The sequence below is a fragment of the Erithacus rubecula genome, assembly GCF_903797595.1.
Source record: "Erithacus rubecula genome assembly, chromosome: 29".
In the NCBI taxonomy this organism is placed as follows: domain Eukaryota; kingdom Metazoa; phylum Chordata; class Aves; order Passeriformes; family Muscicapidae; genus Erithacus; species Erithacus rubecula.
Window position 1 is genome coordinate 2651585 of NC_136681.1, and position 69605 is coordinate 2721189.

Sequence of the window (69605 nt, forward strand, 5' to 3'; positions counted from 1 at the left end):
CAGTGTTCATAAGTGGGGTGAAATGGGAGAAAGGGCTGCAGGAAAGGAAGCACAAAAAGGTGTCTCATGGCACTCAAAAGGCAAGGAAAGCTCCCTGTCAGCTGTAGGGCTGAAAATGCAGCCCTGAGAGTGCCCAGAAATCCCTGAGCAGCTGAACCCCTCCCCTGCCCTCTGTCCCTTCTCACTGAATAAATTTCCCCAAGAGAAGAACAAAGGGAAAGGTGTAAATTCCTCTAGATTGGATATTGGGGAGAAATTCTTCTCTGGACTGGGGTGGAATTTCCAGAGGAGCTGTGGCTGCCCCTGGATCCCTGGAGTGTCCAAGGCCAGGTTGGAGCACCCTGGGATAGTGGAAGGTGCCCCTGGGGCTGGGGCTGGATGGGCTGTTCCACAAACTGGCAGCACCCAGTTCCAAATTTCACAGCTATTTAGCAGGAAAAAAAAAAAAATTAAAAAATTTCAATGCCAGGACTCCAAGCCTGCCCAGCAGAACGTGCTGGGGCTGAGCCTGCTGGATGCTCCTTCAGAGGGGTTAGATCAGAGTCCAGCAAGGAATGATCCCCTCCCTTCTCTGAAACATCAATTCTTTGCTAATAAAGCACTGCAGGCATTGGATTTCAGGCCCGTGTTTTCAGGGATACACGGGTTATTTCCAAGCCCAGCTATTACCAGTGCACGCGGTGACATTAATATGAGTAAATGCAGGAAAAAGGATGAAATAAAACATATCCTATTGAAGGAAATGAGAGCTCCTTAAGAAAGAAAAACACACATAGGAAAGACGTGGGCATATCAGGATACAAATGGGACACTGGGGAGCTCCAGATTCCACAGGCATGATGTTATTGCAGTGTTTGATACCAGAGCAAGCACCTGCAGATATGAATTACATCCTTGTTCAGACCACGAACATCGCCGCCCTGACATCTCAGGAAGTGCTTATGTTATATTTCAAATCCCCCTGCCAACTGCATAAATATCAAATAAATCAATCATGGATCTAAAAGACATTATCTTAAGGGCTTGCAAAAGCTGAACAAGCCATGTCTCTTCTAAAAGTAGCCCCAGATCTTAAATCGTGGTTTTTTTTTTTTTCTGTGGGTGCACCTGAACAGCAGGGAGGGGAGGGCTGTGACTTCACCTCTGTCCCCAGAGACAGAAATGGCACAGGAATGGCTCAAGGAGCGACAGTAAAAGAGGTTTTGCACAAATTAAACGTAATTCCTACTTGCCTTCAAGAGGGGACACCTCATTTTACACGTGGAGAAAGTGAGGCACTGATGCACAAATTGTGCAAAGTCAAGAGGGCTCTGGAATGGTGAGAGCAGAACAAGGGGAGGACCAGGAGTCCTTGGGATGCCCATAAGACCATGCAGGCTTTGTTTTCAGAAAGAGAAAAATCTCAATTTTGTCTTTATTTCAGTGTATTCTGACCAAGACAGAAAATGCAATCCAAGGATCAAATGTTTGCATGATAGAAAGACTTATTATCACATAGATCAGGTAAAAAGATGATTAAAACCAGACCACAAACAGCCCATCTCACAGAAATGTAACTGAAAATGTTCATTCTGCACTGAAAAATTCAGATCTTCATGCTATATTTTGTTTTAAATTTGAAAGGAACAAATAACAAAATATAAACTCCAAGTCTGAGTTTTTAATAATGATGAAAGCCTTAATAAACTAAAATTTGACCAGCATTACAGAATTTGGGATTTTCAGTTTCAATTTAAGAGTCCCCCCATAAGCTCTTATTAGATTAATTTGTTATTTTTCCTTGCTTGCCATGAGAGTCTTAATTACAATTGCTCCAAATACAGCTCCCATCCATCTTAATCAACAGGGACTACTTGGCCGTGCTGTTAAATCATCTGGTGTAATCACTTTGAAAAAGTTTGTTCTGCACTGAAAAAATGGCAGAGAAAGGAGGCAAAAGCAAATCCATCCTTGCACATTCATCTTCTCCCAGTGAGTTCCCAGCAGCAGGAAGATGGAGAGGCCCTTTGGCTTCTCATCCACAGAGCTCTGAGTTGGATAAAGTGGTTTTTGAGTCACAAATTCTGGGAAATATTCAAACAAAGACTTTGCTGCAATCAGAAGGAGCTTGTGAATTCAAATTAAAGTGGAAGGATGTGGATGCTGATGAAGGCTCAGGGAAAAATCTAACTCAGATTGCTCTTGGCTTTCTCAGCTCCAGCTCAAATTTATTCCAGGCTTTCTCAGAGATAAACAAAAGACAGAAGAATAAATAACATAAATTAACACCTAGTTGATCACAGAGTGTGTGTGCTATGTGAGGTTTTGCTGGAAACATATTTTCAAGAAGTGTTGCCTTCTTGGACCAATGAGCCTTTTTTATTCTGCATGGCACGATCTATCCTATATAAGTGCAGTGGCCTTTCACTAAACTGCTGCTTCTACTGCCTTGGAAGAAGCTGTGTGTGTGTGTTACTAGATTTGACATTTTTATTCTAATAATGACAGCAGGAGAACCCAAACTTCACAGAATCATGGAATGGTTTGGGTGGGAAGGGGCATTAAAGCCCATCCTGTGCCACCCCTGCCATGGGCACGGACACCTTCCACTGCTCAGGCTGCTCCAAGCCCTGAACACTTCCATTAAATTAAATTATCTGCTCCCCACTTTGGCATGGGATGACCTCATAACCTGGATGCAGCAGTAACGAGCCCTGGGTAATTACTGAGTGTTTGATTTCATTACAGAACTGAAAGAAGCTTTGGCCAAAGTCTTCCACAGCCTGTGCCAAGTCCCAGTCACCAATTCCAGTGCCAGGCCCTGAGCAGCTGCCCCAGCTCCATGGGCTCTCTTGTCAGGAACAGTTAAAAATGTGCTGTGATTTTTTTTCCCTCAAAACCCCACTTTTTAGAAAGATTAAATATCAAATAAAAATGGAGGAAACATCTGCAGGGCTTGACCCTTGCTTCAACCTCTTCTGATCTTCACATGTCAGAACCTCGGAATGAGAAAATCAAATTTAATTAAGTTTTGCCTGGTTTTGGTTTTTTCCAAGTTGTGGTTAAGGTGCAAAAAAAAAAAGGTTTGGACATGAAAATTCTCTCTGTGCCCATCAAACCAATCTGGGGCACACAACTCATGTTCACCTCTAATTCATCCCCACAGCCCAATTTAAGCCACTCCTGAACCACTCAATGCCCTGCCCTGGGGCATTTTTGCCCAAGAGAGTTTTTCTTCCAAGTTTTCTTCCACTGGTTTGTATTTTCATTGGATATCCTCTAAGGAAATTGTGTGAGCTGAAGATAAACAATTCAAAACCTTCCAAGTCCAACTTGCTCTCAGGTCCTTCAAACCAAAGTGTGAATTGCAGCTTATGGGCTCTCAAAGAATAATTTTGCAGAGCAGAGCTGCCACATGAGGAAAAAAAAAAAGTCATAATAATAAAAAACCTGTTGATCTGCACTAGTACATTTAAGGAGTATATTTTCCCTCATTCTAAGAGTTTTATTTGATAGGAAACCTTATCAGGAGCCTCCATGGTTGATGGGGAAATGCTCCCCACGCAGGAGGAAACACAATCCTGCTCCAGCTCAACATGCTTCACATTGTGCCATTAATCCACCCAAATCCCTCCATCCTCTGCACTTCTCAGAGGTTCCTCTCCTTTTAATCCTCAAAAAGCCTCCTAAACCCAGAGTTTCCAAGGAAGTTTCTCTAATTAAGATTTCATTAGCAGCTTGCACACAGCACCTTCAGCAGCGTCGCTGTCAGAGGAACGAGACAACCCCAGCTCGGATCACAGGGTGCAAGGAGAGAGAGAGGGGGAAATGTAATGACAAAAACAAAGAAGGGTCAAATTTCCTCAAAAAAAAAAAAAAAAAAAGTCCAGCCCCCCTCTCCCCGTGCTCAGCTGCAGCAAGGTGAAAGGCTAAATGTGGACAGAACGGGAATACGTGAGCGCTTTCTGAGCTTCCTGGGGGGAATACTCAACAGCAGAAATATGTTTCCCCTGGAGACCTTCCCCACCATTTGGTCCAATTTCTTACTCCAAGAACTGAACCAGCTCATGATGTAATGCTCCAGGGAAAACATTCCTCTCAAAAAAGAGTATCTTCCTAGGGAGAAGTTTGAAGAAAACATCTTAATATTGTTTAAACAGCTTTTGGCACAGGCACGCGGCTTGTGCTGCGCTCAAGGCTGAAAAGATGGGAATGGAAAGTTTTAGGATTTAGTTTTAGGCTACCAGGTCCCCAGTCCTTAATGGAATGAGTTAAAAAAAGAGATTTTTCAGAAGCAGATATTTGCCTTGCTAATAAAGAGGAACAAATTAAGGCTCAGGCTGTTCTGTGTCAGCACAGGTTTAGTTCTGCCTAAAGCTTGATCCTTTTCTTAACTCCTGCACCAAGGGGCAGCTCCAGGGCTCCCAGAGCCACGGGTCTGGCTGGGAATGAGGCTTTTGTGGCTCTGGGAGGGGGCACCATTCCAAGGACCAGGAGAAGTTCCTGCCAGCCAAGCTGTCATTGCTCAGATTTTGTGTGCACACCTTCCCTGTGCTCGGTTCCCTTTCTGGACCATCTCTCTGAAGAAATTTATCACTTGAGCTGGAGGCAGCACACTCCAAACCCAAGGCAGGGGGTGCAGGAAAACCCAGGACAACAGAGCTCTGTGAGGAGCAGGGAGGAGGAGAAGTGGGAAAAAAACCCAAAAGTAAAATGAACATTTAGGGATTCTCCTCCATGGCTGGGATTAGTCATGCTCAGCACTGATATAAACTCCTTGCACACATTACCTACTCCTTAAATAAACCTTACAAAGCTTTCCTTGCAAAACACACCCTGGGTACTTCAGGGTTTTGGGTTTTTTGTTTTTTTTTTTTTTCTTGGAGAAAGAGTAAAATGACCCTTTTTATTCCTCATTAATATTTGTACCCACACAATTACTTTTTCCTCAATGGCACACCCGAGGCCACTCAACAGCTCCAAATCCCAGTTCAAATGTGAATTCCCTTAGAACCTTAACAGATTTGCATTAGTGAATATTATTTACAGCCAGAACCCAGCATTTCTGACCTGCTGGATGTGGGACTGAAGGCATTTGTTTGTCCAAACATTTGGGTGCCACAGGCAGGTTATTTATGGCAGGGTGAAGTTTCTATCTGCAGTAACCCAGGTGATTTAAGGGAGGGGGATATTGGATCCCTGTTTTCCACCCTGATGTTCCCTGTGCTGCCAAGACAAAGAGCAACAGCTCAATTCAAGAACAGCACGAGCCCAAACCCAGAGCACAGAGGGGATAAAACTCCCAATTTTCCAATTCCTACCTTTGTTTAGTTTAGCACATCACCAGGGTTTTTGAGGAACAGGCACCATTTGTGCTGCAGCTTCTCCACAGACTTTGAGACACTGGGTAACTTTTAATAATTTCATCATCAGGATTAAAAAAAAAAACAGGCTCATTTATCTACTTTAATTACTTTAAACACAAAATATTAACTTTTGCATTTTATCTGTTTTTGCTTGTGGTGAGGAATAAAAGCTTTGTAGGGTGGGGAGGGTGACTGGTTTGACAATTCAATTTTATTTCCTTTATTGTTCAAACTCTCAAGAGACCTCTGGGCACAGTGACTGAATTAAAAGGTGTTGTTGTTATTATTATTATCAATAAATAGGATTGTTCAGGCTATAAAACAGGATGGAATATCTCAGCTGCAGAGGGCCAGGGTTTCACTGCACTGCTTGGCAAAGCTAAATCCCAGGAATAAAAGCTCCATAAAGGATTTAAACCCAGCTCAAAGGAGTTGAAGGCCAGTCCTTTGCAGGCTTCTGTCGAGAGTTTTTACTGCTCCTTTGCTGGGGCTTGTGGCTGCAGATTTTTCAGGTTCTTGGTAAACCCCAAACTCTTAAAGCCTTGAATCACAACGATTTATCACCCATCAGGGAGCTGCATAAAATGTATTTTCCTTCAGAGTGACTATTCTCATTAAAAAAACTAATTTAAAAAGAAAAAAAAAAAAAAAAAAGACAATTAAGAATGTTATTTAAAAACCTACACTCCAGCCCAACTTTACAAAGATCCTTAAACCTAAAAAAGCCTGACCCCCAAAAAATTAATGCCACCTGCAAGCTGTAAATATATGCATTATTTAATTTTTTCCCCCCCCCCCCCCAACTATTTTCTTTGGCTGTTACATCCAGCTGAACAAGGCCTAAAAATTGTCAAACTAAATTCTTGTTTAAGAGTGGAGCTCTAACTCCTGCCAGTTTGAGTGCAGCACACAGCCAGGTTTAGGGAATACATTTTATTTATCTTGGCTGCAGCTCGGGGGTGGAACATTTTCCATCCCATCCGAAGGCAGTCAAAAAGGGGTTGAAATATTGCACAATAAAAGCCATTCATTATATCTGTCTGCTCTGCCTTCCAAAAACAGAGCTGCCTGACCAGCCCCAAATCTGGGCAGGGGGCAGGAAGATGGGAGTCAAGGGGTCACTGGAAATAACCCAAGACTAACACTAAGCCTGGCTTAGGGAATCTGTTCCATGCCCCCACTCTCAGAGCACACAGGTTTTACTTTCCCCCCATCCCCAGCCTGGTTAAAGTAGTTAATTGCTCTGTTCTGCACAATTTACAGGAGTTAATTACTAAACTAATACATTAGGCTGCTTGTCCCCCAGTCACAGCCCAGCTCCACTGGGACACAGGGAAATTGGACCTCGCTTTGCCTTAACACATTTTGATTTTACCTCCTCACTTTAAAGCCAGGCTGAAGGAATACCCCATTATTTTTTATTTATTTCTAATGCTCACCTACCTGTTGGCAGCTGGAAAATGCAATTTCTTCCCCTGCCTGTTGGTGTTCTGTGTGTTGAAGCCATCCCTGCCATTCTTTTTCAATTTCCTCCTTTCTCCATCTCCACAGATCTCACAGTCCTTTGCTGTTTGCTTCTCCCTGGTCATCACTAAAGTCTCTCCAGGTCTAAAAGTGAGAGGATTCACAGTGAGGAAGAGCCAAGAACAAACTTTCTAAATATTTCTGAACAGCAGCTTGATGGGATGAACCCTCAATAGTGACATTTCCAGGCAGCACTCAGGGGTTTCAGCATCTTCTGTTGTTTATTAGTCAGGAGAAAGTAGAGAAAAAATCAGCTGAAAATCAGATTTATTTACAATTATTTTAAAGGGAAATAAATAAAAATAGCATATCCTTGTTCATGTTATTTTTAATATATATATAGTTTATATATAATTCTTGTTATTTTTCCCCCTGCTTATCAGGATGAGAAAATGATTACTGCTTTAATTTTTATTAACTCATATGGGAGAAATTTGGTCATCTCATCCTCACTTTTATAACTTAGGTGCACCTTAATTAAGGCAAAATATTGGCATAAAACAATTCCTGGGAAACATTAACACTTTCCCTTGCAAACCTCCTGGAGAATTCAGGGATAAGAATTATTCTTTGTACCTCGAGCAAAGCGAAGCAGAGACTTTTCCAACTATGAAACAGCTGCCAGATCTCCAGCTCTGAAAAAATCTCTCAACACTGCATTTCACAAAAGTGATGTGTAATTACTCTTACTTATTAACAACATCATAATTACAGAGCTGCAAAACAATCAGCTTTTCCAGGCCCCAATCAGAATTTTGTGGTGAGCTGCTAAATGTGATTTTTCACCAATCCCCACCCTGGGCTGGCTTGTACCTGCTGGAAATCATTTAAAGTCCATATAAATTAAAGCAGGGAAGTGTTTTTAAACATGAATTTATCTTTATAAAGATAAAATTCCTCTGTGGAAGAGGAAGGGCCATGGATTTTAGGTACCACTATAACATGTGGTCTGAGCTGGAGCTCAGCACATAAAAAAATGGGAGAAAATCACTGGAATTCAGAATCCAACTGATCAAGTCTCTGCTGTCCCACAGGCTGATTTCATTTCCTGCTCCAGGGATGCTGCTGGCACAGGGAGAGGGAGCTGCTGCTGATTCCCAGGGAAATGTGGATTTTGGAAAAGCAGAGGTGACAGTGGGATAACTGCTGTTCCCACCCCTGTGACACCACAGCTCCAGGTGACATCTGGATGCTGCACAAGGAGCTCTCCCAAACTCCAGTTCCCCCAGCTCCACCATGATTCCATCCCAGCTCTGGAGTGCTCCAGCAATCTCCAAAATCAGCAAACACAGCCAGAGCCTCCTGAGGCCATCCCAGCCTCTCCCCAGCCCAGGAAGGATCATCTGTCATTCCTGACAGATATTTGTTTAATCTGCCCCAGTGATGGAGATTCCACACTTCCCCAGGCCCTCTGCTTCCCTGCCTGGTCATCAGTGAGAACTTTTCCTTAATGTTTAACAGAGATTTTCCTCTGGTTTAAACACATTTCTTGTCCTTCTGAGTGAAGATATGGAGAAGAGATTATTGCCTCCCACCTCTGCACAGTTGAAGAGTTGTTCAACCCCTCTCCAGATTAAGGAGACAAAATATTTTGAGGATGAATTCTATCCAGAGAATGAGAAAAGGAATTAAAATGCAAGAAATGCAACCATTTCTTGTAGGTTTCAGCACCCACAAATGATTCTTAACACTCCTTTTCCAGCCAGGAGGAAAATCTAAGCCTCTTCCTCCAGGAGAATTTTTGGATTTCTATTTCAGTCTGATATTCAGGGTGTGACAGCCCCAGTGTCACCCAGACAGCTCAAGCACAAAGAGATTTCCACAGAAAACTCCCACCTGGTTCCAGCCCATCATCATTTCACTCCTCCAGTTCAATTCCAGTTGCTGCTTTGTTTTGAACAGCAAAAGGAGCAGCTATTTTTACTAATTTACTGATTATTTTGAGCTGTACATTTTAACCTCAGCCAGCCTCTCAGATTTTTGTCCATTATATCCTTTCCCAGGTTCCTTCCAAGCAGAAATCTCAGGCCAGGCTGCCCTCTCCTGGCAGCCAAGCACAGCAACCAACCCAAAACTTAACCCCAACAGCAAATCCCCAAATCAAACATTGAGGCAACTGTTTTTAAGAGGGATTTAAGACAGGAGATGTGGCACTGGGGGATGTGGTTTATGAACTCTGATCTTAAAGCTTTTTCCAAGCCCAATGATTCTGTAACTCAAACACCACTTAAACAGTGCAGTTTCTTTCAAGTTGTTTAAGGAATTCTTGTCTTGGGAGAAGGAAATATAAAAATCCAAGTGCTCTGGTTGTTTTCAAGCTCTATAAAAGCAGTCAAGTACAGCAAGGATTTTATCCCACATCACTCCTGGTGCAAAGCAGGTCACAGAGGGGACTGTGGAAGACACAAAACCATTTCCTGCAGCTGGCACAGGCCAGGATGGGAAATGGAAGCAGCAGCAGAGTTTGGAGCACCTGGCTGGGGTTATTTTCCACACCTGCAGCTCTCACTCTTTGTTCCATTGGTGCAAGAAGCAAAGTGCAAACAGGGGATGGACTCAGCACACACAGGGCTGGAAATGAAGCAGCCAATTCCATTTGTCAGATGAATTTGATACACAATAATTATTTAAAAGCTGGTTTTTTTTCCTTTAGTGACCACCCTTTACATCAGAGAATCATTCATGAACTCCACCTCTGCTCATGCCCAAAGCCTTTGCAAAAGATAAAAAGAGGGTCCCCACTTCCTCCTCTTCCCTTTCAAAAAGTGATTCCTTTATTTGTTGCAGACAATCTCTTTTTAGTGTATTTATCCACTAAATATATGCAGATTTCAATAGCAATTTATAGGGAATGGCCAAACACATGGGAAACAAACCCTTGGAGCACTAAAGAGTTCCATGAAATCCTGGTTTAAGTCCTAAAAACAAACCCACATTTATCAGGGAGAAGAATTATTTTTTTTTATTCTCTTCATTACTTGCCATGACTGTACCAGATCAATGCTCTGAGCCAGTCAGCCACACACTTCAGATCTTCAAGCATTTTAGGCACCAAGACAAGGAAAATGAGCTCTAAGTTATCCAGAAAATGAGTAAGAAAGGAAGTGAGGAAATACAAAAAAGTTGGGAAAGAGAAGAAAAGCTCAAGCACAAGCTCTGAAAATCACCTTCACTTCAAAAAATCAGAGATGCCTGAAACATCTTGCAATCTCAGCTCAAGAGTTTCTGCTGCTTCTGAGTGTTTTTGGTTACTCCTGTCCTTCCCACAGGCAGAATTTGTGCTTCTCCTCCTCTGGGGGGGAGCCCAGGGCATTTCTGGAGCTGTGGCTTCACAAAGGCTCCTCCTCCTGCCCCTCCTGGCAGCAGCACAACTTTCATTCTCCTTCCCCAGGGCTGGCAGGAGGGGCAGGTTTTGCTCCCTGTGCTGAATATTCTCAGCTCCTGCCAGGATGGAGGTGCTGCTGCTGCTCCTCCTGGATTTTTGGGGCTGTTTGGGAGGCTCAGGGGGCAGCTGGATCCATGCCAGACCCTCTCTGGCTCCCCTGCTGAGCCTCATGCTGCGTCTCACCCTGAGCTGGGGGGTGTCCCCCTGCAGGGGCCCTGCCAGAGCTTCCTCCAGCCTGTAACTGCCAACAGCAGCAGCAGCCTCAGGAATTTCCAAATTTCCACCAGGAGGGAAGCAGAAGGCAGTGCTGTTTCTTCTTCTCCTCCTTGCTGCATCAGCTCTGAAAGAATCCTGGGGTCTCTGGGTGTCTTCCTGTTGGTCCAGAATTTCCAGCCCAGTTGGATTTTCTTGTAATTCCTCCTTTGCTTCTTTTTCACATGGAGTGTGTTTGCCTTGCTGGAAATGCTCAGGTGGATCAAAATCACCTTCTGCATCTGAAAGCTGGGGAGGATAAAGAAATCAAATGGAATTAATTATCACCTCATTAGGGGCAGGCACAACTCAAATTTTAATATTACAGACTCACTTCACACAGTTTGGATGATATGAAAATGCTCAATTTTCATCTTGACTTATTTCTTTTAAGAAAATTAGTTCCTTTTTTTCTTCCTCTATTTTTTATTCCAGAGCTGTCCAACTCTGAAGTCTGAAATCACTTCTTGCACAATCAATTCTGTGCCTTCAAATTCCAGCAACCAAAACTTTTTTTGGGAGATTATTTGGAAAAGCTCCCAGAAAATTCAACAGAAATTGTCTATTTAAGTATGATAATGAATTCTTATTATTTTTTTAAATACAGGCAAGAGGTAATCAATAAAAAAACTGGTTTCAAACAGCTGAATTGGCTCCTCTCACCATGTCCATGACAGGGAATCCTGCAGGCTGGATCTGTTTCAGTGTGAGGCCAAACTTAGATTTTTTTGGGAAGCAGAGAATGATCAGGATTGGAAGAGACAAAGATCATTTTATTCCAGCCCCAGGCTGCTCAGAGACTCAGCTGAGCTCTGAATGCCCAACAGCTCCTCCCAGGGATGGACATTGCAGGGATGGACATTTCATGGGATGCACATTACCAAGGATGCACATTCCCAGGGGTGCACAGTGCCCAGGGGTGCACACTCCCAGGGGTGCACACTCCCAGGGGTGCACACTCCCAGGGGTGCACAGTGCCCAGGGGTGCACATTCCCAGGGGTGCACACTCCCAGGGGTGCACATTCCCAAGGGTGCACATTCCCAGGGGTGCACAGTGCCCAGGGGTGCCCATGCACATTCCCAGGGGTGCACACTCCCAGGGGTGCACATTCCCAGGGGTGCACATTCCCAGGGGTGCACACTCCCAGGGGTGCCCATTCCCAGGGGTGCACATGCACATTCCCAGGGGTGCACACTCCCAGGGGTGCCCATTCCCAGGGGTGCACATGCACATTCCCAGGGGTGCCCATTCCCAGGGGTGCACATTCCCAGGGGTGCACATTCCCAGGGGTGCACATGCACATTCCCAGGGGTGCCCATTCCCAGGGGTGCACACTCCCAGGGGTGCCCATTCCCAGGGGTGCCCATTCCCAGGGGTGCACACTCCCAGGGGTGCCCATTCCCAGGGGTGCACATTCCCAGGGGTGCCCATTCCCAGGGGTGCACATGCACATTCCCAGGGGTGCACACTCCCAGGGGTGCCCATTCCCAGGGGTGCACATTCCCAGGGGTGCCCATTCCCAGGGGTGCACACTCCCAGGGGTGCACATTCCCAGGGGTGCACACTCCCAGGGGTGCACATGCACATTCCCATGGGTGCCCATTCCCAGGGGTGCACATTCCCAGGGGTGCCCATTCCCAGGGGTGCACACTCCCAGGGGTGCACATTCCCAGGGGTGCACATTCCCAGGGGTGCCCATTCCCAGGGGTGCACATTCCCAGGGGTGCCCATTCCCAGGGGTGCACGTGCACACTCCCAGGGGTTGCCCATTCCCAGGGGTGCCCATTCCCAGGGGTGCACGTGCACACTCCCAGGGGTGCACATGCACATTCCCAGGGGTGCACATTCCCAGGGGTGCACAGTGCCCAGGGGTGCCCATTCCCAGGGGTGCCCATTCCCAGGGGTGCCCATTCCCAGGGGTGCCCATTCCCAGGGGTGCACACTCCCATGGGTGCACAGTGCCCAGGGGTGCACATGCACATTCCCAGGGGTGCACACTCCCAGGGGTGCACATTCCCAGGGGTGCCCATTCCCAGGGGTGCCCATTCCCAGGGGTGCCCATTCCCAGGGGTGCACATTCCCAAGGGTGCACATTCCCAGGGGTGCACATTCCCAGGGGTGCCCATTCCCAGGGGTGCCCATTCCCATGGGTGCACATTCCCAGGGGTGCCCATTCCCAGGGGTGCACATTCCCAAGGGTGCACATTCCCAGGGGTGCACACTCCCAGGGGTGCACATTCCCAGGGGTGCACATTCCCAGGGGTGCCCATTCCCAGGGGTGCACACTCCCAGGGGTGCCCATTCCCAGGGGTGCACATTCCCAGGGGTGCACAGTGCCCAGGGGTGCACAGTGCCCAGGGGTGCACAGTGCCCAGGGGTGCACATTCCCAAGGGTGCACATTCCCAGGGGTGCCCATTCCCAGGGGTGCACATTCCCAGGGGTGCCCATTCCCAGGGGTGCACAGTGCCCAGGGGTGCACAGTCCCAGGGGTGCACACTCCCAGGGTTGCACACTCCCAGGGGTGCACACTCCCAGGGGTGCACATTCCCAGGGGTGCACACTCCCAGGGGTGCACACTCCCAGGGGTGCCCATTCCCATGGGTGCACATTCCCAGGGGTGCACATTCCCAGGGGTGCACAGTCCCAGGGGTGCACAGTCCCAGGGGTGCACATTCCCAGGGGTGCACATTCCCAGGGGTGCACACTCCCAGGGGTGCCCATTCCCAGGGGTGCACACTCCCAGGGGTGCCCATTCCCAGGGGTGCACACTCCCAGGGGTGCACACTCCCAGGGGTGCACATTCCCAGGGGTGCACATTCCCAGGGGTGCACATTCCCAGGGGTGCACACTCCCAGGGGTGCACACTCCCAGGGGTGCACATTCCCAGGGGTGCACATTCCCAGGGGTGCACATTCCCAGGGGTGCACACTCCCAGGGGTGCACACTCCCAGGGGTGCCCATTCCCAGGGGTGCCCATTCCCATGGGTGCACATTCCCAGGGGTGCCCATTCCCAGGGGTGCCCATTCCCATGGGTGCACATTCCCAGGGGTGCACATTCCCAGGGGTGCACATTCCCAGGGGTGCAGATTCCCAGGGGTGCACATTCCCATGGGTGCACATTCCCAGGGGTGCACACTCCCAAGGGTGCACACTCCCAGGGGTGCCCATTCCCAGGGGTGCACATGCACACTCCCAAGGGTGCACACTCCCAGGGGTGCCCATTCCCAGGGGTGCACATTCCCATGGGTGCACACTCCCAGGGGTGCACATTCCCAGGGGTGCACATTCCCATGGGTGCACACTCCCAGGGGTGCACACTCCCATGGGTGCACATTCCCAGGGGTGCCCATTCCCAGGGGTGCACATTCCCAGGGGTGCCCATTCCCAGGGGTGCACACTCCCAGGGGTGCACACTCCCAGGGGTGCCCATTCCCAGGGGTGCACACTCCCCAGGGCAGTGTTTCCCCTCCCAGCCCAGCTGTGCTCCAGCTGTGCTCCAGCTGTGCTCCAGCTGTGCTCCAGCTGTGCAGTTACCTCAGCAGCAGCCTCCAGCCTTTCTGGCAGCTCAGTCTCTGCATCCTCTGGGCCCCCTCCAGCCTGGGGCTCAGCCCCACCCCCACCTGCTCCCCCTGAAGGACAGCAAGCATTAATTAGTTAATTGGGCTAAAAATCATCTGGCTACTACAAGAAAAGCTTTGTGCTATTTTACTTCTCATGTCAGTTTTTATTACATTTTTTTTCCTTACTTAAATATATTTTTTTTCTCTTATTTACACACTTTTTTCCTTACTTGCACACACTTTTTTCTTACTTACATTTTTCCCTTATACACACTTTTTCCTCTCTTACTTACACACTTTTTCTCCTCTTTCTTGCACACATTTTTTTACTTATTCACCTATATAAAAATAATCTTCTAAACAGATAAAGAGTGAGGAACAAACCCAACAGAAAATTCTGCACATCCCTTAACTCTTCATGCCCAACTCAGCAGATTTAAGATGATGAAAATAGCAACACCCAAATTAAAAGAAGTGGATTTTTGGTCAGATTTATACTGGAGTCCAACAAAAATTGCATTTATCAGTTAATTATTAAGCATTATTAATTGATTAGATCTTGCAGACTCTGTACAGAAGTAATTAAAAGTAAAAAAAAAAAATTTTTTTTTGAAATAAAGGAACAAAGAGCAAACTAAAATCCAAATTACCTGTAAGAAGTGGTGAGTTTGGAGAGGAGACAGAAGAGAAAACCTCTGGAATTTCAGGGATTGGGCTGAGAAGGGGTTTCTTAGAAGCCATTTCTCTTTCCCCATACAAAGGTTTCTTGACTTTTTTCTTTCTTCTTTTCCCAAAGCTTGGGTATTTTGCTTTCTGAAAAGATTGAGAAGGAAAATGATGAAATTTTCATCATCCTCTAGAATATTTTTCAAGAAATGATCCCATGACTGGATTTTGATGGGTGACAATTACTTCCCCTAATGGTTCCACTTTTGCCAGAATCATCTAAAAACTCAAAAAATAAATAGTTTTTTTCTAACATGGTTCTGCAAGGTAAAGGAAGAACCACAAATTCATTTGTTGGCCCTCAAGTCTTGAAAAGTGACCCACAAATATTTCTCTCCCCAAAAAAATTCAACAGGAATTCAAGCCCTCAATGAGTAAAGAGGGATGAGGCAGAAAATGCAGGAAAAACAAGATGGGGATAAAAAAAAAAAAATATTGACAGCAACAAGAAGATGAAAATAATCCTGTAAGACACAGAGAGAGAGAAAGAAATAAAAATAATTTTTTAAAAAATAAAATCCAAGCAGAATTCAGCAACTGCAGTGGCTGGAACTCACCTTGGGCTTTTTTTGTGGTTGGATTTTTCTGTCTCTGGATCTTGTTTTTTCTTGGATTTTCAGTGTTTGTGTCACCACAGCTGCTCCCCTCAGTGTCCCCTGCCAGGTCCTTGCCCTGCTGAAAACAAGTTTTGGGGTGGTTGGGAGGCACAAAAAAAAAATGGAATTAATTAATCACCTCATTAGGGGCAGGCACAACAGGAAATTCAATATTAGACTCACTTCACACAGTTTGGATGATATGAAAATATTCCATTTTCAACTTATTTAACAAAATTAATTTTTTTCTTCTTCTATTTTTTATTCCAGAGCTGTCCAAAAATCATTTCTTGTACAATCAATTCTGTGCTTTCAAATTCCAGTAACTAAAACTTTTTTTGTCAGATTATTTGGAAAAGCTCCCAGAAAATTCAATAGAAATTGTCAATTTAAGTATCAGGCTGCATTTTTAATAACTGTAAAATCATTTTTCATTGAAAAAAATCTCATTTCCTCAAGGCACTAACAGGAGGTATTTCCATATAGCTGGATATAGATAATTCTTATACCTGAGTTTGGAAAAAAAACTTTTTTTTTATGCATCAAGAGGGATAAAAGAGAACAATTCTGGCTGAAGGAGTTAAAAAAAACCCAAATTTTATCACTAAGGAAACTCACCTTCCTCTTAGTAGAAAAAGGAGTTATTGTGTCAGGTTTGTCAGTCTCTGTTAATATAAAAGAAATAAAAATAAAGATTTTTAATCAGTTTCAATGCAAAAAAATTACTTTAAACAGTAAAATGTTCAAAGAAAAAAATCAGAAATGTCAATAACTTAAATAAACAGGTAAACACTGCAAGGAGCTTCAGAAGAAAACTTCAATTAAATGCCAATTTTTGCACAGTTGAAATATTTGTGTTAAACAATTTCAAAATTGAGAGATTATCTCCCTGTATTAAAAAATACCAACAGAAAAAGAAACCAAAAGCTTCAAATCTCAATTTTCAGGCACAAAAAGTTTCATTATCTACTGATAAAAGCAAAGTTGGGGTTACCTTCTGTATTTTCAACAGCAGCAGCAGAACTTTCCAGGAATTCTGGGAGAGGCTCAACATTTTCCTTTAATAAAAATAATGACATTTTTTAGGAATAAATGACAGGTATTTGTTCATCAGTGTTTGTAGAGAAATTGGTTTTAATTTGGTGTCTTGAAGAAAACTCCTTTACTCTGTGTGGCAAAAAGAAACTTAGCAGCAAAATGTAAAAAAAAAAAAAATAAAAGGGAAGGGAAAAAGATGTCAAGGTTCAGAAAGTTAAAAGCTGAAACTCAGCTGAGCCCAAGAAAATACTAAATTCAATAATTGGCAATTCTCAGGGGATAAAGAACAACAAACTCACCTCATTCCAATCTAAATCCAAGAATGGAAAATACATAGGGAAAAAAGAACAAACTCAGCTCATCCCAATCAAAATCCAAGAATTCACAGAAATTAAAGAACAACAAACTCAGCTCATCCCAATCAAAAAATCAAAGAATTGACAATTCTCAGGGAACAGAGAACAAACTCACCTCATCCCAGCCCAAATCCAGAATTGAAAATTCTCAGGGAATAAAGGACACACTCACCTGATCCCAGCCCAAATCCAAGAACTGAGAATTCCCAGGGAATAAAGGACACACTCACCTGATCCCAGCCCAAATCCAAGAATTGACAATTCTCAGGGAATAAAGGACACACTCACCTCATCCCAGCCCAAATCCAGGACTGACAATTCATAAAGAATAAAGGACACACTCACCTGATCCCAGCCCAAATCCAAGAATTGACAATTCATAAAGAATAAAGGACACACTCACCTGATCCCAGCCCAAACCCAAGAATTGACAATTTTCTGGGAATAAAGGACAAACTCACCTGATCCCAGCCCAAATCCAAGAACTGAGAATTCCCAGGGAATAAAGGACACACTCACCTGATCCCAGCCCAAATCCAAGAATTGAGAATTCCAAGGGAATAAAGGACACACTCACCTGATCCCAGCCCAAATCCAAGAACTGAGAATTCCCAGGGAATAAAGGACACACTCACCTGATCCCAGCCCAAATCCAAGAATTGACAATTCCCAGGGAATAAAGGACACACTCACCTCATCCCAGCCCAAATCCAGGACTGACAATTCATAAAGAATAAAGGACAAACTCACCTGATCCCAGCCCAAATCCAGGACTGACAATTCATAAAGAATAAAGGACACACTCACCTGATCCCAGCCCAAATCCAGGACTGGCAGAGGCTGCTCAGGCAGTCCCAGCCTGGCCCAGGGGCTCTGCCCTGGGGAGGCTCCTCTGTGCAGGGGGGTGTTGGCAGGAAGGCTCTGGTCAAAGATTTCAGGGCTCAGAACTTCCCCAAAAGTCACTTTTTTCTTCTTTGGTGTTTTGGAGCTCTGAGTGTCAGTTGGCTCTGTTGGAATAAAAGGAAATGAGCTGAGTGAAGGGGAAGTGGCTCAGAGAAGAGGATTTGTAAGAGATTTAAATGTTCTCCTAAAAATCATCACCCAAACAAATCAGCAAAACAACAATTTCACATGAGGTCAGCCAGGATTTTCACTCTGGATTTATGAAAAAATAACAAATACACTAAAAAGTACCACTTGCTCCCCAAGTTTCAATTAAAAAGTGTAAAACTCCTTAAAAAAAAAAAAACAGGTGTTTGATGCTTTCTCAAGTTTTCTTTTTTATAGACATTTTTTTTTAGCAATCTTTTTTCCATGTCATCAGCAGGATGCCACAAGGAGAACATTCAGTGATTTTAGTGATTAATATCAATAAATAGACTTAGCAAAGAGAAAAAACTTTATCATCCCACACAATACTTTATTTTTTAAAAAAGAAGTAAAGAAAGACAAAGGATTTTTTTTCTTACAAAGGGGAATCTGACCTGTTTGCAAATTTTCCAAGGTTTTTACACAATTGGAGATTGCAGCAGATTCATCTCCTCCTCTGCCAGTGGCACTCTTGGAGTATTCCTGTCAGATTGAAGGGATACAGAACAATAAATTTTAATTAAAATATTGCCCTCTAAGCATAATTTAATAATCAGTCCTTTTGTTTAACCAAACCTACTTGTTTGCTGCATGAAGAAAACTCAACATTGATTTCATGGGATGGTTTGGGTGATGAAGGAGTTGAAATTTTCCAGTGTCACCCCTGCCATGGCAGGGACATGTTTGGGGACCCAAACTGGTTTTGGGCACTGCCAGGGATCCAGGGGCAGCCACAGCTGCTCTGGGAATTCCATGAGTGATGATGGGATGGATTTAATAAACACAGAGAATCTCAGCCCATTTATTGGAGATTGATCATTGGCCAAGGAAATGAAGGGCTGAGGGTGTAACAAATCATTTTGTGTGTGCCTGGGAAATTCAAACACAAGAATCAAATGTTCAGAATGAATCACAGAGTGCTGTGATTAAAACCAAGCAGGATTAAATCACTCCCAAGCCACAATCAGACACCAAAGCACCTTCAGGCTGACCCTCAAACTCTGAACCCACCTTGGGGCTGTCCCTGAGCTCCCTGCCTGGGGTTTTCTTCAGGATGGATCTCAGCAGGGAGCTGCTGGGGTCACTCCTTGTCCCCAGAGGTGTCACAGGGCCTTGGCATCCCCCCAGCAGTGCCAGGTTTTCATCTCCCACATCCCTCCTTGTGCTGGGATCTGAGGCAGCATCACCCCTGGCACCTGCAGAGCAAGCAGAGCTGGGACATTCAAAGGAAAATTCACATTTTTTTAGCCCATAGATCCTGTGCAGAAACACCCCACAAAAATCCATCAGCCTGTACATTGCTGGTTTTGTACCCCAGGTACATAAAACATACAAAAAGAGGAGCATTAGATCAAGGAAAAGGTAAATTAAGTTTATACAGTGCCCTAAATTGTAGACAAGATGATAAATGTCAGCTGACAAATATCCCAGGATTTTTATTTCTTGAACAAAGATTGTAACAGTGCTGAATTCTCTTACCATGGCCTTTTTCCAGGATATCTCCAGGTAGAACAGTCTCCAAGGATTCAATAGGATTTTGCTGCTCATAAACCCATTCCTAAAAAAAAACCAAAAAAAAAAAAAGTTACAGGATTTTTACAGCAGCACAAACTATGTGGGATTTTAATCCCACAAAGATTTCAGAGTTTTCTCCATCATCCACTACTTCAACTGAATTTATTTTCCCAAAACACTCAGGGAAATGCTTAATTAATGAAATGCTTAGCAAGATTAGACATGACTAATGAAGAAATTCCATAATTTAATGTCATTTAGAGGTTTCTCCCCAGTTCAAAGCACCTTTGCAGCAGCAGGGTCAGTGACAGTCACAGGGGACAAGATGCTGCAGATCCTGAGTTCACTCCTGCTCTTCTTGTTGCCATTTTTGCTGAAATTTTCTTTTAAAGCAGCTCCTCTGTTGCCCAAGATGAAATTTTCATTCCACTGCTGCAGGTTTGGGTCTTTTTTAAAAGGTGCTTTGTCCTGAGCTGCATCAATTAAAAAGAAAACAGAATCCAAACAAACCACAAACTTCAGGTTTTTCAATGAATTCTCTTTTTGTGGTTCTTCATCAAGAGGTGCAAAAAGTCAAGTTATGTTCTAGGCAATTTTAGATCTATTTTGAAAATAACATTTCCAACCTTCAAAACAAAACAAGTGATTTTTTTCATATAAATGTTATTAAGAACAGCAATAACAGAATTAAAATGAAAACCATTCTCATGAATGCTCACTGAAAAATCCAGCAAAGAGTACAAATCTACTAAGGAAAGAATCCCAAAAATAGAAATTTTCAGAGAAACTATGAATCAGGGTGCATTTAGAGAGTTTAAACCAAGCACAAACACCTCTGTCAAGCTTTATGAAGGAAGGTTATTTTGTTTTAGGATAAATATTTCTAATTTTGCTCTTTTATCCTAAAGAGAAGAGCTGATATTTAAGGCAAAGGTATTTAATTAACTTACAAGAAGCTTCTTTTCCCAGGTGTGAGGGTCCAGACTCCCCCTCAGATTCTTGCAGGGATTCAAATGAAGCTTGGAAAGCATCAATTTTGTCCTTGAGTGACCTCACACGTGCAGGTTGGAAAGGACTGATCTGCCAAAAAAAAATCAACCCCATCAGGTTTCCTCCCTCACCATTTCAACTTTCATCTTGTGCATTTACACTTGGATATAAAATATAAAGAATCCAGAATTTAATCTGGCTGCAAATGGGAAAAAAAAAAGGAATTTTACTCAGATATTTTATATTTTATTGCATTTAATCTGTTCCTCTAGAATTTACTTTTTCTGACAGCCCAGAATAGTTCAAGTTATGAACAAATCTGATCAATCAAATCACTCATGCATGAAATGAACTTCACTTGGAACCAGCAACATTTTAATTACCCAAAAAACCAAGTGCAGCAAAGCAACAAAAAATGAAAATTTATCAACAAGCTCAACATGGAGAAGAAATTCCAGCCAAGTTTAACCAAAACCTGGAACATTCTGAATTAAGGGACAGCAGCAAATTAATGTCATTGTTGTTATTATCCCAAACCTTCTCCCAGCTCCAGCTGGGAATTCCAGCAGAATTCCCAATTCCAGAGAATTTGGGAATTTTCTTTCACCTGGGTGAAAGTTTCCCTCTGCCTGCTGCTCCTCTGCTGGGCCAGGTACTGGATCAGGGAATTGTTTTCTGGTGATCCCCTCAAGCCAATGGTTGATCTTCTCCTAAATTTGAGTGATTTTGGGGAAGCACCTGAAAAAAGGATAAGAGAAGAGGTTAAAAAAAAAAAAAAAGCACAAAACTACAAAAATATTTTGTAGTACCTAAAGCTTTAAAATGGTAAATTTAAATTTTTTTTAAGGTTGATTAATGCTGTTTATTCTGATACAAAATTACCTGCTCAGCCCTAGAAACATCCCTGAGCAAATCAAATTAAATGCTTAAAAGCAAATTAGCACAAACCAAGTTTGCCTTTTAGCTTTTCAATTTGCAGGATTTGTTCTTGCAATTGTGGAACTCAAGACACTTCATTTATTGAAAATAAACACAGAGTATTTATCTGTAGGATATCTGTACAGTTAAATTAAGGACAGAGGAATATTGAGATATTGCAGAATGTGTTTCTGGGCACATCAAAACTCTGATTAATCTGCTGTAAATTAAAGCCTTTGGACTAAAACTGAAGAAGCTCCTGAGAGAAGGACAAAAGTCATTTATCAGCCCAGCCTCACCTGTGGGTTTTTTGCCAAAATTTTCCTGAGGGATCCCAAACTCTGCACTTATCACAGCAGCAAAATCAGCTTTGTTCCTCTCTTCAGACAGCCCAAAATCAGCTTTTCCTTCCACTTTGTCCCTCTCAGGAGTGGTGAAATCATTTCCCAAGGGAGCAGCTGAGCTGCTGGAAAAATCCTTCTTTTTGTGCAAAGGGGTTTCACTGAGCACATCCCCCCTGAGCACCCCAAAACTGCTCCCACCAACCCCCAAATTCTGGTTTTTGGGGTATTTCGGGGCATGTTTTGGTGGTTGATGGTTCTCATCAGTGAAATTCTCCTTTTTGGATGGTCTGATGATTTTGGATTTGGTCAATTTGAAGCTTTTCTGTTCTCTTGAGGCTTTTTCATTCTGATCAGGACAGTCACTCTCATTTTCTTTAATTTTCAGAGGAGTTTGAGGTCCTCTGAGCATTTTTTGGGGACTTATTTGAAGGAACATTCACTCAGCATTTGCTCCTGTAATTATAGATTCATATAAAAAAGAAAAAAAAATATATTATTACTTGCTAAGAGCAAGAGCTCACTACCACACTCAAACTTCTCCCAAATCCACATTTTTTTTTCCTGGACAAGGTGTTTAACAGTGGGGTGGGAAGGGAAATGACACAAAAGGTGGGAACCAGAAAGAAAAACACAGAGCAATAAAAACTTGTAATATTATTATTATTTCTATTAATATTATTATTAACCAGTGTTTTGCATTATAAACACACACAGGAGTGGCTCAGGGTAAGGAGGCACCAGGCTGTGATTTCACACTGTCAAACCTCACAAAAATATAAAATATGTGAATAAAAGGCATCAACCACAATCACACTGCTTTGCTCCAAATGTCACAATAAACATCAGCAGTTTAATACCACTTTTAATATCATTAATTAGTAGCAGCAGGAAGAAAAGACAAATCTTGGAAAGAAATCCGAGGAAGAAACAACACTATTTTTAAACACCATCAGCTTTTAAATAGAAACTTTCAAAGGCCAGTTACTTTGTAGTTAGTTTCTTGAAGTTAACAAGATACAACTCACGAGTCTGAAATTTCCCTTCTACAAATCCAGGCACATTTCACAAACAAAATTAACGAAATGAAACTGCTTCACTTGGACAGGGAAAAACACCCAAGTTGGTGTGAGGATCCCTTTGGGAACTCTCATTTCAGGTATTCCCGAGGCTTTTCAGGTGTGTGGATCCCTTTGGGGATCTCACCTTGGGTATCCCCGAGGGTTTCCAGGTGTGTGGATCCCTTTGGGGATCTCACCTTGGGTATCCCCGAGGGTTTCCAGGTGTGTGGATCCCTTTGGGGATCTCACCTTGGGTATCCCTGAGGGTTTCCAGGTGTGTGGATCCCTTTGGGGATCTCACCTTGGGTATTCCTGAGGGTTTCCAGGTGTGTGGATCCCTTTGGGGATCTCACCTTGGGTACCTCCAAAGGTTTCCAGGTGTGTGGATCCCTTTGGGGATCTCACCTTGGGTACCTCCAAAGGTTTCCAGGTGTGTGGATCCCTTTGGGGATCTCACCTTGGGTATTCCTGAGGGTTTTCAGGTGTGTGGATCCCTTTGGGGATCTCACCTTGGGTATCCCTGAGGGTTTTCAGGTGTGTGGATCCCTTTGGGGATCTCACCTTGGGTATTCCTGAGAGTTTCCAGGTGTGTGGATCCCTTTGGGGATCTCACCTTGGGTATCCCTGAGGGTTTCCAGGTGTGTGAATCCCTTTGGGGATCTCACCTTGGGTATCCCTGAGGGTTTCCAGGTGTGTGGATCCCTTTGGGGATCTCACCTTGGGTATTCCTGAGGGTTTCCAGGTGTGTGGATCCCTTTGGGGATCTCACCTTGGGTATCCCTGAGGGTTTCCAGGTGTGTGGATCCCTTTGGGGATCTCACCTTGGGTATCCCTGAGGGTTTCCAGGTGTGTGGATCCCTTTGGGCACTCTCACCCCACCGCACCCTCCCGCGTATCCCTCAGGGTTTCTCCGGCTCCCTCTGAGCGCTCTCACCCAGCCGCCCCCGAGCTCTCCCCCGGTGTGTGGCGCACCCTGGGCACTCTCACCCCGAAGGGTTTTCAGGGTACGTGGCTCCCTCTGAGGACTCTCACCCCGAGTTCTCCCCGTTCCCTGCCCAGCCGCCCTCACCTCAGCCCCGCGCCGGTCCCGCCTCACGCTTTCAAACCTCGCCCCGCCCTCGCGGATCCCTCCGCGCTCCTTCCCCTTCTCCCATCCCCAGCGCCCCCCGCAGCCACCCGCAGCCCGGGCAGCGGCGCAGGGAGGGTGGATCATGGGGGTGACCTCTCAGCGCTGCTCTGCCCCCGGGGCGCTCGGGGCTCGGCGGGGACAGAGGGGACTCTTTGAGCTGGCGGAGCGATCTCTGTCTCAGCACCTCTCGGAAATTAAAAAAATAAAAGCGATTAAATGAATTCATTCAACGGCCCGCGCGCACGTGATGGGCGGCAACCAATCAGAGCGGGTTTATGCAAATATAGGCGCTTATTCAGACAGCGATTGGCTGCCTCTCTGTCATAGCCCCGCCTCCTCGCTGCCCATTGGGCGGACACCCTGAACAGCGCGGCGCTGATTGGCTGAATGACCTGCCCGTCAGCGCCCGCCCCTTCCGGGTGTCGGCGCGGCGGCGGGCGCAGCATGAGGCGGGTGACGCTGTTCGTCAACGGCAGCGCCCGCAACGGGAAGGTGAGGCCGCACCGGGGCCGCACCGGGGCCGCACCCGCTCCCCGCGGGGCCCTGCCCTCCCGCAGCCTCCCGGGCCTCTGCCGGAGCGCAGCGGGGCTCGGGCTTCCCCCTCACGAATCGCGACAGGCGGCGATTTGCCGCGGGTGGAGGCGCTCGGTGCCTTTAGGGAGTCGCGTCCGGTTGTGTCAGGCTGCGGGATGAGGGCTTGGCGGGGGAGACTCACCCTGCGTGAGGGTACTCTGGGAATAATTATTTAACTTTTTAAAACCTCGCTAAAACCGTCTCGAGACTGAAAATAGTGATTTTTAGGCCCAACCAGTGCTTGTCCAGCCGGGGACAGTCCGGGATGTTCGCATCCGCACTTTGAGTGCACAGGTTGCCGTGACTGTGTTTAATGTCTAATTCTATTTAATGTCTAATTGTATTTAATATCTAATTCTATTTAGTATCTAATTCTATTAATTCTGGCCGTGATGTCGCTATTTCCACCCAGGAGTTGCATTTCTGCTAAATCTTTCCGTGATCCTGATTTTCCCATCCCCATTCCCGGTGCAGGCAGTTCTTTAGTCCTTTAATCCTTTGCTTTTAAGGAGGGAAGCACACGTGGAACAGAACAAGTTACAATATTTCTTTACAAAAAATAAAAAAACTGAGTTACATTCTTACAACACCCATTTTGCTGGGATCTGTGCAGAGTTTTTGCTCTTTTCCTTCGGTTTTTTGATCACGATCCGAATGGATTTTGCTGATAAATCTGAAGTGGCAGAACTTTTTGGAGTTGCCTGTTTGTTTTTGTTTTTTTTTGTTTTATTCACAGCCTCCTCCCTTGTCTCCTTTCCCAGGTCGTGGCTGTGTATGGGACTCTCTCAGATTTGCTCTCTGTGGCCAGCAACAAGCTCGGGATAAAAGCCACCAGCGTTTACAACGGCAAAGGGGGACTCATTGATGATATTGCTTTAATTAGGTGAGAATCAGCCAAGAAAAGGCAAATTAGCATTGAGAGACTGAGCTGTTCATCCTCATTAATCAATGCCCCTAAAAGTGATAATTTCCATGCCCAAAAGTCCTTTTGTGTCTCTGAACTTCAAAGCTTTTATTGATTCAGAATTTGGTAGAAGCTGTGTTGGAGGATTTCTCACCTCCTGCTGTGTTCATTCCCTGGTAATGTTTGTGCCATGAAATCCCCACCAGGTTTTCTGTAAAAGAGACAAATTCTGTCACTGCTCTGGTTTCACATAATAATCCCAGATTGGGGAGAAAATCAAATATTTTGTAAGAATTAATTGATTACACAAGTGGTTTGTACCTGGCTGCTGCAGATGGACTGACTTCACCAGAGATTCTATTCCAATCCAGTAGAACCTGCAAAATACTGATAAAAATCACATCCAGAAGTTCCAGCTAATGGCCACTGGTCATAATTTACCAGAAAGTAATCAGAATTTCTACTGTCAATTAGATGAACAATAAATTCTAATTAACCTTCTTTTTCTCTTTCCTCTGCCCCCTCCTGTCTCAGGGATGATGATGTTTTGTTTGTCTGTGAAGGGGAGCCTTTCATTGGTGAGTTTGTGATTATTTTTATTTAATATATGACTTTTAATTTCAGAGAGTTTATTTTGCTTTCATAAAAAATTTAACTTTTATTTGGTGGTGTTTTCAGAAGATACCTCTTTGTAATTAAAGAATATTCACAATTTTTTTTTGCAGTAATTGCTTTGTTTCTTCTCTGCAGATCCTCAGACTGATGGGAGAGCTCAGGAGGAGCTGACAGGGTCTCACACAGACTGGTTGACTCTCAATGTGGGAGGCAGATATTTCACCACCACTCGGTAAAAAAACCTCAAAATCTTCATTTCAATAAGATAAAAACCTTAAAAAATAATTTACTATAAAGCAGGAGATCTTCTCCCGCAGGTTTTGCAAGAAATTAATTCTGAAACATTTACAGGGGAAGGGAAAGTAAAGTTGGGCTGCTTTTGTTTTCTAGGAGCACTTTGGTTAACAAAGAACCTGACAGTATGTTGGCACACATGTTCAAAGACAAAGGTGAGTATATTGAGATAAATTTTATTAAAAGCAATAAATGAGCAAACTAGGCAAAAGTCACTGTCAAGCTGAGGCTCTTGTTCATAAAGTAAAATACCCAAAGTATGTTAAAATACCAGAGCAGAACAGAGAATTATTATTTAATAACTTTATTTCTCTCTGTTAATCATCTCACCACCTAATGCTGATCATCTCACAAACTGCAAATGCAGCTCCCACCCATTGTGAGTAGTTTGGATCCTTATTTTATTTATTTGATTTGAGGTTTTCATCTGGTTGCATCTTCCTCAGTTGTGTCAGCAGAGCCAGTGAACAAAACCCTGCACGAGGCAGCCTTGGGGAGACAATCAGACTCAATTTTCAGTGCTGCTTTTATCCTAGCCATGATTCTTCTTTATGTGGTAAAAATTCAGTTATTCAGAGCAGGAACAAGTTCATTTTAAGCTGATATTTTTCCCCCCCCACCTCCTCTTTTCTTTCCTTCTTTCTCCAAACCACCTTCCCAAGTGGAATGTTTGCTATTCCAATCCCCTTTGGTAATGAAAAAAAAACTCTGAAAACTGAAGCAAATGCTCTTCTATCACTACATCAAAAGTAATTATATATATATATATGTTGTGGAAACAGATGCTTGGGGGAATAAGCAAGATCCTAGAGGAGCTTTCCTCATTGACCGCAGTCCTGAGTATTTTGAGCCCATTTTGAACTATTTGCGTCACGGACAGCTCATTGTAAATGATGGCATTAATTTGCTAGGTAGGTATTACCTGTCTGACATCTCCTCAATTATTCCTCCTTGGAATTCTAGCTTTGCCCTCAGGTGCCCGTGGTGAGGCCGGGGGAGCTTTGTGTGCTCATCCCCGTGGTTGGGAGTTTTCCTTTGGTGGATTTATTCTCAGCAGTGCAGCTCCATGTGCTTGCTTTAATGAGGATAGGTTGGTTATTTCTCTTTGGAGCATTAAAAATCCATACTGGATTAATACCTGCAATTCTGGAGTTGATCTCTTTAACCTAATGCTGCTGTTGGAAATGTTGTGTCTGAGTTATGTTTTTCCTTTTAGCTGCAAGCAAACTTTTTCCTCTCTAAACTTTTCCTCTCTGCCCAGTTACATCCAGTAGAGAATGTGTGTGTGTTCTCCAGTAAGGGGAGAGAAGGGTGCTGCTCTCTGGACCAGCAATTCCCTGCAATAACCAGCTCTGCTTTGTTTGTAGGGGTTTTGGAAGAAGCCAGGTTTTTTGGGATCGACTCCCTCATTGAACACCTGGAAGTTGCTATTAAGGTACCTTGCTGATTGTGTGCCTCAGGGGGTCACTCAGTAACTCAGTGCTGTTTGTGTGTCCCAGGAGGTCTCTCAGTAACTCAGTGCTGTTTGTGTGTCCCAGGGGGTCACTCAGTAACTCAGTGCTGTTGTGCTGTCCCCAGAATTCCCAGCCAGCTGAGGATCACTCTCCCATCTCTCGGAAGGAGTTTGTGCGATTCCTGCTGGCCACACCCACCAAGTCAGAGCTGCGTTGTCAGGTCAGGGGTCTCAGCTTTGTCCTTTCACCAAACTGCAGGAATTGCTTCCTAAACCCTTCTCATCCAGCCCTGCCCCTCTCACAGCTTAAAATCACAGCCTGTTTTAAGGAAATAGCCAGATCTTGAGAGCTTGGCATTTCTGTTTCATGGTGTTATGTGATAGGAGAAATGATCTTGTGAGTGTTTGTTTATACAGAACCATGGAATGGTTTGGAGTTGGAAGGGACTTTAAAGATCCTCCAATCCCACTCCTCCCATGGCAGGGACACCTTCTATGTCCCAGGCTGCTCCAACCTGGCCTTGGATGCTTCCAGGGATGGGGCAGCCAAAGCTCCTCTGGAAATTCCATCCCAGTCCCTCCCCACCCTCACAGGGAAGTAATTCATTAAAAACCCAAATTATCTATTTCTTCCCAACCTAAACCTCCTCTCTTGTCAGTTTAAACCCCTTCCCTCTTGTCCCTGTCACTCCAGGCCCTTCCCAATATCCCATCTAAAACTGATCCCCAAATCCATATGAAAATCCTTTCCCATCTTTTTATCAGCCCCTTTAATGTGCTGGCAGCGTTTCAGTCCATCTATTTATCTGGATAGATTTATACACACAACTTCCCAGCCATGATTCTTTGAATTCTTTTATGCCCAGACCTCCCCCTTCCCTTCTGTGACCATTTTGGGGCTGTTGACTGGTTTTTCCAGGGTCTGAATTTCAGTGGAGCCGACCTTTCCCGCCTGGATCTTCGCTACATCAACTTCAAGATGGCAAATCTGAGCCGCTGCAACCTGGCCCATGCCAACCTGTGCTGTGCCAACCTGGAGAGAGCTGACCTGTCTGGATCTGTGCTGGATGTAAGGATGCTGCACTCTGGGCATTGCATTTGTGTCCTGGTTTGGAGGACAGGTGTCTGCCAATAAAGACAGGAACTTCTCTTGGAAATGGAGAATGTAAACCCCCTAAATCCAAATTGTTATCATTTTGAAATTAAGGGGCTCTCAGGCAAAGATATGGGAATTAGGTGTAACAGTTCTTTACTAAGAAAATTAAAATAGAAATGCAGTATTACACAGAACAATCCCAAACCCTGCCAGAGTCAGAATCCAAGCTGACACAGTCAGTCAGTCAGGGTGGTGGCACAGTCCCATTCCATGGTGCTGCATCCTCCTGCAGGGGCAGATGTGGCTCAGCTGGAGCAGTGCTCCTGGAGAAGGTGCAGTTTCCTCTGAAGCTCCAGGGATGATGTGGAAGGGTCTGGTTTTCCTCTGGGATCCAGTGGGAAAGGCTGCTCTGCTGTTCCAAATCTCAGTTTTCATCTGGGTAGGAAATGTTTGGCTCCTTCCCTGGCTGGAGCATCTCCCAGTGGGATGATGGAATTTTATCAGCCATGCACTGGGAGTCAGTGACCATGAACAGGAGATATCTCCTGGAGGGAGGATGGGCTGTGGGAAGACAAAGATGATTGCCCAGCTGGTTTAAAGATGGCCCATTAGCAGATAATGTGTGCCAGGAGATCAGGGTCACTGCCACACCCAGTTTTTAACAATGGCCCATTAACAGGTGATACCTCCTGGATGAAGGGTGGGTCATGGGAAAGATAAAGATGATTGCCCAGCTGGTTTAAAGATGGCCCATTAGCAGATAATATGTGCCAGGAGATCAGGGGCACTGCCCCACCTGGTTTAACAGCTGGGGACAGAATCCACATTTCTGGCCACATCCTGTGTTGCAACCCAAGACAACTTGTCTCAAGAAACAGGAATTTGTTCAACAAAATGAGTTTTCCTGTGTTATCTATGATTGTTCCACTCCCTGTGCTTCCTCATACTGAGAGGTTGTGTTGGGGGTTGTGTTTTGGGGGTTCAGTTGCAATGCAGAATTTAAATCTGTGTTCTGCTTTTTGCTATTTTATCTTCACACCCTCACACCATCCTGTCTGTGCCAGTGTGCCAACCTGCAGGGGGTGAAGATGTTGTGTTCCAATGCAGAGGGAGCATCCCTCAAAGGCTGCAATTTTGAAGATCCATCAGGCCTTAAAGCTAATTTGGAAGGTGAGTTTTTGCCTGTTAATTATACCCTAGAAACAGCCCATTGCCTGTATACTCATGTGACAAAATTTCAGCTGTGTTTGTACAGTCCATGGGAAGAGCCACAACTTTGAGTTTGTTCTACCAAATAATCACAAAATTCCCAGCTCTGCCCAGTATACCCAGATCTTAGGAAGCATGACTTGGAGCTGCAGCATTTCTGGCTGATTTCCCCTCTGCAGCTGCAGCATTTCTGGCTGATTTCCTTGCTGCAGCTGCAGCATTTCTGGATGCTTTCCCTGCTGCAGAATTTCTGGCTGATTTCCCTGCTGCAGCTGCAGCATTTCTGGCTGATTTCCCCTCTGCAGCTGCAGCATTTCTGGCTGGTTTCCCTGCTGCAGCTGCAGCATTTCTGGCTGATTTCCCCTCTGCAGCTGCAGCATTTCTGGCTGATTTCCCTGCTGCAGCTGCAGCATTTCTGGCTGATTTCCCCTCTGCAGCTGCAGCATTTCTGGCTGATTTCCTTGCTGCAGCTGCAGCATTTCTGGCTGGTTTCCTTGCTGCAGCTGCAGCATTTCTGGCTGATTTCCCTGCTGCAGCTGCAGCATTTCTGGCTGGTTTCCTTGCTGCAGCTGCAGCATTTCTGGCTGATTTCCCCTCTGCAGTTGCAGCATTTCTGGCTGATTTCCCTGCTGCAGCTGCAGCATTTCTGGCTGATTTCCCCTCTGCAGTTGCAGCATTTCTGGCTGATTTCCCCTCTGTAGCTGCAGCATTTCTGGCTGATTTCCCCTCTGCAGCTGCAGCATTTCTTGCTGATTTCCTTGGTGCAGCTGCAGCATTTCTGGCTGATTTCCCCTCTGTAGCTGCAGCATTTCTGGCTGATTTCCCCTCTGCAGCTGCAGCATTTCTGGCTGATTTCCCTGCTGCAGCTGCAGCATTTCTGGCTGATTTCCCCTCTGCAGCTGCAGCATTTCTGGCTGATTTCCCTGCTGCAGCTGCAGCATTTCTGGCTGATTTCCCTGCTGCAGCTGCAGCATTTCTGGCTGATTTCCTTGCTGCAGCTGCAGCATTTCTGGCTGATTTCCCCTCTGCAGCTGCAGCATTTCTGGCTGATTTCCCTGCTGCAGCTGCAGCATTTCTGGCTGATTTCCCCGTTGCAGCTGCAGCATTTCTGGCTGATTTCCCTGCTGCAGCTGCAGCATTTCTGGCTGATTTCCTTGCTGCAACTGCAGCATTTCTGGCTGATTTCCTTGCTGCAGCTGCAGCATTTCTGGCTGATTTCCCCTCTGCAGCTGCAGCATTTCTGGCTGATTTCCTTGCTGCAGCTGCAGCATTTCTGGCTGATTTCCCCCCCTGTGGGGTGTTGCAGGTGCCAACCTGAAGGGTGTGGACATGGAGGGCAGCCAGATGACTGGGATCAACCTGCGAGTGGCCACACTGAAAAATGCCAAACTAAAAAACTGCAACCTCAGAGGAGCCACACTGGCAGGGACTGACCTGGAGGTGAGCTAGCTCTCATTTCCTATCCATTTATTGAAAAAAAATACATATGTGTACAAAAATATGGCAATTTGGGGCTTTGCTGGTTTTTTTCCAGCTGCAGAGTTGAATGGAGTTAAGGGAAATGGAGTTAAATTTCTGAACAGAGTTCTGTCTCTATTCAATTAATAGTAATTTTTATTTTCCCTTTCAGAATTGTGACCTGTCAGGTTGTGACCTACAAGAAGCAAATTTGAGAGGATCTAATGTGAAAGGAGCCATCTTTGAGGAGATGCTGACACCCCTGCACATGTCCCAGAGTGTCAGATAGGGGCCAGAACACACTGAAGAAAAAGGAATCCAAACATTCATCGTGATTTTCTTCACCTCCTCCCCTTCCTGAGTTCAAGTTATGGTTTTTAGCCACCTTACATTTGCAGTAGTGCCTAGGTAAACTCTTTTTGGATCACTTTTGGGGAGGGAATTTTTTGTTTTCAGAGGTACCAACAGAGAGTTTGTTACCTCAGTGAGCAGAGTGAGGAAGTGACCAGAGTGTGGCTGGTATGGGGGGGGAAAGGGTTCAATGGTTTCATTGTTTAGCATTGCCTCACTTTGGAATGCTTTTTAATTTATAAAGCACAATATATGCAATTCTATTTATTAAATCTGTAGCTGCAATATGAATAGAAAATGTTACTCCTGTACAGTAGCAACCAAGTTGAGGTTTACAGGTTTTTATTTCCAGTCTGTGTCTGTGCCAGGGGGGGCTCAGTGTCCCCAGGGGTGCTCAGGTCTCTGCTGGGGTGGAACATCCCTGCTCAGAAATTGGATGTGTTTAATTAATCCTCTCCAAATGAGTGTGGAGGTGCAGTGTCAGTCCCAGCTGGTGAGAACAATCCTGCTTTCACATTTCCTGCCCACTCCAGGCTGGAGTTCCTGCAGAGCTTTCACCCTTGGTGGTGAGTTGAGTGCAGAGCAGAGAGAGGCAGAGGGGCCCAGCTCCACCCTCCCCTCATCACCTCAGCAGCTGAATCTTGCCCTGTTTCCCCTCCATCTACTATGCAAAGACTCCCTCAAAGCTCCCTGCCTTTCATCATTTTCCCAGCTGCATCTCTATGGCTGGAAAATCATCTTAACCTGGGGCCAGGTGCCCTCCCAGCCCTGCTGGGCTTGTGCAGGAGGGCAGAGCACCCCTGGGGGTGGGTCAGGAGCTGCTTCCCTGCAGGATCCACACAGTTCTCAGCTCACACCAACCTTTATTTTACACACAATCAAAAAAGCACATGAAGATATACCAAAAAAAAAAAAAAAAAGTGAAAAAAGGTGCATCAAGAACTTACCTCAGATGCTTAAACCACCCCAAAGTTCAAACTAACCTTGAATTTAAGGAAAGCAAGCTGTTACTGTAGAAATAGAAAGGAGGAGTAAGAACCAGTGGATCCCAGCTGGAGTTCCACAGTTCTTCAGGGGTTTTTGTCTCTCCCTTGCAGTGCAATCTCTGTCATCTTGTTGTCTCAGTCGTTGTTACAAAAATGCTGCTTTGCCACCAGTCTGGGAGAATCAGTGGTGATGGTTTTTTTTTGAGGGGAGGAAATGCAGGATTCTCCCTCTTTTTTGAGTTGACTCAGATGAGTGATATGAACTTGCAAGGCTCAAAATCCCAGAGCCACAAAGGTCAGAATTGGGATTATTTCCTGCAGATTCCTCTGGATCAGGCTCTAGGACAACACTAGATCCACTGTCCTTGGAGAAATAATCTGTAAATTCCAGGGAAATGTTACAGTGTGACTTTGGAGTCCTTTCTCCCACCTCATGGCTTTCAGTGGGAATGTTGTGTCTGTTGCAGTAGAAGATCCCTAGGGCTAGAGAAACAAATGAATTATTTTTCTTTATCATATTTTGTAGCTGGCAGAAGTAAAATTATTGTATTGAAATATATATATATATATATCTATTTTCATAATCACTGTGTATAAAATCTCTTTGAACTTTCACTGAAGCACTATGGAATAATCACAGCATGTGGCACCATCATTCACAGCTGGATTTTAGGTACCTCTTTTGCCAGGACAGAGCTGTGTGAAAAGCCCTGTGCACAATTTGCAGGTTCCAGCTTATTTAAGTTGCATTAATAAAAAGTGTGAAAGAGAAAAGTGGCTTGGTTGTCTTCATTTGAATAAAAACCCCCAAATCTTACCTGGATTGTGAGAGAAGAATGAGAATTTTTTGGTTTTAAGCATAAAACAATTGTGCTGTGGGGGTTCTCATCCATTAATGGGGAGAATTTTTTTTTGTTTTTCTTTCCTCTTCATGACTTCTCAGCCTTTTTGCCCCAAACTTTCCTGTTTGTTTAGTAAAATATTTGGAGGCAGAATAGTCAGAGAATCATGGAATACCCTGAGCTGGAAGGGACCCAAGGATCATAAAACTCCAATTCCTGTGGATGCACCAGAAACCTGTGGAGAACAATTAAAAGCTGTTGAGAGCAGATCCAGCAGAGCCAGGATGGTTAATGAGGTGCAATTATTGGGCAAAACTCTCTTTAAAAATGTCCAAACCAAATCTGCTTTTTCCTTAAACAACCCTAATTTTTGCAGTGGGTGAATCCACAAGCAGAAAGAACATTTCTCCCCCTGACCCCACTGGGCAGGAAGAATGACTCAGCTGAGAGTCACCAAATCCTCCCTGAATTATTTACTGATTAAATCACTTTAATCCATTCAAGAGATGACAGGAGCTGGAGCAGAGGAAGTTTGGAGAGCAGGGAACACGAGACAGAGCAAGGCACAGGAGCTGCCAGGTGGGGAAAAAACAAATTATTGAACTGAATAAATCTTGATAAACCTGCAGTGCCCAAACTCATAGAAAAATAGGGAATGATGGAATGGTTTGGGACGGAAGATTTCCATCAATCATTTCCAGCAATTCCATCCCCAGCACCTTCCAGGTGCTCCAGCCTGACCTTGGGCACTTCCAGGGATCCAGGGGCAGCCACAGCTCCTCTGGGAATTCCATCCCAGCCCCTCCCAGGGAGGAATTCATCCTAATATAAACCCAAATTAAATATTTCTTCCCCTTCCTTGTCAGGTTAAACCCATTTCCCTTGTCCCTGTAACTCCAGGACCTTCTAAAAAGGATTTTTTTGGGGAATCCTATTCACACCAGGGACTCCACCATGCCAACAAAGTACATTTACAATCATAGACTCATCCAATTTAATCCCACCTGGTATTTTATAGAGCAAAGAACACCAAGGCACCTAAATTTTAATATTAAGGAGGAGGATTTCAAGCTGCTCTGGGCACTTGTGCAGCCACAGGCTCCTGTTTGAGCACCAAATAATATAAATTATGTAATATAAATAAAGATGGGCACAAAATGTTACCTGGATCATGGATTTTCCACACCTGGAAGTGTCCAAGGCTGTGTTGGATGAAATTTTGGGATAGGGGAAGATGTCCCTGTCTACGGCAGGGGTGGGAATAGATGAATTTAAAATCTTTTCCAACCCAAAAACATTCCAGGATTCTTCAACACCAAACTCAATTCCTCACCCATTTCACACCCTCAACAAATTCAAACTCACCCAAGAACTTTTTACTAAAGGAACCAGAACTGACAGAAAACTCCTGTATTTCCCAGCAGGACCCCAGTGTGGGATTTACAACCTCCTAAAATCCAGGCTGTTACTTTTATGGCTCTTAGAGAAACGAGCAGAATTTAATTGCTGCACCAGGGTGTTCCAATTATGAGCTTTACTTGTGTCACTGTGACAGTAACAGCAAAATTGCAGCCTGGGAGGGAGAAGTGAAAAAAATCTCCTGCTGGGGAAGGGGTGGCACTGGGTTTTTTGGGTATAAAAGTGAGCTGAGAGCTCATTTACAGACATTTTCCAGAGGAAAAGAGCTGGAGTTGCTCCACCACCTCTCTCAGGCAGCAGGTAATATGCTGGAACAACACTCCCTTTTTATTTATCCAGTGCTTACAGATTATTCTATTAAAAAAATAGATTAAAAGAGACTGCAAAGGGCAGTTTTTAAGGAGCAGGGACATGAGAGCAAAAAACAGCAGAACAAATCTGCCAAAAACCAGCAGGGAAAAACCTTTGAGGGCCACACGAGGCTGGAGCTCAGAAATTCTCATTTGGATCTGCATCCAAATTTTTCAGATGTCCAATCTCTTTCAAGTGAGCTAATCCACTCTTGGAGAGGTTGCAAATCCAGCTGGGGATCAGAGCTGGAGCTGGGTGGGATTTTTGGGGTGTCTGTGCAGGAACTGGAATTCCAAGATCCCTGTGAGTCCCTCCCAGCTCAGCATATCCCACAATTCTGTAACTCAGAAATTCATTCTCATCCCTCTCCAAGGCACACAGGGAACTGCAATGAGCAGACATGGTAGAAATGAGAAACAAAAGTCTTGATATTTATCAAAATTTAGATTACTTTTTTTTTTTTTTAATGTGAGTGGTCACACCCACTCCACGCTCCACCAAATTTGGTTTTTCCTTGTAGCAATCAATAATTTTTTTTTTTTTTTTTTGGTCATAATTCTGCCAGCTAAGCAGTGGTGGTCAAAAAAAATCCATGGAACAGCTCTCTGGACAATTTTTCAAGGAACCATCAGATCTTGGTAGATGAAGAACAGAAGTGGGAAGTCTGGTCTTAACAGATAGGCTGCACTTGATTTCACAAAGGCAGGAAATCTGATTCTGCAAATTCAGGCTGTGGAAAATCCTGTTTTACAAACTGGTATCAAATATAATTTTACACAATATTCATAACAGAGGAATTGAAACAGAATGGTGTTAATCATATATTTCCTTTTATCTAGGTCCATGTTTTTATCTAATATTCCGGTTTATACAAATCCCAAAATTTCTATGGTTAAGATCACAGAAAAATTGACTTTTCTGACCAGATTTATGCTTTTTTTTTGTCTCTGGCAGGATGGAGAAGCCCAGGAGGATGGTGGCCTGTGTCTTGCTGTGTGTGCTGGCCACGGGGCTGTGCCTGGCCCAGCACTGGTCCTATGGACTCCAGCCAGGGGGAAAAAGGAGTTCCCAGGTCCTGCTGGGACCATTCCAGGAGGTGAGTCCTGGGCACTGAGAATTTTGGGCTTTCTGTGCTGACAGGCACAGGAAAATAAAACCAAAAAAAACACCAAGTAATCCAAAACAAAACAAAACAAAAAAACAAAATCAAAAACCAACCAAACAAAAAAACCCCAAAAAAAGCACCCAAAAAACCCCAAAAAACCCACAAAAATCAAAAAACAAATACAAAAACAAAACCCCAAACAAACAAAAAAAAGAAAAACAGCCAACCTCCCCAAAAAAACCCCAACAAAAAACCCCAAAAATCAAAAAATAAAACAAAACAAAACAAACCTAGAACTAAACCATTGCTTTTGAACTAAGGCTGTGGAGATGGCTTCCAAAATTGAGTGATAAAACTGGAACTGGGATTATAACTGTGTAATTTGAATAGAAGTGTGTAATGTCACCTGATGAAAAATCTGGAATTTGGGGATTTACCCACAAATATATTGAATTTGTGGGTTTGGAATACAGTGATATATTTATATATAGATATATTTAGAATACAGTGTAGAAGGCAAGGTGGAGGTTTTAGGGCAGAGGTTTCTTTCTTCTTCACCTTCTTCTTCCTGGGTCTGGGTGGGATTTTTGTAATTGGATAGAAAATTCCTCATTGCAGGTGATGGGTGTGTGATTATTGGGTTAAAAGTAAAAATAATTTAGGTGCAATTTCTTAATTGGACAGTTTTGGCTTAAAAGGCCTTGTAGAGAGTGAGATATGTCTCCATTTTTAGATTGTGAGCTTGAAGTGCTGTAGAACTCACTGTAATATAGATAAGAATTAATAAATACCTGAGTCTGAACAAAAAATATTGGAGCTTTAATTCAATTATTTAATATAATATTTTAAAACCCAATAAAGTGACTCCCACTGTGAGGACACCTGTTAGAATCAAAATTGGGAAGAAAAAAATACCTGACCTATATATAGATATCTATAAATAAAAAATATAAATAATATCTATATAGATCTCTTAAAATAGCTTAATAGATAAAATAGTTAAAAATGGATATTTTATGTTTTTATAATCACTGTGGATAAAATCTCTTTGAACTTTCACTGAAGCACTATGGAATAATTTGAGGTTCAGGTTCAATCTGGTTTCATCCTCTCCCTAAATTGCAACATTCTGATGGATTATTTTATGACAATTCCTCCACTTCCCTTAAAATTTTGGCAATTTGCACGTGGTGGATACTCAACAATTAAATGACAAAGGTTCTGTCCACTGATGGTTTTTCTCTCTTTTCAATCAAATTTCTTGTTTAGTTCCTCTTCATTCCAGCATCCTGGAGTTTGGGAGGAAAATGTGAATTTTAGTTGTGTGGTGGAACAGTTTTGTCTCCATCTCTAACTAGGGTAGAGTCTCTTTTGGCAGAAAAAAATCTCTTTTCTTGAAGGTTTATCACTTCCTTTTGCAATCCAGGTTGCAAATGAAATGGAAAAATTGGAGGAGGTGCAGCAGAGTGAGTGCCCAGGCTCCTTCCAGAACTCCAGGATCAGGGATCTGAAGGAAGCCATGGTGAGAAATGTGGGTTTTTTTCTGTCATCATGATGGGAACATTTAAAGGAAATAAAATAAGGGGAGGGAGAAATGGTGGTGAGAAGGAAGAAGGAGTGAAGTTCAGCTCTGCCCTTTTTGTGGAATCCCAGGGTGGTTTGGGTTGGAAGTGACCCCAAAAATGGCCCTGGGCCCTCAGTGTCACCTGCACTGTCCCCAAAAATGGCCCTGGGCTCTCAGTGTCACCTGCACTGTCCCCAGAAATGGCACTGGGCTCTCAGTGTCACCTGCACTGTCCCCAAACCCCTCCCTGGACACTCCAGACAGGACCCAGCATTGCAGAGTCCCCTTGGAGAGGGGCTGAGTGAACCCAGAGCAAGCCCAGCTCCCCTGGCAGGGACAGCAACTGCCAGGGCTGTCCCTGTCCCAAAACTGTCCCAAAACTGTCCCAAAACTGTCCCTGTTCCTGTCCCAAAATTGTCCCTGTCCCAAAACTGTCCCAAAACTGTCCCAGAAGTGTCCCAAAACTGTCCCTGTCGCAGGGCTGTTCCTGTCCCAAAACTGTCCCAAAACTGTCCCTGTTCCTGTCCCAAAATTGTCCCTGTCCCAAAACTGCCTCTGTCCCTGTCCCTGTCCCATGACTGTCCCTGTTCCTGTCTTAAAACTGTCCCTGTTCCTGTCCCTGATCCTGTCCCAAAAGTGTCCCTGTTCTTGTCCCAAAACTGTCTCTGTCCCAAAACTCTTCCTGTCCCAAAAGTGTCCCTGTCCCTGTCCTGTCCCAGAGTGTCCCTGTCCCTGTCCATGTCCCTGTCCCATCCCTGTCCCTGTCCCTGTCCCTGTCCCTGTCCCTGTCCCTCTCCCTGTCCCTCTCCCTGTCCCTGTCCCTGTGCTGTCCCTGTCCCTGTGCTGTCCCTGTCCCTGTCCCTGTGCTGTCCCTGTGCTGTCCCTGTCCTGTCCCAGAGTGTCCCTGTCCCTGTCCCTGTGCTGTCCCTGTGCTGTCCCTGTCCTGTCCCAGAGTGTCCCTGTCCCTGTCCCTGTCCCTGTGCTGTCTCTGTCCCTGTCCCTGTCCCTGTGCTGTCCCTGTCCCATCCCTGTCCCTGTGCTGTCCCTGTGCTGTCCCTGTCCCTGTCCTGTCCCAGAGTGTCCCTGTCCTTGTCCCTGTCCCTGTCCCTGTCCCTGTCCCAGCACAGCTGCCCTGCAGCTCCAGGGTCCCCAGGCTGGGAAATGCATTTCCATCAGCAGTGGCAGCACAGCCCCCACATCCCAGTGACTGACCCACAGGGAACCCCCTCAGGCAAAAATGGGATTTTTCATTAACCCAGCAACACCCTGGCAGGGCCAGATGGCCACCAGCTCCTGTCCCTGGGGCCATCCCAAAAACTCAACTTCAGATTTAGCCAAACCCCAAAGCTCTGAGTGCTTGAAAACCTCTCCAGCCTCTCACTGAGCAGCCAGGCCTGGAAAAGGCTCCTGGAATCAGGAACAGTGGTGCAGAGCCTCTAAATAAATCTAAATAAATATGATTTTAGCTCATCTTTAATCCTATTTGTACTGAACATGTATTGGAATCGTGGCCCATGACTTTCAGCAGCAGTAATTTATTATATGTATAATTTATTTATTATTTTTTTTAAATCTGGAAATGATGATTTTAGGCAGGAAAACACACCAGAATAATTACCAGGATATTTGAAATGAGTCTTTTCTGGCTCACTGAGGGAAACTTGGCCTGAAAGGATCAAACCCCTGATTTACTCAGGAACTCCTCATTTCTTGCTGCTTAACAACACTCAGAATAAATGAAGTTTTTTCCACACCCAGCTTCCCCAACCCAACACATCCCTGGAGTTGCTACAGGAATATTAAACAGGGAAAGAAAAAGGGAGTGGCTGGAAAAGTTCCCACCCCATGGAAAAACTCCAATCATCATAATTTCCTGGGCAAGGTGGGAGAGAACACACAAAAACAAAGAACAAACCCAGATATTCCCCCAGTTCATCTCCATCCAAATCACCCCAGGGTTTCAACTCTGAAAATTCCATCCTCAGAGTAATTTCTGCTCTTTAAACCCAGAATTTGGTGTGGTTACAGGAGAGGCTGGTGGAGGAAGGCAGAAGAAAGGTTTAACCCCAAAGGGAGGCAGAGTGAACTCTCCAAAATAAAATAAATCCCTCCTCAAATGGTCTTTGCTTGCATCAATATGTGAATAAATACTCTGAAATAGTGGAAAAGTGTTGTGTGAATTATTGGATTTATGTAAAAGAGGAAAATGAACTCCCCTGTCCATCAGTTCTCCATGGAAGAAAGAATTCACTGCTCTTTCTTTTTTCTGGTTCAGTCATAAAAACTACATTTATTTTTAAAAATGTATTTACAAACTTTACAATGATCGTTACATTAAAAAAAAAAAACAAAAAAACCACAGAAATTTGTACACCTTGCTTTACAGATTTAGTGACTCATTTAGTGTGGCATCCTCCTCCTCTCTCCAGAGCCACTTTAAAGCTGCATTTTTTACTGATTCAGTTGCACAAGAGTGAAAAAAAAATAAAAAAACAAACAAACCCCAAAACCCCAAACATCTGATTTGCTGTCTGCAAAAGTGGGTTTGCAATAAAACCACCAAATCAGGATCCCAGAACACACAAAAGCTCCTTCCACAACACCCAAATCCTCCTGAATTCACCACAAACATCCCAGAGTTTACAGTGATTAAATACCACAGTGAGAAAAATCAACCAAAAGTGCATTGGGGTGAAATTTGGGGCTTCCAACTCTGCCCAAAAATACAAATCAGCACCACATGGATGTGAAAAATTGGTGAGGTGACCTCTGAGTAACCCCTGTAGTGCCCAAACCATCCTAAAGGTGCTTTAATTAATGCTCAGAGAGAAGAATCAGGTGAAACTTGTGCCGTAAAATCACTTTTTTTTTTTGTTTATTTTTCCTCCCTGCTGCAGTCTTTGGAAAAGCTCACCCTGGTTCACCAGAGGATTTGGTCTGCAATAATAAAAATAAGCTCAAGTTTTTAATTAAAAATAAAAAATAATCAAAAGAAAGTAGCAAAAGCAGGTCAGGAATGTTTTCATTATATGTATAAAAAAAAATAGTTAAATTACAGATTTAAAGTTATTCTTTCCATTTACAATGATAAAAAATAAATAAGGAGAGGAAAAAATTTGGGGTGTTGTCACTGCAAGTCCAACTCAGTGTGAGTTTGGAGCAAACACTGGGAATTTATGGGATGCAGGTTCCCAAAAAAAAACCTCAGCACATCCATCCTGGAGCTGTGCAGATCCCAGAGCTGCTCTCCCTGGAATTTGTGTCCTTTCCTAATCCCAAAAATCCACTGAAAGGCAAAGGTGCTGCTCCCCTCCTGTCACATTTTTAAAAGGAATTTATCACAGCATGACAAATTTTAATTAAAAGCTGCAGAAAAACAAGTGTTGAGCACATTTCTCCAAAGGTTAAAAACTGAAATTCTCAAAGGTTTGGAATTTCACAGCAGTTTGGAACAGCTTGGCTCTGAAATGGGATTTGGTTTTGGATGTTTTGAGATTTTATTCAAAAACAACAACAAAAAAAAAAAGGGCAGAAATTGCTGTAATTTGTGGTTGCAGAGATCATCATCAGGGACTGTCCTATTCCCATTTTTAACCCCATTTTTAAACACATTAGAGGCATTTCCTAAAGCACCTCGTGAACCTGAAGAGATGATTCTCATTTAAAAAAACAAAGTAGAGACACCTTGAATTGTCTCTGAAAATTAAATCTCACAACTCAACTCAGGCAGGTACCAAACCCCAAAAAAATCAGGGATGGGATTTCTCCTAAGAGTGGGCACTTAATTACACTTTTTAGAAACCAGTTCAATGCCCTGTTCTTCTTCACACACTTAAATGCTCAATTTCCTTTAAAAATCTGATATTTGGATGATTTTTCCCCCCTAAAACTGACCCAAAGCTCTGAATCATTTGGGCACAGAAGAGAAAAATTCCATCCTGCACCTCTGGGCCAGTGATGACAACTTTTATCAGGCAGGTAAGAGAACTGGACACCAATTTGGGGACATTGCCAAAAGGAGGAGTGGGACAAGTTTACAAACTCCAGAACATAAATAATGCTGAGAAGGGAAAATAATGAACCAACTTTAGAGCCCTTTTTGGGGAATTTGCCAGTGAAAATGCCCAAAATGTCCAGGGAAGGGAAAAACTTGTGAACTCTGTAGTGTTGGGTGTTCCTCTCCTCCCAGTTCAGAGGGTCCCATCCCAGAGAGGGGGAGAGGAAACACCTGAACCTGTGAGCAGCAAAGCCAGGTGAGGTTTAAGGTGAGAGGAGCAACTTCAGGGATAATTAACCCCCAAAGAGGGATAATTAACCCCCAATGAGGGATAATTAACCCCCAAAGAAGGATAATTAACCACTGACATGCCAAAGATTCTGTTTGAAATCCTGCAAAAAAATGCAGCCAGAATCAAACCTCCCCAAATAAAAGAGTAAAAAGCTGGTTAAATATCAGCTGAACAATTCTCCCCAAGGTCACAGCTCCTCCTGTGAGTGGTTTTTTTTTTGCATGGAGTGAGTGGTTCCCTTCTCCAGGAAAAAATCCTGGATGCACAAGGTACCTGCATATGGGCAGGTTGTTACAGCAGAATAAAAAGGCTGGAAAAGAGAACTCCAAAGTCACTTAGAAGCAAAACAGCCAAACCTGACAGCTCAGTCTGTTTGTCCACAGCAGGAAAACCATTCCTGGGATCCCCCCTCAGCCTCCTCTGACTCCCTGCAGGAGTTAAACCAAGAGCAGAGCCCAGCCTGGGCTCAGAGGCAGATGCAGGGTGGGGAAAGGCACTGAATTAACAGTTGCTGCTGTTAAAATGCACTTCAGACAGCTCAGACCACATCCTGCTCTGCCTGAAGCAAAATTCTCAGCCCAGGCAAAAAGCTGAAGTGAAGTTTCAGAGGCTCCCAGGGCTGGTGTGAAGGCAGCAGAGAAAATGGGAAGACAAGAAAACCCAGTGGGTTTCAAGTCAAGCAGTGTTTGTGTCCAAGAACACAAGGAGATGACACATCCTGCAGTGCCCCAGGGAGGGGCAAAGCTGGCCAGGAAAATTCCCAGGATTTCCCCAGAGGAGCAGCAGCCTGGAGGCAGCTGGGGATGGATGGGATGTGACTGGAGGTGATGGAATTTGGGATGGATGGGATGTGACTGCAGTGTCACCTCCAGAGCAGCCCCAATCTGGTGATGGAATTTGGGATGGATGAGATGTGAATGGAGGTGATGGAATCTGGAATAGATGGGATGTGACACCTCCAGAGCAGCCCCAATCTGGAGCTGATGAATTTGGGATGGCTCTGGGACAGGACCAATCTGCTGGCAGAGCTGGGCAGGCAGCACAGCAGCTCCTGCAGACACACTGGTGTCAAAAAAATTGGGAAAAACAGAAGGAAATGACAACTTCAGTCTGAACAAAACCCTCCTGAGGATGGTTTTTTGCTGGGTTGGGTTTTGTTGGGTTGGGGTTTTGTTAGGTTGGGTTGAGTTTAGTTTGGTTTTTGTTGGGTTGGGTTTTGTTGGGTTGGGTTTTGTTGGGTTGGGGTTTTGTTAGGTTGGGTTGAGTTTAGCTTGGTTTTTGTTGGGTTGGGTTTTGTTGGGTTGGGTTTTGTTGGGTTGGGGTTTTGTTAGGTTGGGTTGAGTTTAATTTGGTTTTTGTTGGGTTGGGTTTTGTTGGGTTGGGTTGAGTTTAGATTGGTTTCTGTTGGGTTGGGTTTTTGTTGGGTTTGTTTTTCCCTGAAAAAGCCTTTGCTGAGGAAACTTTTCATTAGGTTTAACAAACTTTGGTTTTTCCATGAGATCAGAAACCCATTTCAGTCAGGGGAGCTCAGTAATTGGCCTGTGGACCCCCAGCCCAACAAAAACTGCATTTCCTGCTGGGAGCAACATCCTCAGCAGGGTTTTAGTGGCTCCTCCCAACTTCTACAAGATAATCAGAAGCAAAATGATAGAATTAACAAACAAAATTATTTCCTGCAAGTGAAAGCAAAATCTTCATCAATATTGATGATAAATAAACAGGCCAAGCTGTTTGTGGAGCTGGTACCAGTAAAGCCTGGTATCAGTGCAGCTGGTGCCAGTCCAGCCCTGGCAAAAGTGCAGCTCCTGTCACCTCAAACATTCACACAGGGATTTTTTCCACCCCATTAAAAAGCACAAGATGAGATCCTGTACCAAACCAAGCACAAGCTGAGCAGAGAGCCTGGCCCAGGCAGGAAGCACCACTGCCCTGCAGTGATCCCAGCAGTGGGAACAGCCCAGGATTCCCAGTTCCACTGGGATTGCAGCAAACTGGGCACAGACAAGACCAGGAGAGAGAAGAATTCCAGGTGGGAGATGTCTGGATTAGAGTGTCAGTACTGCACAGACAGAGGGGAGGGAACCAGTCCCAAAGTTGTTTTTTGTTTGGTTTTTTTTGTGGCATTTCCCAGGAGAACTGCAGGGGAAGTGGTGGAATCAGGGAATATCACCAGGCTGCCTGGAAATCTCATTGCTGAGACCCCAAATCCTCACTGCAGCCCCTGCTCTGAGGACACCACGCTGGATTTCCTGGTTTTTGGGGGTGGAGGGGGAGGTTTGGCCTCTCGTCTGCTGGGCAGCGGTGGAGCAACCTGAGGAGAGGGAAACACACAGAAAAATTAATTGCTGGCAAAGGGGAAGGGGTTTTGCTTCACCAAATGAGAAACCCAAAAGGTCCTGATGGTTCTTTCAGGAGCAAAGTTTGGAGTTCAGCTCAGCTCCACGTGATGGGGCCAGACAAGGACACAGCCCCAGGAAAAAACAGAAGCTGAAATGTTTTATTTGTTAAAGTAAGCCCAGGATAGACGAATTGCTTCTGACCTGCAGCCCAACTTCAGCATTTTGGGGATCAGTAAAACAGCAACAAACCCATTTCTAAAACAGCAACAAACCCACTTCCTTCCAGCTTTCAAAATTCAGGTGTTTTTTTCTCCTGCTGGCTGGATGAGCTGCACCAAAAGGATGGAAAATGTTTTCACATCAGAAGGGCAAAACTCAACAGCCTGAAATGGGTTCTGATTAAATGGCCACATCCTGCCTGCCTTCAGAGGGGCTTGGAGGGTGTTGTTCTTGCAGAAAACTGCACCAAGGGGGGATTTTTCAAGTTCTCTCTGCCTGTTTTAAGGGGCATCCTGCAAATAAAAGAGATGGGAAAGGCCAGGAGAGTGAGGAGCTTGTGTGGTTCACCAGCCACAACTCAACATTTCAGGACTGATTTCACCAAAGGAAGACAGACCCAACTTTACAACAGTAAAATATAAAAAAAAAAACCTTCAGAAAATCCTTCCCAACCTCCCTTTGCAGTTCTGTGAATCCTTTCCTGTGAATCCTTTCCCTCTGGCTGCCAGCCAGGGGAGATGCTGCAGGCCAGGACATGGCAGTAATTAGTTTCCCCACAAGACTCCAGGGAAGGAGGATTTTTCATTAATCCTCTTGATCCATAACTCCCACAGCATCCCTGGAGCTGGGATCTCTCCACTTCCAGCCAAATGAAGGGCAAAGAAGAAAAAACTTCCTCCTCATCCCACATTTCAAGGCTTTATTCCAGTGTCAGAACACAGAATTAAGTGATGAGCTGCTTTCTTCCTGTGCTGCTGAAGTCGTTAAGTATGATCACTCTTCAAATTCTTTTTGGACAAATCCCAGTTTATCTCACTCAGGTACTCCCAAATCCTCTCCATGAACTGAAGGCATCCCTCCCTTTCAATGGCAGAATTCCTGACAGGTTTTGGAAAGGCACCACCCCTCTCAGAGTCACAGAAGGATCCTTGCTTTGCTCCCCACTGGTAAGGAATGAGTCTGGCATCACCAGCACCTTCATTTCAGGGCAGGTGAAACAATCCTGACACAGTGTTTGCATGTCAGGGATTGCAAAAAGCTTGGAGACACCGAGAACAGGTGTCTGTGCCTGTGTGAGAAATAAAAGGTAAACACAGCTCCACACAACATTCCTGGCTGTTATTAGAAATTATATCAATCTACACTGCTGGCATGAACACATCCCAATACCATGATGTCCCAACTCTGTCCTGGCCTTGTGTAGCAAATTGTCTTGGGCTGCAATACAGGATGTGGCCAGAGATGTGGATTCTGTCACCAGCTGTTAAACCAGCTGGGCAGTGTTCTTTATCTCTGTGGGAGATATCTCCTGTTAATGGGCCATTGTTAAAAAATGGGTGTGGCAGTGATCCTGATCTCCTGGTACATATTATCTGCTAATGGGCCATCTTCAAACCAGCTGGGCAATCATTTTTATCTTTCCCATGACCCACCCTTCATCCAGGAGGTATCACCTGTTAATGGGCCATTGTTAAAAACTGGGTGTGGCAGCGATTCCTATCCCTGTGGGAGATATCTCCTGTTAATGGGCCATTGTTAAAAACTGGGTGTGGCAGTGACCCTGATCTCCTGGCACACATTATCTGCTAATGGGCCATCTTTAAACCAGCTGGGCAATCATCTTTATCTTCCCACAGCCCATCCTCCCTCCAGGAGATATCTCCTGTTCATGGCCACTGAGTCCCAGGGCATGACTGATAAAATTCCATCATCCCACTGGGAGATGCTCCACCCAGGGGGAGGAGCCAAACATTTCCTATCCAGATAAAAACTGAGATTTGGAACAGCAGAGCAGCCTTTCCCACTGGATCCCAGAGGAAAACCAGACCCTTCCACATCATCCCTGCACCTTCAGAGGAAACTGCACCTTCTCCAGGAGCACTGCTCCAGCTGAGCCACATCTGCCCCTGCAGGAGGATGCAGCACCATGGAATGGGACTGTGCCACCACCCTGACTGACTGACTGTGTCAGCTTGGATTCTGACTGTGGCAGGGTTTGGGATTGTTCTGTGTAATACTGCATCTCTATTTTAATTTTCCTAGTAAAGAACTGTTATTCCTAATTCCCATATCTTTGCCTGAGAGCCCCTTGATTTCAAAATGATAATAATTTGGATTTATGTGGTTTACATTCTCTATTTCATAGAGAAGCTTCTGCCTTTGTTGGCAGACACCTGTCCTCCAAACCAGGACACAAGTCCACAATGGTCATTCAATGGTCACTCAGTGTTCTCAATAAACACTGAATTTAGGGTGACCCTAATCCTAATTTTCCACCAACTGATCCACTCCCAGTTTGTTCCCAGTGGGATCCCAGTTCAGGGAAGCCCCTGATTCTGCTCACCTGTCCCTACCCTGTGATTTGGGTTCATTTTGAGGTTCCCAGCTGGGAAAAAATGGAAATTTTGGGTGTAAAAAGTGGGATTTTCGCTGGAAAAATGGGAATTTGGGCTGGAAAATTGAAATTGGTGGAAGAAAATTAGATATTTCTGGTAGGAAATTGGGTTTGGGTGGGAAAAGTGGGATTTAGGGTGAAAAAAGGAGATTTTGGGTGGGAAAAGAAGGATTTTGAATGGGGAGAGTGGGATTTATTCTGGAAAAACGAGTGACACAGCACTGAAAAAGAGACAGTTTGATTTTCTTACAAGAAAATGGAATTGAAACAAAGTGCAGGATTTAAATACAAGCTTTAAAAAGTCACTGGTGGCTCGTAAAATCAGATTCTGCCAAGCTTAAAAGGAGACACTGGAGAACTCTGAAAATTGTGATTTTCTGCCCACACTTCTTTTCCAGCCCAAATTATTGCAGTGTTGGCTGATCATGTTTTTGAAACTTTTGCTGCTGCTGTGTTTTTTGTATCTCTTCCCACCCTCCCACACCTTTTTCCTGATCAAGAACAACACAACTCCCACCTGGAAAAAAAAAAAAAAAAATAAAGGCACTGCACTCCACTGCCTTCTCCTGAAACAAACAAAAAAAAATTCCTTTTTTTTGTGGTTTCAGGGAGTGAAGCAGTGAAATTATGAGACAAGTTTCAAGCAGCACCACCCCAAGAACAGCTTGGAAAATTCCACTGGTGCCTCCTGCCCCAAAGCTGCTCTCCAAAAATCCATCAGCCCCCATTTCCTCACCTCCACCGAGTTCCTGGGGGTGCTGCTCTCGTAGGGTTTGCTTTTGGGTGGAGGGGGGGGTGGTGTGGACAATCCATCAGCCTGCAAGGAGGGGAAGCCTGGAAAAAAGAAGAGAGAAAAAATTACAAAGAAAGGGGAAAAAATAAGGAAAAAACCCTCAAAAAATAAGAAAATAAAAAGAAAAAATAAGAAAAAAAACCCTGAAAAATAAGATTTTTTTTTTTTAAAAATTAGGGAAAAAAACCAAATAAGAGCAAAAAAGAACAAATAAAAATATGGAAAAGGAACAGGGAATGGTGTTGCACATGGATTTTAAGGGAGATTCATGAAATTCCCTGTGCTTTCCATCTGTGAGCAGTTCCCTGCTGAAGCTGCCTGGATGTTTTGGGTCCCAGCTGAGTCCTCCTCCAGTTCCCAATGCCCTGAGGGGTTTCCCCTTCCCCCAAAAGCTCTGAGCTGCCCCAGAGAGCAGCAAACTGCTCAAATCAGCACATCTGGAGTGTTCCAGGGCTGACTTTGATTTTAACTCCACCTGATGGAGGAGATAAAACCCAAACTTCAGAAGGATTCCAGCAATTAAACCCCATGCAAAAGAGGAGAGGTTTCACATTCCTTTCACAGATCTTCCTTCACTGAGTTCCTAAATTTATTTCTGGTTGTCTCACCAACTCATCCCCTCCCTGGGATAATAATAAATACATAAATAAATAACAATTAAAAATACTGGTAAGTAGTTTTTTTTTTGTTTTTATCCTCTCATGACAATTTTATGCAGGTTTAGATCATTATCTGCATTGGATTCTGAGTTGATACCCACACAAAGGCAGCCCAGGAACTTCTGTTCCTCTCAAAAAGGAGCAATAAATTGAGAAATGCAGCACCCAGGGATTTCTGGGGGTGAACTGCCCAGGGGGTTTTATTTTTACCTTAAGCCACATTTAAATATTGCTGCAGAATTAACTACAGAATTCCTGAATATACAAAAAATACCTTTTTTTTTCCCGTCTCTTCTTTACCAGGATAAGGTTATTGCTCTGTTTTACATTCAGTATATTTTTGAAATTTCTGAAACTGGGGTTCAATTGAACTGGGGTTCAATTCCCATTGTTTGTGCCCTAAATAAAATATCACTGACCACCAGTAACATTTCAAACTGCGTTTCCATGGAATAAATAATGATATTTAAGATTTCCAACAGCTGATATAACTCAGAGCATCTCCTCCCTCCCTCCCCAGCAGCTCCCTGGAGTCATCCCCACAATATTCCAGCAGCAGGACTTACTGTGGGTCCGGGGGGTTTTGGGGGTGATGGGAGGGGGGCTGCAGGTGGATTGCTGCAGCGAGGAGCTCTGCAGCAGGGTCAGCCTGCTGTCTCCCAGCTGCAGACTCTTGGGCCTCTGAGCCTTCCCTGCTGGGCCCTGGGGGACAGAGACAAAACCTGCAGGTGAGCATGGACAGGTAAATGAGAATTATCACAGAACCTGCAGGTGAGCATGGACAGGTAAATGAGAACTATCACAGAACCTGCAGGTGAGCAGGGACAGGTAAATGAGAATATCACAAACCCTGCAGGTGAGCATGGACAGGTAAATGAGAATTATCACACACCCTGCAGGTGAGCAGGGACAGGTAAATGAGAATTATCACAAACCCTGCAGGTGAGCATGGACAGGTAAATGAGAATATCACAAAACCTGCAGGTGAGCAGGGACAGGTAAATGAGAATATCACAAAACCTGCAGGTGAGCATGGACAGGTAAATGAGAATTATCACAGAACCTGCAGGTGAGCACGGACAGGTAACTCAGAGCTGTGATTACTCACAGGTAATTCAGAGCTGTGAGCACAGACAGGTAACTCAGAATTGTGATTATTCACAGGTAATTCAGAGCTGTGAGCACAGACAGGTAACTCAGAATTGTGATTATTCACAGGTAACTCAGAGCTGTGATTACTCACAGGTCACTCAGAGCTCTCACAGTCACACAATCACCCAGAATGTCAGAGGTGAACAGAGTGAAAGCCCTGCCCTGGCTTGGCTGTGTCCAAGGCACCTCTTTGCCCCCAGACACAGCTGAGCTTCCCCTGGCACTTCCTGCTTTTAATGGCCTGATTTAGGGAGTTAATTCAGAAAGGAAGATGCTGGAGAAGTGCTGCAGTTCTGTGAATAAACTTTGGAGGGTGGTGAGGGTGAAGTCTTTTCAAGAAATAAAGAAAAATGAAATTCTGGGTGCAGGTCAGGGCTGCTGGTATCCTGAGAAATGAGTCTATTTTAGGCTTTACAGAGCAAAAATCCTTTGCATTTGGGAATTTGCATCCAGCTCCTTCCTTTGTGCTCTTCACTCAGACCATGAGGCCACCTCAGTGTGTCCCCCAAAGTCCAGTGCATGAACACTGGGTGCCTTTTAAATATTAATCCATTGCTTCCCAGAGCAGGCTGGCACTTGAACACATAATTAAACTCTTTTTCAGAGGTCGATTTCTCATCCCCAGCAGTTCAGGATTTCTCTCTGCACAGAAGGGACCACACACTGCTGGATATAAAACACACAGAGTTTGTGCTTCCCTCTAGTTTTCCAGCTCCCAGGCAGCTCAGTCCAGAGCTGCAGAAAATCCCTCTGTCCAACTCCTGTGCTCACTGTGGGGCCATGCAGCACAGCAGCCATAAAAGCAGCTTTTCCTGGGCTTTGCAGTGTCCTGAAGCAGGACTGGAACTCTGCACTGCTCCTTCCCTTCAGAGATTTTGAGGATTTCATCCAACAGCAATTCCAGGGGCAGAGGGCCAGGCCTCCTGCAGCTCCAGCATCCACAACCCCAATTTTCCTAGGCTGAAAATGCTGTCAGCACCAATGACAGCACCCTGGAAGCACAGAGCCCCTTCCTAGAAACACTCTGCAGCCTCCAAGTGCTGGCAGCATCCCTCAGACCTGAGCAGAATTCCTGGAAATGGATCAGCATTACCTGGCCCTGCCAGACTCAGCTGGGAGCTTGGGAGAGGAAAAGGAAACACAGGAATTTGCGTTTCCTTTGTGAAAAATGAGCCTGGGTTAAATCAGATTAGCAGCCAAATCCAGTGAGATTAGGAGCACTGAAATACCCAGTGCTGAAATACCCAATTCTCTCAGCCTGGGAGAGTAACACAGTTTTTACACCCATCAGGACAATACCCCAGGTGTAACACAGTTTTTAAATCCATCAGGACAATACCCCAGGTGTAACACTGTTTTTTTCTCCAAAACACCCAGGGTTTGCCCTGGTGCTGAGATTCCAGCACCTCCCTGATCCACCAGTGCTCCCAGCAACTGCACTTGGGCCTGTGACATCAATTTTCCAGATTAAATAAAAAAGGAATGACTCAGATGACCAAGGTTTTTTGGTATTTGAACCCCTCCCAGTGCTTAATGAAGCTCCCCCTGCCCAGCACAGCTGAGAGCAATGGAAACACTCAGCTCCTGCTGTGGATTTTATTATTGCTGTCATTATTATTACGAGGTTTTTTACCATTTTGGAAGTCACTTCTGTTTCTGGCTCCTTCTCCACAATAACCTGAGACTTGCTAATGCTCCACTCCTTCCTCTTGAGTTTGCTAACCCTGTTGTCACCGTCATCTTTCACGGGCAGCTCCTCATTCCTGGAAGATGTGGATATTCTCCTTTCCAAGAGAGGCTCCAGGGTAGATCTGTGGTCCAAAAGAGTGAGAAAAACATGAAACACGAGTCCATCAGCCATGGAAAGGGCTGTTCATTTAAAAACTGTGATCTCTCTGTTTGTGCAAGGGATTATTGTGAAAAAGTGAGGCAGGACTGTGGATTTTTCAGTGGGATTTGTGCTGTTACCCCTGGAATTCTCAGCATTTTGTGGGTTTTGTCCAAGATAAAATGTGCTCTGCTTGCAGCTCCTGCTCAGCCATGAACAAAACACCTGAACTCTGGTTATCCCAGCTGGAAAGTCACTGCACTGACAAGTGACAGCAGAGAATGTCCCCAGCTGTGGCAGCTCCTTTCCTCTTGGTGACTGGAATAAACCAATTTGTGGGGCCTCACATCCCATTTTCCTGGGAAACAGAAGCACCTGGAATGCACTGGGGATAACTGGGGCTCCAGAGGCAGCAGCTGGGGCTTCAATGCCCACAACAATGGTTTAATACAGTTTTTGAAATTAAATATAGAAAGTAAATTTGAGCCTTAAAAATTGAGCTTATAAAAAATATTTTTTTTTCCAATATATATAAAGAAAATTTTGGCTTGAATTAAATTTTACAGTTTAAATGATGGTCATAGAAGTGGTCCTTGAAGCATTTCATTGATAATTTGAGAAATGTCAACCAGAGATTTATTACAATTTGGTTTGAAGGGAAAGCTAAAATACCAGTGATAAATTTGTGAGGCATAGAGGGGAAGGGAAGGGAAGGGAAGGGAAGGGAAGGGAAGGGAAGGGAAGGGAAGGGAAGGGAAGGGAAGGGAAGGGAAGGGAAGGGAGGGAAGGGAAGGGAAGGGAAGGGAAGGGAAGGGAAGGGAAGGGAAGGGAAGGGAAGGAAGGGAAGGGAAGGGAAGGGAAGGGAAGGGAAGGGAAGGGAAGGGAAGGGAAGGGAAGGGAAGGGAAGGGAAGGGAAGGGAAGGGAAGGGAAGGGAAGGGAAGGGAAGGGAAGGGAAGGGAAGGTATTTTTAGAAAAGTCTTGTGAAAAACAGAGGTGGTTTTACACCAACGAATGTTGATTTATTGTAACCAATGAACAAAGTGTGAACTGTGCAGAGGGTATAAAAGACACCGTGCTGCTGTAACAAATTTGCCTTCTGAGATGTCCTGTGTCTGTCTGTGTGCCACACCTGCCCCTACAGCCCTTTCCCCAGAATAAACCCTGATTTTCAGAGCAGCTGGTGATCACTGACCCGTCCGAGCCCGGCCTGGAGGGAGCGCTGTCGGACGAGGTGGACGAGGTGGAGGCCACGGAGGAGGCCACGGAGGTGACCGAGAGCCTCCTGAGGGTGGAGGACATGATGTAGGGCAGCACCACCGAGCCCGACCTGCTGGGCTTCCTCTCAGTCAGTGCTGGGGGCTGGGGGGGGGACACAGCTCTGTTAGAAACCGCTCACCACCATCGGCTGGGCCAGCCAAAAAAGCAAATTGTTCATTCCTTGGTACGTGTGAAATGTTACAGAGTGTTTTGTGCGTTATGGAAACACACCATGGGATCAGAATAAACAGGAATAGTGAAGTTGAAGTACAGCAAGAACATGAGAAAAAGGAAAATACAATGATTTAATTGTATTTGTTTCAATCACTTTGCTGTAAAATGCTGGCTTTTACTGTTAGGTTTGGTTTTTTTTTTGTTTTTCTTTTTGCCACTATAATTATGTATTATATCCACTTTTTACGTGTAAGGAAAATGCAGGCTTGTACAAACATGGAAAAGCTTGTAACAGCAGGTAACAGCACTGATCATGTTCTCACAAGTCCCTGTTTTCCTTATTCATAAAAAGTGGTTATAATTCATCATTACAGTAGCAAAATAAAATAAAAAAAAAAAAGAAGAAATACGTAACAGCAAAAGCCAGCAATTCACAGCAAAGTGATTGAAGTAAATATAATTAAATCATTATATTTTCCTTTGTCTCATGTCCATGCTTTACTTTAAGTTTTTGTGGCCAAAAAGCACCTGGGTGTGATCAGGAAGGGATCAGAGGTGCCAGCATGGCCAGGACAGGGATTGTTCCCTGTACCCAGCACTTTGAAATTCCCCACAACTCCTTTGTTCTCCCTCTTTTACCCCTGGAAGCCTTCAGGAATAAATTTGGATTATCCTGGGAAGAAGAGCCTCTTTTTGCTCTGTCCATTCTGAAACTCCCTCCATCTCTGACCCAGAGCAGGTTGGAGAGTGAGGAGGGAATCACAGCAATTGGCGCCCAACGTGGGGCAGCCCTGTGATCCACTGGAATCACAGCACCCTGCAGGTGTCACCTGGAGGTGACACTCAGTGACAAGGTGGGGATTTGGCACAGCTTGGACTCGATGGTCTCAAAGCTCTTTCCCAACCCTGATGATTCTGGGGTTCTGTGACATCCAAACCCACCCATGGGTAGAAAAAAGGGGAGTTAGGTTCCCTCTGGAGTGAAACACTAATCTTAGATAATTGGGATTTTAGTTACCTTGCTGAAAATAATTAAAAGTTAGAAGGGAGTAGTTATGTGAAACTTAAATAATTGATTGTCTGTCATTTTGTGTTTGCTCAGCTGGGCTTACAATGGGAAAAGACAAAATTAGTGAAACATAGAAAATGCAACCAGAAACCCATTCTTTGGAAAACTGGACTATCCCCAGAAATCATTTGTATTGTCAGTGATAGAAAAGGTGGAGAGTTTAGAGTGAGGAAGACTCGCCTTACTTCCTCCTTTTAATACCCCTCCCCACCAAAACAACCTCAGACTTAATTTAAGAAGTCAATCAATGCTTATTAGCTATTCAAGCTAATTATCATAGGAAGTGAGGAATGGGAGGGGTTCTAATTATGAATATGTATTTATTTGAATTCTTAGTCGATAAATAAATTTTGTGATTTTGCAGTGTGCATTAGAAGATTACCTCACAATAAACATTCACTTCCTAACTTCAAATTGTTACAGAGTCTTTTGTCCATTACAGTTGAGTATTAGCCCAACACTCTTATTTTGGTAAATCAGGAGCAAAAGATGGATAAACCAGGTTCCCTCACCAGAGTTATGACCCCGTACTGCTTCTCCACCTTCCTCCTGAGCTCCCTGAAGCAGGACGTGAGGCGCTCGTGCAGCGGCTTCAGCTGCTCCGTCAGCTTCTCGCCGTGGATCCGGATCCCCTCTGCCAGGAGGGGCATCTGAGGGGGAGCACAAGGAGCTGCAGGAGCACAGACCAGCCCTCCTGCTCCTCAGAGAGCGAGCTGCACTGCTCACACATAAAGGATTTAAATCATTGTGGTTTGGGGAAATAAACAGTGGAACAGAGAGGGAGCTCAGGTCTCGCTCAGAGATGGTGACACCGAGGGGACTTTGGTGTTGAACAAACACCAACATCTTCCCCAAATCCCAGCTGGATGGGATTTGGAGCAACCTGGGATGGTGGGAGGTGTCTCTGCCCATGGAATGGTGGCACTGGATGGGATTTAGGGTCCCTTCCACCTAAATAATTCCAGATTCTGTGATTGCTTCTTCCCCACTCCCCCAGTGCCTCCAGCTCTTGCCCAATTGCACACCTGGATAGCAATTTGTTGCTTGAGCAGCTCGATTTGGTCTTGATCTTCAGGATGCTCTTGGAGGTATTTCTCTGTAAAGAAGGCCTGGAAAGCACAGAGAGAAGGTGACACAGTGACACAGACACACTTTTAATTCCTTTAAAAGCAATTCACTGGATTATATTATATATTTTCACCTGGGGCTGGCTACAAAGATTCAGCAGAAATAAAGACCATGCTGAGATCTGGACTCTCAGCTTCCTTCAACAAAGCACCTTGAGTCTCCACTTCTCCTGGATTTACCTTTAATCAGCAGAACCTTAAACTGAAAACTTAAAATTGTGCCAATTCCCATTGTGTATCCCATTGAAATGGATCTCAATTCCTCGTGAGAAGAATTTTTCTTTTTTTTTTTTTATTGCTAGATAAACTCCCTAGTAAGTTTTTAATTTGCATATCTGAGCCATTTCAGCCTCTGAATAGATTTTTTTTTTTTTTTTTTTTTTTTTTTTTTTTTTTACTTCTGTAAAACTGGACTGTGGTAGAAGTTTTCAGGATTGGGGGTTTGATTCTCCAGGATGGAAGTGAGCCTGGGAAAGGGCTCTGGGTTAGTCCCAGAGGATTTTCCTTGAAAGTGCTTAATTATTTCAAGAGGAAAGATGTTAAAAACCCAGCTTTGGTTTTTGGCTACAATGAACCAATTAAAACTCAGGTTTTAGCCTCCCACAAAAGCCAAATGTTTTGCACTGATCTGCAGCTGAAATAGGAAAATATGAACCAGAAACGAGTATTTCCAGATGTGGCTGCAGAGACTTTGTGTTTTTTAGTTTCAACTGCTTTCCCACTTTTGTAATTCTAAACTTGATGTCAACCTTAATTCATAAAATGGGAGGATTCAGGGCCAAATCCAGCCCTGGGAAAGCATCCAAACTCTTGTGGAATCAGAGTCAGACCCAGAACAAGCAGCCCCTCTCCCAATTAACGTGTGCCCCTCATTTCACAGGACTGGGACACAGCTGAGGAGAATTAAATCTGTTTTACCACATTCCACCCGGTTTGTAGAAACAAGCAGAGCATTTTGTGCTGGTAATTTCATCATTAGGTGGAGGGAACCAACAGCATGAGTTAAACGCCACAAAAAAGAACAACCTACACTGCTCAAATAAAGTCAGCTGAGTAAACCTGTACAGGAAATGCTGGTTGGTTTGTTTTTTTTTTCCTGAATTATTTGCTCTGTTGCAAGATTCAAAGACACAGAAGCTGCTGGCAAGAGAAAGCCTCTTTTGTTTTGTAATTCCCTATTAATACAGGGGAGAAATACCAGGTTTTGGCTTTTCTGTGTTACCTGGGCTGCCCACAAGGTTCTTATCACACAATCACAGAATCACTGGGTTGGAAGTGATCTCCAAGATCACAGAACCCAACTCAGCCCTAACTCCTCAACTAACCCACAGCACCCAGTGCCACATCCAGGCTTTATTCAAACACATCCAGGGATGGTGACTCCACCACCTCCCTGGCAGACAATTCCAGTATTTTATCATTCTTTCCATGAAAAACTTCATCCTAATACCCAACCTACATTTCCCTTGGAGCAGATTAAGGCTGTGTCCTCTGGTTCTGTCAGAGGGGAAAGAGACCAACCCCACAGAGCACAGGCACCTTCCAGGAGCTGTGAGAGTCATCAGGTCACCCCTAATTCTCTTTTCTCCAGGATAAACACCCCCAGCTCTCTCAGCTGCTCCTCACAGGGTTTGTGCTCCAAGCCCCTCACCAGCCTCGTTACCTCCTCTGCTCCCATTAAAATCTCCACTTTCCAGTGGGAACCATTCCCTGTGTCCTGTCCCTCCATCCTTTATCCAAATCCCTCCCCAGCACTCCTGAAGCCCCTTAAGACCCTCCCTTCCCCAGGTGGGCACCCCCAGGCCTGCAGAGGGGCTCCAGGCACCTTCTCATAGTTGGAGTAGCCCCCCATGACTGCGGGGTCCACGATGCCACTGAGCAGCATGGACAGGGGGTGCACGGGCAGGCTCCTGTCCCACGTGTGCTGCTGCACTATGTTGGTGATCCTCTCATTGGTCAGCTCCATGGTCTCAATGGCATTCTCCAGGGGGCTGATCTCCTCCTGAGGGACAGGAAAAACACCATCAACCTTCTTTATAGTCACAGAATGAACATTTCTAAGCTTTGTTTGATTTTTAGGGGGAAATCCTTCCCTGTGAGGGTGGGGAGGGGCTGGATCCCTTGAGTGCCCAAGGACAGTGCAAGGAGTCCCTGGGTGGGCACTGGATGATTTTAAGTCCTCCCAACCCAAACCATTCTGGGACTCCACAGTTCTGTGATTTACTCCTCTCTGCTGAGTAAGAAACTAAATATTTTGCTTTTATCTGTGCAGTGGAAGGAGTGGCATTCCCAAGTGTTCCAAGGCTTTATTCCATGAGGAATGGAGAGGAGGAGACTCCCCTGTGGAGAACTCACCGTTGTGACCTGCTTGACCTCAAACCACTTGAGGATGCCTGGGAATGAATAAGCTGTGGTGTAGGTTGTTCTTTCTATCCACATGTTCTGGTCAGAAAAGGCAAAAAAAAAAAGAGATTTAAGGGAAATATTCAACTCTCCTGTGTGGAATGAGGCTTCCAGAAGGAGCTGGAACAGATTCCACAGCCATTCCCAGCTCCCCTGACTGGGATGGGGAAGCTGGGCTTACACAGCCCCACATTCCTGGATTCTGATGGATGCTGAATGTTCAAACTCCAGCTCTGGAGCCCCTTGAAATCATGGAAAGGATAAGGATGTGACAGGAGGGTCTCACAGATATTTATGTATAATAGAAAGATCTTTGAATGTAGAATCTGAAGAAGGAATAGAAATGAAAGCAAGTTTTGATATAGAAGAAAAGAATTGCTGTGCCAATCTTACTGGGTAAGTAAGAGAGCAAAGAGCAAGTGAGCTGGAAAGAGCTTTTATGACTTAAAGCAAAGAATAAATCCACCTCAAACAAAATATATTTTTACCAAGCAGAAGGATTTTCACAGACAAACAAAAATGCCATGTTGCAAGTAGAGAAAATATCTCAGAATTTTCCTATGCAGGAAAACTGAAAAACAACTTCCAGCTTCAACTGTGAGACACTAACTTTTGGTGATTGGAAATAGTAACATGAATTTGGTGATGTTAGTGGTTAGGACAGGGAATAGTCTCCATGTGCACATGGACACAAGGTGACACTTTGGTCAAAATGCCACCAAACCAAAGGAAAGGACTCACAGCAAACTCGTTGTCTGGATCTTTCTCTCCTTTCCTGACAGGTCTGGAGTGGGTGAATTGCTGCACCTCGTTGGCTCTGTAGTAGCTGGGAAGAAGCAGAACAAAAAGGGGATTTTTCCTCACTCCCATCCTCCTCACTCAAAGATTTCCTCACAGTTTGTGGGGAGGAATTTACACAATTTACACGAGACACAAAGGCACAGCACCTTGTGCCCAAGTTACTGGGGAAAACACAAACAAAATGTTGAGGGAAAAAGAAAATAAATTACTTTAAGATCTGTTCAGGAACTGGTTTATCTTTGTAATTAGGTGGCAGGTTCATCACAGGCTTTACAGTGAAGCACTGCACATCTGAGAGCTCTGGTTAAGGATGAAAAACTAGGAATCCTTTAGGGAAAAAACAGGAGAGGGAGAGAAAAACCCTTCCTGTTCCCATTGTCAGACTTTTCCACAACTCCTGTGCTCTCATTCAGCATTTTTCTTCAAACCTGGCTAATTCATCACCAATCACAGGCATTATGTTGCACCTTGCAGTTTGTGTATTAAAAACACAAAAAGAAAATATTTATTATATTTACAAATAATAATCCCAGAATGGTTTGGGTGGGAAGGGACCTGAAATTCACTCAGTGCCACCCCTGCCATGGCAGGGACACCTCCCACCACCCCAGGGTGCTCCAGCCTGGCCTTGGGCACTCCCAGGTGCTGGAATTCCTGGTGAAAATGTTTGGGAGTCCTGGGCACCACTGATTTCCACTTTGGGAGAAAAAGAAAAAAGGCAGCAAGGTTCTGCAGGAGGTTCTGTGGATGCATCTGGCTCTTCTCTCACCCCATAGTTATTTATCAGAAGCTCCTTCCCTCCCTCTTTTTAAATTCATGATTCAACTGAACAAAGGAATTGCTTCACCCTCAGCTTTTGCATCTGTGAATGATGACAGACATTTAAAAACAAATCTCAGAAATTGTATCCCCAACCACTTATATTCCTCCAAAATTCTGCTGTGAGGACTGTGCTGAGGCTCTACAGGAGCAAAAACCTGGCTGGAAAAGCAAAGCTTGGCCAACCTGAGCCCATCAGAAGATTTCTGAATGCCCTGAAGTGGGAATGTTTCAGTGGGGGGCTAAGGCAGCCCCAAACATCCTTTAATTCACTGAGACAAAGCAAAGCCACCCTGCCTGCAGTGAGGAGCTCAGCCAAATCTGAGCCCAAACCACAGAGCCACGTTAGACCAGGCTCTGAGCCCAGGCTGCTGAACTGTGTCAGCAGAGCTTGTTAGGCTGGGCTTAGTGCCCTGCTGAGCCCTGTCAGTGCTCAGCTTAGGGGGACTGGGCTTTTCTGGGGTGCAGGGAACCCCTGGGGCTCAGCACACCAAAAGGACAAGGTATTTTGTCATAAAAGAGAAAAAAAAAAAAACAACCTAAAGAAATAAAAAAAAAAGAGCAAAAGAGGTTAAAGGAGCTTGGAAGTAAAACCAAGCCCAGCAGGGCCAGCCTGATACAGCAGAGGTCTGGGCACTCCTCATCCTCTCAGGAGGGGTTTGGGGAGTTCAGGGAGAGCCTGTCCCAAACTCAAACCCAAACCCAAACCCAAACCCTGCAGCTGCTGCCTTCATCCCAAAACCCAACAACCCCCAAACCTCTGGGAAGGTTCAGATCTGCATCCAAACCCTGCAGCCCAGGCTGATCCTGAGCCAGGACCAGCAGAACAAACACAAACAGATGCAAAGGAAGCAGCTGAAACAAAGCAGCAACAGAAGAGGCATTTCTGCTACCAAGTGTGAATGGGTTTTAATTTCCTCTGTGGATTCAGGCTTGGCAGGAGGATTGCAGGGGAAGCATCTGCTGTCACTGCCTGGCTTTGTGCACAGGTTTTGGGGGCCAAAATGGACCTGCAGATGGTCCAGCCTGGCCTGCTGAGCACAGGCTGCAAGCCCAGAATTTGGTTTTTCCTGGTGTACATCCTCCAGGAGCCATGGGCTGGCAGCAATCTGGAGCAGCTCCACTGGCTCACACTCCCAGTTGAGATTTCTTAAGCCTGATGGGGAGCTTGGGGCACAGCTTGGAGTCCCACCAGCAAGGGGAAAAATCAGAATTAAAAAACAGCAAGGGCTCTGCACCCAACAACTTTCAGTGCCACAATCACACTTCTCAGAAAGGGAGTAAAACACACAAAGCCCAGCAGTTGATAAATGGCAAAGAGCAAAGGAGAGCCCTTCCCTTTTCACCCCACTTTCACAGCCTGCACTTCACATTTCCACCCAGAAATAAAAACTGGATCCCACCATGGCTGGAGCAGTCAGAACCACAGGAAATCCTCTTTGCAATCTGTTCCTCACCCTGACTGCAGCTTGTTTAACTCCCAACCACCCTTTAAACCCACCCTTACAACTCTGGGGAGCCCCAATTTCACACCCAGGTGTTGGAGTCAGTGAGTTGGGGGATTCTTCAGGGAGGAATCAAGGTGCAGGGATTGAATTAAAGCCTTTGGATGGACTAAAGTATATTAAGCCATTCACATAAAATGGACATTTAAGTAGAAGTAAGTTAATAAGTGTTAGGGTGAGCTTTTAGTAAGTAAAAGTCTTGAATCCACAGTAGTAGTTTGAATTCTAGTGAAGGGTGAAATACACTGATACCTTCAGTAGAGGCTCCACAGTTGTAGACAGGACACAGACATAACAGAGCTAGAATAAGAATATTGCTGATATTTTCAGATAGAACAAGATAGAGTGTATGAGTAGTTCTATACATAACCTGGTGTGCTAAGAAACTAAAATTCTAATAAGTTAAGGAGAGGTGGAGAAACTAAAATTCTAATAGGTTAAGGAGAGATGGAGAAACTAAAATTCTAACAGGTTAATTGGTGGTGGAGAAACTAAAATTCTAACAGATTAAGGAGAGATGGAGAAACTAAAATTCTAATAGGTTAGGGAGTGGTGGTCTGAGTTTGCATCTTAGCTTGTTGGAAAAATCCTGTATAAGAGTTTGTGTTGGGAGAGTTGGTGCTTTTAACCATTGCCTTATTGCCACTGCCTGTTGAGACTGATGTGCTTTGTAATAAATCACCTTTTTAACTCTCAGCTTGTTTAAGATAACCCCACAAATCAGGAGCCAAGAGCTCTGGAGGTTCCAACCAGCAGCAATCACCCCTCGTTCATCACCCCTGCTCTGGGTGTGCCCAAAACACCCCAAACCCAAAAGATACACTGTTTGGGGGAAGCTTTGATCTCCTCGGATGGAGGGGCTGTGCTGGTCATCTTCTCAGCACTGGGGAACTGGGTCAGCAGCTTCAGGTTGAAATCCTCCCTCCGCTCGTACTCCTTGCCACGGTAGATGAAAATCTTGTTCTGTGGACAGGAGAAGGAAAAGGGAATTAAAATTTAACAAAGCAGTAGGACAGAGTTTTCCAAACCTTCCCAGAGTTGGTTTGTGGGGTTGATCCCAGCTGGAAGAAGAGGTGAGGGATGAGGGCACAGCAACTCCCAGGAGACAACATCAAATTTGTCTAAAAAATCAATTTATCCACAGAGAATCATCAAAGAGAGCTGGAAAGGAGCTTTTAAATCCACCTGCAATGAGCAGGGACATCCTCAAGAGGTGCTGATGTCCAACAAACACATCCCAGAGTCACCCAGCACTGCCTGAGCTCAGCACCTCAGCCAGGAGCTGAATAAATGTGCCAGAAATTCCTAAATTCAGGGACCTGCTGCCTGCCAGCTCCTGCTGTGAATTCCCTGAGTTCAGGTGGGGATTTTACCTCAGTCCCATCCAAAATATCCAAAATATCTACACACCCAGCACCAGACCATGGCCAGTTATTTTTCCACCTGGTTTCTGGGAGGGATGGATTCCAAAACATGAAGCTGAAATTTTCCATGCCTTCTCCTCCAGTTCTAACTTAACATTCTTCTCTTTTTTTAAGCTTGGCTTCCACTGAAGACCAGAACTCCAGTCTGAGAAGGAAAAATGGTCCTGGTTTTTGAATAACAGGAATATTTTCAGCTTTGCTGACCCTGGATCTGAACAATTCCTGTCCTCCACACAGATCCAGCAGCTGTTTTAAATCAAAAGCACCTATGCACTTGAATTCTGTGTGGGACAAACTCTCCTTGATCATTGAAATGACCCCTGTCCTGAAAATTCGGTTGATTGAAAAGAAATGGGACTAATTCTCCATTAATTCTTCATTGTGAACATTTTCTAACAGCAACAATCACATTTCAGAGGTACATATAATCTGTATGTATACAAATTACATATTTGTGAATAACACAACTAATTTTGTATTCTTTGCAAATACAAAAGGTAAATTCTGCTGAAATCCACAGAACAATCACCTAAAAAACCTGTTGCAACCCCCTGACTCCACTCAAGCTGGCAACACAAAATTTCACCTCTGACTGGTCCCTTTTTAGACATTTAAATGCTCTGAAGAACTCCTGGGATTTAGATCTGGCACTGAAAGGAGAAGGAGTTTGGCAGGGGATTTTCCTGGAGTTGTGATTTCAGGGTTGGGTGGGGAAGGATTCTTACCCTCAGGAAAGAGGGAAAACCCTGCCCATAGTACCCAACAGCAAAGTACTCAGGCTGGGGTCTCATGGCCTTCATGATATTCTCATAAAATGTTGCTCTTTTTTTCTGGAAAAGAAAAAAAAATTTTGGAATAAAATAAAATTTTATTTTAATTTTTAAATATTTTTTATTTTTTTATTTTTTATATTTTATAATATATAATATATATATAAAAAATAAAATTAAATAAAAAATTTGGAATAGTCTAAACACTACCAGCCCTCCCCTCCCTGATCTCTGAGCTCTGCCCTCAGCACACTCTGCAAAATTGCTTTTTGATGCAGTCTCTCATCCTTGTCCATTTACTTGATTAAATATTTGCTTTGTCTGGGCCAGAACCAGCTCCATTTCCTGGTCTGCAGGCATGAGAACAATGCCATGGCTCTGAGGATTCCAGAAGGATGCTTGAAATCCTTCAGTGTGGGGAAAACAAGGGAAATATAAATATATTCTGCAAGTGAGCAGACACAAATGGTGACAAATGTCAGAGAGCTGGCAGAAATAAAGCTGGGCAGATGATTCTGCCATCAAAGAACATAAAGACCATCTGGTTCCACCCTTAACCACTAAAAAGCAAAATTCAGAGCCAAGAGGATTTTATAGCTCTGTGTTCATGCCCAGCACTTTCACCACAGAAATAACAAGGTGATGAGATTTATGGAGCCTGAGAACACCCCTTGGTTGTCACTTCATTTGGTTAAAACCAAGAATTTTAAACATCTGCACGTGGTATTATCATGTTAATTAGGAGGTCAAAAGAAACTGAGAACATATTTATTCTCCTGCTAACCTTCACAGAGCCATGGGGTTAAGCTGGTTTGTTTGTCTTTAACATAAATTTATTTTAGGCTTATCCTGCTTGAACAGTACTAATCCAAGCACTCAGCAGCCTGCTGGAAATGCAGAAAAAAATCCTTACCAGGAGCTCTCCAATTCCCTCATAGTCAAAAACTTTGTTTTCATACATGTCAGCCAGCTCCTTGCTCAGCTGAATGGCTTTTTCCCACATCTCCAGGGAGGGTGAGGGCAGGCAGGAGGGGGAAGAAGAGCACAAACAACATGAAAGACTCAGTTAAAAGCCTTCATTAGCACAGATAGGTAAACAAAAATGCAGCTGATTTTAATTCAGGCACTGCTTTCATGCTCTGCCAGGTTCCCCTCTCAGACTCTGCTGTGCTTTTTTTGGTTTGGTTTGGTTTGTTTTTTGTTGTTTTTTTTTTTGCAGGGATTATTACAGTCATAGAGATCTTGTGATTTGGAGATTTGGGAGTGGTTTGCAAAGCCAGGTCTCCACTGAGATCCTGACAGGACAAACTGGGAGGAGGAAGGACAGGTCTGGACAGCAGGGAGAGAAAAACTCCTCCTCCAGCACCATTGGGACAGGGGTCCCTGGAATTGGGACAGGGGGTCCTGGAATTGGGACAGGGGTCCCTGGAATTGGGACAGGGGTCCCTGGAATTGGGACAGGGGGTCCTGGAATTGGGACAGGGGTCCCTGGAATTGGGACAGGGGTCCCTGGAATTGGGACAGGGGGTCCTGGGTTTGGGACAGGGGGTTTGGACAGGGGGTTCTGGTTTGGGACAGGGGTCCTGGGCTGGGACAGGGGGTCCTGGGTTGGGGAAAGGGGTCCTGGGCTGGGACAGGAGGTCCCTGGGTTTGGCACAGGGGGTCCCTGGGTTTGGCACAGGGGGTCCCTGGGCTTGACCAGGGGGTCCCTTCATTTGTCCCATCATGGAATCAGGGAATTTGGGTGGAAAGAGACTCAAAGTCCATTCCCATCTCCTGCCATGGCAGGGACACTGCCAGGGATCCAGAGGCAGCCACAGCTCCTCTGGGAATTCCATCCCAGCCCCTCCCAGGGAGTAATTCCTTCCCCAAATCCCCTCTAAATTCTCTTTATTTCAGCTTGAAGCCATTCAGCCCTGGCAGAACCCTCTGCAGCTCCCAGGGCCAGGGAATCCTCCTGCAATCCCAAAATCCTGACAGGAGCCACTCCCAGGGGGAGGCAGGAAAACACCTGCACTGTTCCCACCCTCCAACAGCTTCACCTTCCAGACACCTCTGGCCAACACAGACACAGGATTTAAACATCTGCAGACAAACCCACGCCCTGCTGATGGCATCCTGCCCCAAACCCAGCCAGATGTGGAGCCACATCTGCTTTCAGCAAGGAAATCCTCCACCCAAAGCACAGAGAATGTGCCAAGGCAGGATTGGTGCAGGGGCAGGTGAGGAACTCACCTTGCCCCTGTCGAAGAAGGAAATGATTTCCTGGTAGAGTTTCTCCTTGAGCTCCAGCTGGGAGCAGACACAGAAGGTGTCCCTCTGCAGCAGGTGAGGGACACAGGGCTTCTCTGACCACTGCACAGGGAAAAGCAAAGTGAGAAACTGCAGCATTCCCAGAGGAATCCCACAGGGGGAAACTCAAAACAAATCCCTCAAACCTGAGACATTCTCCCCCAGCTCACTGCAGCAGGAGGATGCAACAAACTGATGCTGATTATAACTTTTATCCTTATTAAATTATTATAATTATATTCTATCTTTATTATTTTACCATTATTATTGAATATTACTTATGTATATATTTTATATAAATATAATAATATATATTTATATATTGTACGATATACCATTATTATGTATTATATGTATATAATTATTTTTATATTAAAACATTTATATCATTATATTCATTATATCATTTTATATAGATATAGATATAGATATAGATATAGATATAGATATAGATATAGATATAGATATAGATATATACAGATAAATATATAGACAAAGATATATATATATAGATACAGAGACATAGATATAGATATATATATAGATAGATATATAGATATGAATATAGATATCAAAATTATAATTATTTTGCTGTGGAATCTGAAGCCCCTCAACGACCACTGGTACCTATGATTCAAAGCTGTTGGGTTTTCCTGGGATATTTTTTTTTTTTTCTCTTCTATTTACAAATATTTATGTACACAAACAACAGGAGGAGGATGCTGCAGCATCTGTCTCAATGCTTTATCCCACCACAATCATCAGCCTCATTTTACAGAGCCAAGCAAGGGTTGTAAGGTGATAAAGACACATTAAAAATAAGAAAAAAACCCTGGTTTTGGGTAATTCTGAGCTGTTTGTGCCTCCCTGAAACCCCAATCCTGCATACCTGGAGCAGCTCAGCGTGCAGCAGCAGGGTGTAGGCAGCCTCTGTGAAATTCTCACAGTCTGTGTGCAGGTCCCTGAGTTTGTAGAGATACCTGAGCAAAGCAAAAGCAATTCCTTCCTGTGCAGCTCCTGTGCCCAAGGCAGCACCAAAAATTTTTCCAGGCTCTGGAGGGACACAACCTACCTGATGTAAATGTCCTCTCGCTTCTTCTCCTTGTAAAAATTCTGCCAACAACAGAAAAATCCAACATTGGCAATGGACAACAGCAGAGATTTGCAGAATTAGCTCTAGAGAAGGAACCTGAGCAGTTTTGGGTAATTCAGGGATTTTTGCTCATTTTGGCTGCTCAGGTGGTTGCACCCCTGGGACCCTCCCCTCACACTGGAGGACACCAGCACCTCCAAAATAGGGACAAATCAGAGAAATCACTTGTTTAAAGTTAAACAGGCTCTTTGAGGGGAACAGGGATCCCAGCCCTCAGCCAGGGATTCTTCTCTGCCTGTGCCCCAGGCTGGGAGGATCAGCCAATGACTGGAGTTTGGACTGCCCAACCTTCTGTGCTGATTTGGGCACATCATTCACCAAAAACGGCACGAGGAATTAATTAGGGGAGGAATTCATTAAAATACCCCCCTAGATCAAAAATAATTCCAAGGGGGTCTGGAAAAGCCATGGAGAGGTGTTTCCAGCCCAGGGCAGGAGTCCCAAGTCCAGGGGAGCTGTGCCAAGTTTAGGGGAGGTGTCCCCAGCCCCAGAAAGTGTCCCCAACCCCAGCTAGGTGTCCCCATCCCACAGGAGGTGTCCCCAGCCCCAGGACAGCTGTCCCCATCCCACAGGACGTGTCCCCAGCCCCAGGACAGGTGTCCCCAGCCCCTACCAGCACGTTGACCGTGCAGCTCATGCGGTTCTCCTTGCTCTCATCGTGCATGATGGTTCTGTAGTCCAGCAGGTTCTCCAGCAGGCTGCTGACCAGCAGGGCAAACACCTCCCCCGGGGCTGCCAGGTACTTGTGCTTCCTGCAGTGCTCCAGGAGCCTGCAGGGACACCCCAGGGGTCTGGCTGTGAATTACCCAAAAACCCCAACCTGGATGGACACTCAGTGCTGGACACACTGTCTTGGGTTGCAATACAGGATGTGACCAGAAATCTGAATTCTGTCACCAGAATCATCTTTATCTCTGTGGGAGATATCTCCTGTTAATGGGCCATCTTTAAACCAGCTGGGCAATCATCTTTATCTTCCCACAGCCCATCCTCCCTCCAGGAGATATCTCCTGTTCATGGCCAGTGAGTCCCAGTGCATGACTGATAAAATTCCATCATCCCACTGGGAGATGCTCCACCCAGGGGAGGAGCCAAACATTTCCCGTCCAGATAAAAACTGAGATTTGGAACAGCAGAGCAGCCTTTCCCACTGGATTCCAGAGGAAAACCAGACCCTTCCACATCATCCCTGCACCTTCAGAGGAAACTGCACCTTCTCCAGGAGCACTGCTCCAGCTGAACCACATCTGCCCCTGCAGGAGGATGCAGCACCATGGAATGGGACTGTGCCACCACCCTGACTGACTGACTGTGTCAGCTTGGATTCTGACTCTGGCAGGGTTTGGGATTGTTCTGTGTAATACTGCATTGCTATTTTAATTTTCCTAGTAAAGAACTGTTATTCCTATTCCCATATCTTTGCCTGAGAGCCCCTTAATTTCAAAATTATAATAATTTGGAGGGAGGGGGTTTACATTCTCCATTTCCAAGAGAAGCTTCTGCCTTTATTGGCAGACACCTTTCCTCCAAACCAGGACAGACACACCTCACACACCCGACTCAGGCAGCACTTTTTGATCAAAAAACAATTGAGTTTTTGTTGCTAAAAGCTCCAATTTTGCTTTAGCTTTTTTCTCTTCCACTTGCAGCCCCTCTTCCCACTGTGAATTCCATCTCCAGTTTATAAAAGAGCAGAATAAACTCCTTATTTTGGGGCAATCAGCCCCAAAACACCTGCCCTGCACCAAGATCACTGCAGCTGCACCAGCTCCCTACTCACTGGAATAATTGATGAATTAGGGTTTCTTGGCATTAGTAGAGCAGCCCAATAATAAATATAATATTAAATAACATAATTTTTTTTAAAAAGCAATTAAAAGAGCCTCCAGGTGCTTTCTAAAACTCACAGTTTCTCCAGCAGGATCTTGTACTGCTCGTCCCCTCGGCCCCCCTCCACCTCCTGGTCCAGTTTGGTGATCAGCTCGTTTTCAAACTGGAAAGGCAAAAAAAAAAAAAAAAAACAGCCCCAAATCAAATTGGAAATACAAAAAAAAACCAACCAAACAAACAAAAAAAAAAACCCCTAAAACCCCAAATTAAACTGGAAAGGCAAACAAAAAAAAAAAGAAAAAAAAATTAAACTGGAAAGGCAAAAAAACCACCCCTGGGTTCACAGGCCAAGGTCAGGATGTTCTCAATTCTGTTTTTTCAATTTTTACTATTTTTGTTAGATTTGGAATTGAATGTGCAAGTGATGGAATTTTTTGTTTGGACTTAGATGTTTATTAATTTTTATTTATGTTATAGTGAGTTTTGCAGCACTTTACTTAACAAGCTAAAGAATTTTTTTTTCCAAGGTTCTTTTAAGGTCCAGTGCTTGAATTAAGAATTAGTATTTAAATTATTTTTACTTTCAACTTGACAATTGACTACTTGTGATTTGCAATGTGGACTTTTTTGTTTTGATTATTTCCTTATGTCTATAAGCACTTAGTATTTAAACTTATGAAGGAGAAATTAATTTAAAGTTTTTTATTTTGCTTTTTATATATTGCTCTATTTTAAAATTTAAAATTCTAGGTTTTTTACTATGTGATATTACACACTTTTATTTAAACTACACAATCAGTGGTTTTAATTTTATTATTTAACCTTGGAAGCCTTTTCCAAGTTTCTTGGAAACTATGGGGTTTGGCACAATTTAGGGTGGGGATTTTTTTGTTTTGCTAAAATATTTTATTTTTCTTTTGCCCCATGGACAATGTGGAACATTTGTAATGAAGATACCAGTATTGTGTATATATTACAAATACAAGTATTATGTTTATATATATTATTTTATATACATATTATTCTATATTAATATAGAATGAATACAAGATTACATTATATATACTACTGTGTATATAATATATACTAATATTATATATTAAATATTGTATTTTAACATATTATATATATTATATTGTATTTAATATCTCTATATATTCTATTCTATTATATTATATTATATTATATTATATTATATTATATTATATTATATTATATTATATTATATTATATTATATTATATTATATTATATTATA

The 69605-nt window shown here is 44.4% G+C and overlaps 3 protein-coding genes across 4 annotated transcripts in view; 1 reads left to right on the top strand and 2 right to left on the bottom strand.

Annotated features, from left to right (window-relative positions):
- Positions 1-10036: 10036 nt before the first annotated feature.
- Positions 10037-22105, bottom strand: CDCA2 (cell division cycle associated 2). The gene is made up of 14 exons (XM_079328973.1): positions 21598-22105; positions 20988-21118; positions 20341-20470; positions 19676-19863; positions 19337-19433; positions 18887-19071; positions 18271-18358; positions 17594-17793; positions 16387-16450; positions 16011-16057; positions 15421-15471; positions 14721-14883; positions 14045-14139; positions 10037-10755 (listed from the first exon to the last, which is right to left on the bottom strand). The coding sequence occupies exons 1-14, from the start codon at positions 22076-22078 to the stop codon at positions 10039-10041; spliced, it is 2637 nt and encodes an 878-aa protein (XP_079185099.1). The 5' UTR covers positions 22079-22105; the 3' UTR covers positions 10037-10038.
- Positions 22106-24155: 2050 nt separating this feature from the next.
- Positions 24156-32054, top strand: KCTD9 (potassium channel tetramerization domain containing 9). 2 transcript variants are annotated; one of them, XM_079328930.1, is made up of 12 exons: positions 24156-24321; positions 25164-25285; positions 25841-25884; positions 26057-26153; positions 26312-26370; positions 26998-27126; positions 27583-27650; positions 27794-27889; positions 28588-28737; positions 29829-29934; positions 31280-31413; positions 31604-32054. In XM_079328930.1, the coding sequence occupies exons 1-12, from the start codon at positions 24217-24219 to the stop codon at positions 31718-31720; spliced, it is 1227 nt and encodes a 408-aa protein (XP_079185056.1). In that variant the 5' UTR covers positions 24156-24216; the 3' UTR covers positions 31721-32054. The 2 variants fall into 2 exon arrangements, with proteins under 2 accessions (XP_079185056.1, XP_079185057.1); XM_079328931.1 differs by lacking the exon at positions 26998-27126 and having other exon boundaries at positions 24191-24321.
- Positions 32055-44460: 12406 nt separating this feature from the next.
- DOCK5 (dedicator of cytokinesis 5) overlaps positions 44461-69605 on the bottom strand; it is a 63695-nt gene continuing 38550 nt past the window's right edge. Inside the window, exons 33-51 of the mRNA XM_079328744.1 lie at positions 68426-68511; positions 67132-67288; positions 66438-66478; positions 66255-66345; positions 65309-65428; positions 63987-64076; positions 63029-63133; positions 61701-61842; positions 58765-58846; positions 58496-58580; positions 57707-57793; positions 57177-57353; positions 55250-55333; positions 54737-54874; positions 52917-53083; positions 51529-51706; positions 49310-49445; positions 48028-48125; positions 44461-44649 (exon numbers count right to left, since the gene is read on the bottom strand). Of these exons, the coding sequence (XP_079184870.1) occupies positions 44548-44649; positions 48028-48125; positions 49310-49445; positions 51529-51706; positions 52917-53083; positions 54737-54874; positions 55250-55333; positions 57177-57353; positions 57707-57793; positions 58496-58580; positions 58765-58846; positions 61701-61842; positions 63029-63133; positions 63987-64076; positions 65309-65428; positions 66255-66345; positions 66438-66478; positions 67132-67288; positions 68426-68511 (2166 nt within the window). The 3' untranslated portion in view covers positions 44461-44547. The remainder of the gene's footprint in view (positions 44650-48027; positions 48126-49309; positions 49446-51528; positions 51707-52916; positions 53084-54736; positions 54875-55249; positions 55334-57176; positions 57354-57706; positions 57794-58495; positions 58581-58764; positions 58847-61700; positions 61843-63028; positions 63134-63986; positions 64077-65308; positions 65429-66254; positions 66346-66437; positions 66479-67131; positions 67289-68425; positions 68512-69605) is intronic.

What these genes read in the sequence shown, in the direction of transcription:
- CDCA2 (XM_079328973.1), bottom strand. Translation starts at nt 22,078, where the DNA reads ATGTTCCTTCAAATAAGTCCCCAAAAAATGCTCAGAGGACCTCAAACT. An exon ending in TGGATTTGGGCTGGGATCAG is followed by an intron (nt 16,451 to 17,593) that starts GTGAGTGTGTCC and finishes TTTTTATTAAAG; the next exon opens with GAAAATGTTGAGCCTCTCCC. An exon ending in GGCTGGAGGCTGCTGCTGAG is followed by an intron (nt 10,756 to 14,044) that starts GTAACTGCACAG and finishes TATCCTCCCCAG; the next exon opens with CTTTCAGATGCAGAAGGTGA.
- KCTD9 (XM_079328930.1), top strand. Translation starts at nt 24,217, where the DNA reads ATGACCTGCCCGTCAGCGCCCGCCCCTTCCGGGTGTCGGCGCGGCGGC. An exon ending in GCAGCGCCCGCAACGGGAAG is followed by an intron (nt 24,322 to 25,163) that starts GTGAGGCCGCAC and finishes CTCCTTTCCCAG; the next exon opens with GTCGTGGCTGTGTATGGGAC. An exon ending in TGTCTGGATCTGTGCTGGAT is followed by an intron (nt 28,738 to 29,828) that starts GTAAGGATGCTG and finishes TGTCTGTGCCAG; the next exon opens with TGTGCCAACCTGCAGGGGGT.